Genomic DNA, 72,089 nt, shown 5'->3' on the forward strand with positions numbered 1-72,089 from the left:
AACTCAGCGTCCCAGCGTTTGTCACGAATTTTCCACCACAATTTAGAATGCACGTTATCGCCATGACGCTAAGTTTTCTCGTGGATCTCAAAAGATCCATTCACTTATGAGAATGAGTGTACCTTATTTCTACTTTTTCGCTAAACAATAGTTCACATAGGCCTTATTTTATTTGTGTTATACTGTACTTTAATACTGTCGGCAGCGCAGTCACATAGCTTGTGCTAGGTACGAGAAGTAAAGTACATAAACAGAGCACGGGAAGTATACTGTTGTCTACTCTGTGTTAAGCCTGTATTTCTTGCTTAAAGCGAGCCTTGTTAGCAGAACATTTACATTCTCAGACACATATATCTTGTGTTTTCTCCTGTTTATATTAAGTCTTACACTAATTTCTCTCGTCTCCTCAACGAGAAAAACAATGCAATTAAGCTTTGGAGCTGTATAAATATTTGTACATGAAGTCTCCCTTGCAATGTTTAAATCTTGTTCTGGGCTCTTTCCTTCGTCTCCACGTCAGTCCCATCACCCACTTTGTTCACTCATCCCTCGAGTGGGATTTAATTAGGACAAGCATCATGTTTCATTAGGCTATACATTAAGAGCAAAGGAATAGGTGAGCTCTGCGCTGTGCAACACATGAAGGCATAGTATATTGTTGTGAGAAAGAAAAACATTAGGGCCGGAGGTGGTCATAGTGAAAAGACTAGGTAAATAACCAAATAATAGGGAATCTGTCGCATAAATGCAGATCAGTGGTGGCTGATTGATTGATTGAACTGTGAAGTTTAACATTTTTCTCATGTCTTCAACTGATTATAGAGGCTTTCGTAGTGTATGAGTCTGTTTTACATTTACCGACATAATCTTTTTTTGGCGCATTCACTTGTTGTAGAAAACAAAGTGCCAGTACCAGGTTTTAACATTTCCCCTTGTGAGAATACAGTAGATCTAATTGGACACAGTGGAAGGTCACCCTTGTCATCGAACAAAAAAAAAAAAAAATGATCGTGGCCTCAGACAAAGTGCAGCTCGGGCTTTCGCCTTATATCACGATGGGAAACTACGGTAAATCATCTTTGGTCTTACCAACGTTAAGGCTCGAATTCATTATTTACCGAGTGTAAGCTTACAGCTTTGCGAACCTATGACCTGAAAAAAATAGGACATTGAAAACGAGTTGCTTTTTCTTCTTCTTCAACATCATCTTCATCTTCAACTTCAGAAGGTCGGCATTTTGTATGCATTTAGCACTGTTTTACACTAATAGGTGTCTTTATTCATGACGACCCTACTTAGAAGGAAAGGTTCACTTCTGCAAGTTTCTGTGCTTGTTTGTTGTGTGATGTGTTGTATGTATATGACGATTCTTATTAACAGGAACGCAAACTCCCAGTCCCCCAAGCCGAAAAAATTAACCTAAGCAGACGCATTTAAAATCATCGCCCTCTCGAGAACCTAACCCTGGACTTTGTAAACTGAAGGCCGCGATGCTGATCACTCAGCCATGCAGCCACAGTGAAAGGCACATCACAACTTAAATATTTTCAAAGGAATGAGAGCGAATTATAACATGGACTCCGTTTTTTTTTTTTTTGGCAGTAATAGGATAGAATGCAAACTAATTCATTATTATAAAGTGTAGTCTAAGCCGCTCTTTGTTATGTAGCAAGAGTAACAAATTCTAGGGTTTCTGATCGGCCGTACTCCTAAAGTTTATGCAAGGCTTATAACATAACCGTTGTGTATATTAGGCTATACTATTGTTACCCGCTTCAATAAGTTTGCATACTTAAAAATCCGGACTCTTATTTATAAACGTTGCTTTTAGTGTGCATAAAACTTTCAAATGACGTATGTTTTTGTTTGAATCATCAGTCCATAGACTGGTTTGATGCAGCTCTCTGTACCACCCTGTCCTGTACTTTCTATTTATACGTAGTCTAATTACATCATCCTACATCTTCTCTAATCTGCTTGTCGTATACATACCTTGCTCTACAATCGTTTCTACCACCTACGCTTCCCTCAAAACCAGCAACACAAGTCCTGGGTGTCTAAAGATGTGTCCTATCATTCTATCTCTTCCTTCTTCAAATTTAGCCAAATCGACCTCCTCTCACCAATTCGATTCAGTATCTCTTCATTCGTGATTCGATCTATCCACATTACCTTCAGCCTTCTTCTGTAACACCACATTTCAAAGGTTTCTATTTTCTTTCTTTATGAGCTAGTTATTGTTCACGTTTCACTTCCATACAACGCCACGCTCCAGACGAAAGTCTTCAGAATATTTATCCAAATAATAAACAATATTATTTGATATCAAATAGGTTCCCAGAAGGAAACCCTACCAACGTAGGATTTATACAAGTGGGGTTACATGCTTCCCGTAGTGCACCGTCACTGGTGTCTCTACGACGCACTAGCCGCCAGCGTCTTGGGAAGGTATAGAAATCTAACTAAAGATCCCACTGCTACACTGGGGCGAAACGCTGGTAATTTTACGATGGAAAATACCTTAAGAGCTTGAATGTTATACATATTATTTAAACAGTAAAATAAATTTTTTGATACGGAATATTTGTAATACTACTTTCTGCAATTTTTTAAGGGTAAATAACTGTAATCAATCCAGGCACTATTCCTGTTCAGTTTGCATGGCATTGCAAGTGTGATTTGTTCTGAAGGCGTATGTGCCTCCCACGTACCAACAATTCGACCCCAGTTGACTGGGACTGGTGTTAGGAATAAGTTTCCCACACCTGAACGAAGAAATGAATGCGCTTTAGTAAGACCCATCCCACACCAGGCGTTTGTTTACATCTGTTTATCATCGCTGGCCATGCCTGTAAATGTCAGTTAATTTGAGTAAATTGTTGGACAGGACTCAACATCAGGTAGTAGAGTAAACGCAATCCTTGTGTTAAAGCCTTTGTGTCACATTTAACGTAGTGAAAAAAGCAAGCATTATGAACACCTGGAAGGCGGATCTGTTGCCGGTACGTTAAACGTAATGAGTTTCTGCGTTTCGAATAATCAGTTAAATAACACGTGAAGGCTTTACCTAATTGAGCATATTGTGTAAATACTTGCAGGGAGGTAATCCGCGCTGTCGACCACGCACTATCGCACACCAACAACACTGAGCAGCACAGTAGCCAGTGACGTTACTCTGTCTCCCTGAACGCTTCAGTGGTATCTGTGTGCTAATGTGTCCAGTTAACCACATCGAGAGATTCAAGCGTGTCATTGCAACTACATCTTTCAAGACCAAACAATTTCCAGCAATTTTTGTTTCTTCAAACACTTCAACTTAGACACGGCATATAAACGTGAGGGTCATTTAGAGTCACCTGTACTGTCTCCAGTTAACTAAGGTTACTTTATCACACGGCTCTTGATAGAGTGTATTCATCATCATTCAGCAGATATCCACTCACTGGCGTGTATGCCTATTACATTCCGATTGTATCAATATTGCAGAAAATGGGTTCTGTTATGGATAAAGATGATGATACGTGTTGTTTAAAGGAACCTAAAACCTGAGTCGTCGGCCCCTCATAATGGTAGTAATCGCTTGTAAAGTTGAACCACGGTTTTCTTCATATAGCCTAGCGGTAATAATCACAAGTAACGTAGACTCACGGTGTTCGTGTCATAGTGGTACTAATCACAGGTGCCTGCCAGAACCGTGATGTTCCTCACATACTGGTACCAATTACAGGAAACGCCCAGCTAGACCTGTGGTGTTCCTCACATAATGGTACTAATCGCAAGTAAAGTCGATCCATGGTGTTCCTCGCGTGATGGTCCATCATCGCCCCCATTTAGTCGTCTCTTACGATAGGCACGGGGTACCGTGGGTGTATTCTTCATCTGGGTCCCCCATCCACAGGGGGTATGGATAAAGAAACGAATCACTGAACAAGTTATGGCACATAGCATCTACCAAAGTTCCATGATGTTGTATAACACATCAATCCACCACACCCTTCTATCTTAACAGCAGAAGTATTTGCTAAACTACTAGCCCTTTTCCATCTTGAATATCTTGAACATTCGAAAGTTCTCATAATTTCAGATTAAGTGGACTCGCGACGTTATGTGACTATCCATCATCTAAAAATGTCTTGACAAAAAAGTAATTGAACCACCGTTCACAATCTGTGGACCCCATCCCATAGTTAATATGTTGATCAATTAGCCAAAGAAGCTGCTAAAAATGGACTACACGTGGACCGGCCCTCTTATCCCCCTGATTGTATTTCACAGATTAAAAACCTGCAACTACACATTCGATACGAGATTAAAGCAGCGCAGAACACTGCACGCTATCATCCAGATAAACCCTCCAGTAGCACCACGGTTTTTTCAAGTGGAACGTAAACAGATGTATTTTCTCACTTAGTTGTACGCGATTCAATCAAGGAATTTTTATGAGTCATTTATGTAGGATGGGAGTTATGAACTCTCCCTACTGCCCTTATGTTTGCAGCATCATTTTCTAAGAGAGCTGCGAATAGCAGATACATAATCCTACATATTCGTATGAGACTGAACCGTAGAAATTGTAGGATACATCTTTGCAGGCCAGATGTTATGACCTCTCGTTAGACAATAGGTGACCTGAATAATCTAATAATGTACATTTTAGCGAGTGCAAGCTTCATTTGTAAATAAAATAGACTACTGCAGTTGAACTAGAAACTTCCGAATACATGGCGCCTTCTTGCCGCATCAGGGAAAGTAGTGCACGACATTACTGTGAATCATCAAACCAGGTTTTGGCTAGTTGCTTTACGTCACACCGACACAGATAGGTCTTATGGCAACGATGGGACAAGAAAGGGCTAGGAGTGGGAAGGAAGCGGCCGTGGCTTTAATTAAGGTACAGCCCCAGCATTTGCCTGGTGTGAAAATGGTAAACCACGCAAAACCATTTTCAGGGCTGCCGACATCAAACCAGTAACAATTTAAAAAAATATCCTCAACAAACTGTGAAAAATTATACGTCTTATGGCTGTGTTGGGGGTGTAGCGGGAGTCATCCCAAAATGTATGTAACGTAACGTGACAAAACGTGTAACCAAAGCAACCTGGCAGGCCCTGATGCAAAGTACTGTTACCTAACAACCGTGCAGGCTGTGTCTAATGGCTGGCAGCCATCAGAAATTAGCAGCTGTTGATGGATGGCCATGACCATGAGACATATATATTATGATAATTCGATTTTCGTAAAATCATTCATTCATATATCTGGATAAAGTGACTACATACATTCTATAAACTATAGCACATAGTATGTATGCACGCTCAACACGATCCAAAGACAAAAACATTTTAAAACCCATTTTTAGAGATTTCTTCAATATATTCTAATCTGACGCCATCTAGGCTTCCTGTGGATCAATTTCTACGTTTTGTTTTATTCTACCAGATGGCAGGATATATCAGGTCAGTATTGAGCTGAGTTTGAATCAATTTTGCTGGGTAAACACCAAATATGTCACCATAGATATAAAAAATAACGCTGTTGTAATAATATTATTGTTTTTACATCCGAATGAGTATTGTTTCGGTTTTCGGAGACGCCGAGGTGCCGGAATTTAGTCGCGCGAGAGTTCCTTTACGTGCCAGTAAATCTACCGACACGAGGCTGATGTATTCGAGTGCTTTCAAATACCACTGGACGGAGCTAGGATCGAACCTGCCAAGATGAGGTCTGAAGACCAGCGCCTCAACCGTACCAGACAACGCACAACCCAAGGTGTCAAATGGATTTTGTTGCAGCCTTCAATAATCCTTCTCCCTGCCGAGTTTCAACCAGTGATATTAGGATCCACTGGCCGACACTACCACTAATCCACAGAGGGAACTATAATAATAATAATAATAATAATAATAATAATAATAATAATAATAATAATAATAATAATAATAATAATAAATAGTTGAAGACCTTTATTGTGTCCCATTTACTACTTTGGCGCTTTTCGCAGACGCCGAAGCGCTAGATATTTGTCTCGTAGGAGTTCGATTACGACGAGCGGCACATTCAAATACGTACAAACACTGATCTGGGATTGAACTGGCCTTCTTGGACTCGAAAAGCGAGTTCTCTACGGTGTTAGCCGTTCGGGTTGGCAAGTACGGTACTGATTAGCTCTTCACGTATGAGTTTAGAGATTTCACAGTCAACAGTCCTCTTTACTCAGTACGTGTTATGTTTTGTAATTATGTTATAACCCTATTTTCTGTACTGTCTACGATGCGCTACATTAGAGTGTACCTGTAATATTTTATTTACCACGATTGAGAAGAAAGTATCTGTGGGTAAAATTCCCGCGCTCCTCTGATTCATGTGAAAAAAGAATTTAAACAGGTATACTCCAGTGACATTGGCACTTACGGATACGAGTCTTGAAATACCAATGTCTGGAAACATGTCTTTACTTAGAATGCAATTACAGGATTATCGAATAAGCGTTATTATCTTCTACCAGGCCAATACCCCGAACACTAAGATAATGATTATTTAAGATCCACTTCGATGCGAAATAATTCTGATATCTGAAGCCCTTTCATGTACAGCAAAGTTTAAAAGTTTCATTATCCCGATCGTAACTGTATGGGTCTGAAATGTGGACTATTACGAACACTTACTAAGGCATGTGCGACATCTCAGCAAGTAAAGTGATAGGACGACTCCTTGGCCCAATCAAAGGCGGAGGAGACTGGAGGCAGAGTATGATTGAGCAGATATCGGATCAGGGATATCTTAAGACGGAGACGGATCCAACGAACAGTTCACGTGGCAAGGCAACGACTGCGAAGGAGGGAATACCACGAAAAACGCACCCCCTCGGTCGATTGAGGCCGTGATTGTTAAATAAGCTGGAGAAAGATCTGAACCAACAGGAGATTGGAAGAGAGAATGACTGGATCGGCAATGATGGAGCAGCGCGTTGTGCTTCAGTCCAGGGTGACAACAACGTATGTGATTTTCTGCATAGTGATTAAGGATTACTACGAATTTTGTTTTCTGAGAACCTACAACGCACTAGTGAATTTCAGTCACCATGGCACGTGTTAACAATATTAAACTTTATTCAATATCTGTACCACTATCGCCATCCTAGCACGATAGGACCATACAGTGAGTGCGCAAACAATAGCTTTAAAAGCAGACAATGGGCTAACAACTAATTCAGGACAATGATTAATAATGTTTTTACACATTTAAAGCTGGCTTTGTTTTTTCTTTTGTTTGTTACGTGTGGAATACAAAATGGGCAGTTATTTATTAATTGTCATTGGTTGTTCAGATCGCAGCGAACACACTGCTCTAGCATCAAACAGATCGGCGATGACTTTTTATTGTTATAATTGGATTTACATTTCACGGACGCAGATAGGCCGTATGGCGACGATGGGATAGGAAAGAGCTAGGAGTGGGAATCGGCCGTGGCCTTTATCAAGGTACAGCCCCAGCATTTTCCTGGTGTGAAAATAAGTAAACACGCAAAACCATTTTCAGGGCTGTCGACAGTGGGTTTCGAATTTATTATCTCCCGGATGCAAGCTCACAGCTGCGCGCCACTAACCGCACGGGCAATTCGCTCGGTCATCGGTGTATTAAACGATGATGATGATGGTGATGGTGATGATCAGAAGCGCTAATTCTTAATAGGAAAACAGATATGGAAAGCAGTGAGAAAAAAGAACGCAAAATAATAAGAAAAAAACTAGGCCCAAAACTCAAGGGCGTACAGTACTGAGTCATAGGAAGACAGGAAATTAAACAGTACATGAATATGCACAGTGGCATTAGAGAACGCAGTTTAAGATCCTATGGATATATTAAAAGAACGGACCCTTACAGACTCGCAAAAGAAATAGTTGATTTCTATGAAAACAGGAGTAAAGCGAAAACAGGCACAATGAAATGGACCGGCGAAATCAAAATCTATGCGACACAGGCAGGAATTACGCAACCAGATGTTTAAAACTGGGTATTCTTCAGGTACAAAATTCACAGATGGCAAGTTGACCAAGAGGAAAGACCAAAAAAGGACTGGAACAGCCTGGTCTGAAGATAGAAAGGAAGCCGACAGTAAAAAGGAATGAAAGAAATAGGGCAAAAAGGAAAGAAAATGCACATCCCTAAGTGCTTTGCATAGTCCTAAAGGGCTATTATTATAATAATGTAAACTCCCGATTATTCGCTTGGAGGTTGTCAGATTTTCAGGTCGTTTGTGTATCCTGAAAGTAAGGATCGTGAATAAATAAATAAATAAATAAATAAATAAATAAATAAATAAATAAACTGTAGAGCATATTACCTTTTCCTGTAACTCAGATAAAGGAATTGCAATATATATATACCATGACAGTGGCCAACTTTCTGCAAAAAAAAAAAAAAAAAAAAAAAAAAAAAAAAAAAAAAAAAAAAACAGAACCACAGGAGTCAGAACAAGAATAATTAACGTTATAAATTCTGAAGTATTTTTTTCATAGTTTACCACTGAGGAGCGTTAGAGATTATTTCTTGTCCCTCTCTTCATGTTATGTTAGTGAGTATGCATTTTGATAAATTAAAAGTTCGCAGTTCATTTTACGCACTTTGTGATAAATTTTTCAACAATCAAAGCATTTATTTATGTATTTTGAACATTATTAGTTGTCAGGCATCTACAGATATGCTAATAATTAGAACCTGGATTTTTAGGCAGTAATAGGTTAGAATGCATACTTACTGAAGTGAGTAGCGAGAATACTCTACCGTACACAAGAGTTATGCTATGAGTTTTACATAAACATTAGGAGTTCAGCCCATCAGAACCCCCTATAATTAATGTTACTCTCACTACATTACAGAACAACAGGCTAAATGACACTTGATAATAATCAAATCAGTTTGTATTATAACCTATTACTGCCTGAAATTCTGATGTCTATTAATAACAAATTATTATTACTATTATTATATAACTTACGTACCACTAGCTATTTGTATAGCTGTTGCAGACAATGATGTACCAGAATTTTTACACGCTTCTGGTTTTTGATGTGCTCAAAAATCTACCGACTGACGTATTTCAGCATCTTCAAATATCACCGAAATTGGTGGGGATCGAATCCGCGAACTTCAGCTCTACCACCTGAGCCACTCAGATCGGCCAGAACCAAAGGCATTGATGATATGTAACCTATAGCTAACTGTATCGGTGATAGTAGCTATAAATGGATTGTACAATGCTTTCTTTGAAATATTGAAAGAAGCGGAGGAGGAAATTTTTACTGTATTTTGGCTATATTCTCATCGTTACTGCGGTAAGGGAAGTGGGACGCGCTGATTCTGGTGTCTGGTCAGTTGATAACAATCAGGGTTCAAATCCCATAGACATTAAGTGAGATTATTACTAGGACCATGGCGACAGGAATATATTCCACGCTAAAACCATCGCCTAACTTAATTAAGGCTTGGAGTTGTGCTGAACCTTGAAATCGAGGAAGAAGATATAGTTGAAAATCATAAGGGAAGAGAATACCACTCGCTAGCTTGAATTTAGTAAAATAAAAGTTTTTATAACTGAGCAGCTACACAATGTACCTGAGTAAACTGTTGAATATTTTATATAAATATTTTCTACCATTCATGAAATAATGTTCAGATTATCTAGAAAGTCCAGTATTTACCAGTAATTTTTTAAAATAAAAAATAGCATATGAATTAGTTCCACCTAAATGGGGTTTATAGTATAAATACTACACTTAAATAATATTTACAGGATTATTTTGTGGGCATTATTTAAAATTTATATACTGCGTGATCTCTACCAATGGAACCCAACAAATTTCCCTGTCTTGATTATTTTATTCAGTAACAATGCTCTCTCTCTCGTAACTGAACCCTTCCCTGTGGTTAGGCAAACTGAAAGCAGATTTTGGGAAAATGTTAGACAGAATTTACGTTTATTAAACATTATCCCGACTCACAATGAGAGCAGAAAAGGTGCACTCACACAGGTATGTTGTCATGAAAATCTGTAAATGCTGCATTTCCTTTCTAGATATTGTAGAGTACAGGGGATGTCATGGACAAAAAAGTCGGTCAGAGTCGTGGAGTTGTGATACATTCTTGGAACTTCCTGGAGATAAACGTGCCACTCCATCTCATTCTCTACCCTTATACACTTCAATTTATTTTTCTCTCTACCAAGATACTTCAGCTAGTAGATCTTCTTCAAGGGAGGGCAGTTCATGTTCAGTTTCAAAGAAGGGATTTCTGATCCACGAGCTTTCCTCGACGGGAGGCGGAAAATGTGGTCTGAGTGTGGATACCAGCAATTCCAAGTGTCTCACAATTGCATAACTTATGTTGTCTTGTAATATTTATTTTCCTTTTCCGCTGCTAACTTATACTATCCATGGGCCAAGTTAACAGTTAGAGTACTGTATGAAAATTATACAACAGTGAAGTCATAGCTCCTAAATTGAGTATAATGGTGTATGAATTGTGTGTGTGTGTGTGTGTGTGTGTAGAATAAAATTTCGCTCTTTAAGTACTTACAACTTACATAATTATTGCGGACCCCTAGGATTATCATCGTGATCACCCAGGGGTCCGCGGACCACAGTTTAGGAATGGCTGGTCTAGCCTATTCTTCCATTATGTAACAAGAGTAACATCATTTCTAGGAGTTCTGATGAATCGTACTCCTAAGGTTTATGCAACACTCATACCATAACAGTTGTGTAGGGTAGACTATACTGTACTTCTTAACTGCTTCAATAATAATAATAATAATAATAATGTTATTTGTTTTACGTCCCACTAACTACTTTTTAAGGTCTTCGGAGACGCCGAGGAGCCGGAATTTAGTCCCGCAGGAGTTCTTTTACGTGCCAGTAAATCTACCGACATGGGGCTGTCGTATTTGAGCACCTTCAAATACCACCGGACTGAGCCAGGATCGAACCTGCCAAGTTGGGGTTAGAAGGCCAGCCCCTTAACCGTCTGAGCCACTCAGCCCGGCTTTAACTGCTTCAATAAGTGTGCATTGTAACCTAATACTGCTTAAAAATCCGAAGACTACTAATTACCAGGGAAAGAATTTTTTTTTGGCACGAATAAGGCGCAAGTGTCTTTTACCCGCAGAACGTTTTCGCAGTGAGATTTGCATAAATATTAGTGATATGAACTGTCAGAACTAAAATGAAAGCAACTCATCGAGATAACTGTAGACCGTCTAAATGATACTGTACTTGCGCCTTGTTCAAGCACGTTTGCATTTTAACCAATCCGTACCTAAAAATCCTTCCCCTACTAATTTCAGTACACGAGAGACATTTCCTGTAAATAACTTTAGCGGCTGTAACGTACCTAGTACAGCCAAACACGTCTCTGTTAACGCAAAGAGATGTTGTACCTCTCCCCTGTGAACATGATATAAAATAATTACAATTTTGGGGGGAGTGGAGCAGGAAGTTAACGACGAATCTGTTTATATCGTATCCCACAATCCTCTTAGAAGTCCAGCAGCTCAATTTGTGCGGCCATTTAGGCGGAAGTGGATAGTGAGGATGAATAAGTAATGAGGCTGGTTGTCTGCGGCGGACAACCTCTGTAATATATTCACAGGGCGGCCGCCATGGTGACACCTGCTTCATCGTCCATGTTTTATTCAGCGCCTTTTCAATTAAGAAGCCTCGTTCTTTTCTCTTGCACTCTCCTTTAAACGGGACTCTGATTAATACAAATAACGTTCTTCCTGATCTCACGTTTAATTACAATTGCCTCCCCTCCAACTCCTTCCGTGATAAGAACTGTTGCCACTTAATAAGGTACGAGAAAGGAGCGTGTTTTCTTCCTCCTCCTTTCAGCTCTTGTGAGAACTTTAAGAGCGTCATAGATCGTCTACAAAGCTAGCACTAATATATTATAGCTCTAACAGAGGGCGATAAGAACGTCGTGCTCTGCAATTAAAAAATCAATTATAATTACTGATAACTTCTTTGATTTATCGACATAAATTATTTAGTGTAATTCATCATAGACTCTTGTAAGTACAGCGTTCTCAAGACGTAATTTCCGAATAAAGAGCCTCACAGGTGTGTTATCAACCTGACATACAGGGTCTCTGTTATACTTCCAGACCAAAGTGCTTGTACTCTGCGCAACGGTAGCTGCAGTATGGGAGGCGCGCGCATAGTTCTGACCTTTCAAGCAGCCTGCACGTGTTCGACCTGGCAAGCATCAGTCGCCATTCTCAATCTCAGCTGTTAACATGGCGAGACAGTTATTATTCTTTTTTTTTTGCTATTTTGCTTCACGTCGCACCGACAGAGATAGGTCTTATGGCGGCGATGGGATGGTCAAAGCCTAGGAATGGGAAGGAGGCGGCCGTGGCCTTAATTAAGGTACAGCCCCAGCATTTGCCTGGTGTGAAAATGGGAAACCACGGAAAACCATCTTCAGGGCTGCCGACAGTGGGGTTCGAACCACAGTTATTATTGCGACACCGTACTTTCCTATGGAAAAGTTTTGGTTTCATCTTAATGGTCGTGCGAACTGTTATAACTCTCGCTATTGGTGTGCAGAAAACCTAATCGTGCTTATAAAGTCCCTCATTACGACTGGAGAGACGAATAATTGGACCTATTTTTTTTTTTCGAGACCACAGAAAATGCAGGGAGGTACCAACATGATGTTTTGATACCGTTCTTCCATCAGTTAATGGAAGAAGAAAAATCAGAAGTCTTTGCAGACAGAGTGATTAGTGCTGGCCTATTTCCCCCTTGTTCTCCAGATCTAACATAGTGTGCTTTTTATTTCTGTGTGGTAAGCTAAAAGAAAATGTGTATCTAACAAATCCTCACACACTGGAGGAGCTGAAAGAAAATATTACGAATGAAATTAGTAATATTACAGCGGCAGAACTCACTGGCGTGAGCCAGAATGTGGTTACCAGATACAATGCCTTTATAACCCAGGAAGGACGATACTTTTATAAGCTAAGATTTCATATAAGATTGCATATGCTCTTAAACATGGGCGGCCGCGCGCGTCATAAATTCGCCTGAGGCAGCTGCCGTAGCGCAGAGTACAAACACCGTGGGTTCGGTCTGGGTTTGTAAGACAGACCCTGTACAGGGTATTTCCAGAAATAATCGGGGTGTGGACAGTAGCTTACGCACCAAAACAACACATAATATCCTTATGAACCTGCATCCTATGGTCGATCGTTTAAGAATTACTGGCATTCCTAACTTGTACTGGAATTAAATGTAACAGCCCTACCACTTAGGGACATTCCGATATACTAACAAATTGATATTTTATTCGATATCGATACTTAAACTATCGATTAAAAATATTATCAAAACATTATATCGATATTTCTCGATATCAAACGATCTTTATTTCTAAAATACGAGGGTTAGAAATTATACCGAATTACGTTCAATTTCGGATCATGGCATCTCCAAGTGAACAGTTATTTGGGGAACAGCCACGGGAAGTGTTATTTTATGTTACGAGTGAGATGTTTTGAATTTCGAAACGAGTTTCGTAAACTTGACTCTTTAGAGACTGTTGTGTACAATATTTTATTTCGCTCTATGGTGAATTTACTTATTTGAAATCAAATTAATTTCATTACAAATAATGTTTTATTCGCCCACACTTGATCCATGCATTGACGTTTCCTTGTTGTGTTGATCGTATCTTGCTATGAAATATATAAGCCTATCAGGGGTGTACATGGGGTTAAGCTACAATAATTGTGAATATGGTCCTCTGGTCTTGGATTAATACGCACTTCATGATATACAGCCAACGGACGTAGCCATGTTGACACACCGGATCCCGTGAGATCTGCTAAGTTAAGCAACATTGGGCGTGGTCAAGGAGTGGATGGGTTGCCACGTTCTGTTGGTGGGGGGTAAGGGAATGGAGGAGCGGAAAGGAACTGGCCACCCTACCGTACGAAAACTCCGGCTCAGGGACACCTCTGCGGAGTTTTGGACCTGCCTTCGGGCAGAATACACCCTTACCTTCATGATATACTGTGATATGTGGGATATTTATCTGTTCGAAATAGATTAACCTATACATCACTCAATGCTGTGATGGTGGCACATTACTAGAGTTGGGAATGCAGAGACGCCATTTATGTGTAGATCACGGAAACACAGTGCTGCAATCAAGCGGGGAAACAATTCAACAAGACTGGCGTTCCTTGATTCATGATCTCTCCGATTATCCGTATTTGCGTTAATGTAAAGCGGAGTTCGATCAATCATAGACGATTTCTGATAAAACAGTGCGGGAAGTCATTACAGTACGGTAAAGTGCCATTTTCCGTATTCATTTGAGTACGGGAAGAAGTTTCTTTCAAGTTTTTTTACGTCGAGCCGGCACAGATAGGTCTTACGGCGACATAGGATAAGAAAGGGGTAGCAGTGGGAAGGAAGCGACCGTGGCCTTAATTTCCTTGTGTGGAAAGAGAAAACACAGAAAACCGTCTTCAGAGCTGCCGACATTGGGGTGAACATGAAGAAAACTGAACAGCTGGCAATACTGCATGTCTGAACATTCTCATTATGACAGACAGCTTTGTCTTCTCTTAAACGGTTCAGACGTTGGAGCACCCGTAACTTATCAGGAAGCAGAACATGCGAGTAACTGTTATTAGAACCAAAAAGCAGCACCTGGTCCCGATGGTATATCTGAATAAATGTTAACAATATTTATAATATTTATAATATTTATAAATAGCCGTTTGTTGGATACCCTGGTGGCGATTTGCAACGTGGAGTACACCAGCGGCAAAATGCCGTTAGAATGGCGGGCATCTCATACCGAAGAAATCAACCGCTAAATCTCGTCGAGATTATAGTGCTATAATTTTTAACATATGGTGCTACATATGCTTATCAAAAATATTACGGTTGGACGACTTGCGCAACATCGAGCTATTTAATGGCTACAGGAAGGACTGGAGATCATCACAGCAGCAAAAGGAGAAAAAATATTAGTACTTTTGTCATATGATGATGGATGAAATGCTTCAACTACTCCAATGTACAACTGATGGTGAGAAGTGGCCGCGGACGAAGACAAATATTATGCTTAAAGAACCTACGTTACAGGTACGGAGCGAGTACTTCCACATTGATCCGAGCAGCAGGAAATTCACTCCAATACGCCCAGATGACAGCCAATGACGATATGAAGAAATAATAAGAAGCATTGAAAGAATCTAGTAGTACTATTTTGCTTTCTTTGCTAGACAGCACTACAATTCGGAATGTCGAAATTGAGACAGGCTGCCAAGAAATACTTCGGAATGTACAATATACAGTAAACGAGACCATATTATTATTATTATTATTATTATTATTATTATTATTATTATTTGTCAGACTCCTTGACGGAATGTTCAGGGTTGAGACCTTCGGTTCAAATGGTCCCGGCTGGATCGGCGATTCCAATCGTGTGTGATGAATTCTTCTGGGTCGGGGAATGATTGTGATTGTCGCAACACTCTTCTCTTAATATTCAGACAACATACTACTCTACCAATCACCAGAGAAACGCTTGGGTAGTGATAACATTCCCCCACATAAGGTTGGTGCCAGGAAGGGCATCGGCCGTAAAACAGGGCCAAACCCACACGTGCAACTCACTTGACACCCGCGACCTCACAAAGTGTGAGGAAAAGCGATAGAAGGAGAATATTTATTTATTTATTTATTTATTTACTTGTGTACTGAACACCCAGTAGACAACCTCTTCTCTGACGCAAACTATTAAAGTTTCCGCTTGAATGATTCCACGCTCTTGACTCTCGTGCCTTACACCGACCGAGTACGATCGCCTGTGAAGATAGCTTTCCTCCTTTCCCCTTACCTCTTCTGCAGAGGCTATTAATACCATCCCTATTAGAATTTAATGACGAACCCATTAGCTTTACGATTACAACTCCACTAGGTCTTCATTCATTTTAGATTCCGAGCGCGAGCCCGGTCATTATGAAAGAAAGTTGTTTGACCTTGACACCGCTCGCTAACAGGTGATATTAATAAATTTCTTCCTGTATCTTACTTCACTCAAGGCACGTTCTACAAGTGAATGCTTAAATGAGTGATTTCTCTTCTGCTTGAAGTATCGTTAGAAATTCTTAACGAATTACGACGAGGGGATAATATCACTTTAGGAAATTTTAGAGACAAGATTGGTCAGGAAATGCTTCGTTTTGAAATATTTAATAGAATAAAATGTATGGCATTTATCGTTACACATACTTTAACGGAATCCTACAATTACAACATCCATTTGAATGAATTGAATGCAATAGTGAATGCCTACATTAATTGGTGGATGCATGACTTCACGATTGTGTTCGTGCATGAATGAATAAACACTCCTCTGAACAAGTCACGGATAGCCACCACCCGAGGTGGGAGTATTCGTGAAGGAATCGAATGAGTGGAATGGCGTTTTGCAATATTGACTAAACTGTCGTGGTTTCTTATTGTTCTTCTTCTTCTTGATGTTTTCCCAGTTACTTAGGGTCAGCGGTATACGTGTACGGAAGCCAACATTTACGGCCGGATGCCCTTGCTGACACCAGGTATATGTGGAGAGATGTATTCACTATTACATCTCTCTGAGGAGGTTGATATTGTCCTGAGCTGAGTGTACTAGAACGGACACACGCGGATGAAATCCCCAGCCCGACCCCAATCGAACTCGAGACTGTCTGAACTGAAGGTAACTATGCTGAAAATTCAGCCAAGGAATCGAACATCATGGCCTCCTAAGAACACAGTGAGTTTCAAAATTATAGGTACAACCTGCAGGGGTAAATAGAGGACACTTGAACAAGGGGAAAAGGCTTAATAAATATCGGTGCAGAAATCAACTGTCTCCCAGGTAAGGTGATAAACATTTGACCTCAATTTCCTAGTTACAGAGTTCCCTTTCCTCGTCCCTATCCGTTGCACCATATTCAAGGACTCCACATTCCCCACACTCGACACACAACCACGCCTTAATTAATAATAATAATGTTATTTGCTTTACGTCCCACTAACTACTTTTTAAGGTCTTCGGAGACGCCGAGGTGCCGGAATTTAGTCCCGCAGGAGTTCTTTAACGTGCCAGTAAATCTACTGACACGGGGCTGTCGTATTTGAGCACCTTCAAATACCACCGGACTGAGCCAGGATCGAACCTGCCAAGTTGGTGTTAGAAGGCCAGCGCCTTAACCGTCTGAGCCACTCAGCCCGGCACGCCTTAATTAAGGCACAGCCCCGCATTTGTCTGGTTTGAAAATGGTAAATCACGGAAAAATCATCTTCGGAGATGCCGACCCTTGCTCGGTAAATGAACTCTTCAGAAATAAGTCAGTGCAAAGTGGTTTTCACTTACCCGACCCACAAGGAATGGTGAGGTATGGGCATAGACATTTCCATGGTTTTAAATTTTGACTCGTTACTTTTATAATACCTCACTTAGTTACTTATTTATTATGCTTGTTAGATTGTATTACCGAAGTTGCGCATGTTTCATTATCACTTGGCTGTCCACGTGCTTGTGCTTGGTAAATAAATACAGGCCTATATATAAACAAATAAATGAAAAGTTATTAAATAATTCAACCTAATTCCTGGTGATGAAGTGGGTCACGGTGGACGGGAGATGGCTTCTTGTTGAAGGTGAGCGAGATTCACGGAGATACGGAGAGCAATAATTAAACCACTTACTTTTTTTTTCAATTTGGACACGATAAAAGTCAGAGGAGGTAAGCATGATGGATATCATTAATTTCCCCTCTTCCAGACAAGGTTAATTTTTGTTTCGCTTCATCAAGAAGATGCTTCTCCCGCCATCTCCAAGCACATGCGTAGCGATCGTGGGACCACAAGTGAATCAAGATTTCCTTCCAATGTTTTAATTTCCATCGGAAATCCCTTTTCTTCTGCGAAACTCCCATTCTCAACCTAATATTTCACATTCCAAAAGATTTTCCGACATTACCGTTACTTCCATGGCACCTACATTTTCTGGAGAGTTGAGACTTCTCTTTGTCCTCGATTAAATATTAGATTACCGGACGAGTTAGGCGTGCGGTTAGGGGTGCGCGGTTATGAGCTTGCATCCGGGAGATAGTGAGTTCGAACCCCACTGTCGGCAGGCCTGAAGATGGTTTTCCGTGGTTTTCCACTTTCATACCAGGCAAATGCTGTTGCTATACCTTAATTAAGGCCACGGCCGCTTCCTTCCTATTCCTAGGCCTTTCCTGTCCCATCGTCGCCATAAAACCTATCTGTATCGGTGCGACGTAAAGCAATTAGAAAAAAACATGTACGTAGTACATAGACCGAAGGCTGGTTTGATCCTCTGCAGCTCCACCAACAGCTGTGTTAAATAGCCTAGGCATCACTGAAGAGGCGTACTAGGGAAATGAGGAGTGAGGTAGTTTCCCGTTGCTTTCCTCGCCGAGCCAGCCGTTTCCATTACATATCAGTCTGCCAAACCCACTGAAATGCATGCACCAACCGACCCTATGAGCGATACTTTCACACCATTCATAACAGAGACTGGCTGCATAAGCAATGGTATTACTACCATCACCCATACCTCAGTCACGTTCATATTGTCAAAGCCAAGGATGAGACTGAGACAGGTCAATGAAAGTAACAAATTTGATATAGCCCATACCAGAAGACATAGTGCACTGTAAACACTACATCTCGCCAGTAAAGGCATGAAAGAAAACATATTAGATAGATATTCTTGATTTTAATATCCTCTCAAGTGAGTCAAGAGAATGCCGCAACGGAGACAGTAAAGGACTGTTCCGCTCACCCGGAAAGAAACTGGTTCCGATTTCCCGTCAGGAAGTCAAATATTTAGAAACAGAATTTTCTGCTTCTGCAGAAGTATGTGGCCTTGAGAACGTGTGCCAGATTAATTCCGCCGTGAGGAAAGGTGGTAAGCACACTTACATTACGGAGCCAACACCTTCATTAGTATGCTACGAGAACAACGCGTGTTCGAAACTCGAAGCGCTATAATCTTGGATATCAAAACCCTTTTCAGACAATTTCGACGTAGGTGCTGATTTTATAACTTTGCGAAAGCTTAAGAAGATGTGTTTGTCACAGTATAGAACTTCCGTCCTCTTCCCACTTCATTTGCCTCGAAGTCAAAATTGTGGAACCTCCGACTTTCAAACTGAACGAAGTTAGCTTTGGTTTTGTTATTTACAACTCGAGTGTTTTCTTTTTCGAATAATAGACCCTAGGCAGTAAGAAAGAAGAAATACCGAGCAAGTTGGCCGTGCGGTTAGGGCCGCGCAGCTGTGAACTTACATTCGAGAGATAGAGGGTTCGAACCCCACTGTCGGCAGCCCTGAAGATGGTTTTCCCTGGTTTCCCATTTTCACTCCAGGCAAATGTTGGAGTTGTACCGTAATTAACGCCACGGCCACTTCCTTCACACTCCTAGCCCTTTCCTGTCTCATCATGGCCGTAAGACCTATCTGTGTCTGTGCGACGTAAAGCAACTACCAAAAAAAAATTACGTTTATCGAAGTATATTTAGAAAAAAGTTTAAGTTATCTCTTCCACTAAAATATTGTTTATTTTGCTACCGGTTTCAGAGCATACGCTACATTCAGAGAAGTCTGTATAAACAAGTTTTTACCATAGGGACAGATTTCTATTGTATGAACAGAAGAAACTATGACGTCATTTTAAAAATACGGTCAAGTAAGGATTAAATTAAGCACAAAAATAAGCTCAATTCAGTTTTAAATAAGTAAACCCACTAGTGCACAACTTCGTGGAATCTTTCCCTTTAAACAATTTCCCTTTACTAATAACGACAATTTCAAAATATTTTGAAGTATTAAGCTTATTAGCCTGGTTAAATAAGTGAAGGAATTCAACCTACTGCATGTTTGACGGATCAGAACTATAGCCATGGGCATTTGTAATCAGATGACTTGAAAATGATGACCTACCCTTTCTATCTCGCCAGTGATTCTAATTATCTTTAATTCTTATGTAGATTTCTCTTCCTGTTATCCAATATTTTCTGATCCGCAATTACATTCCTATTTATAACAATCATTTTTTCCTTTTTTGCTAGTGGCTTTACGTCGCACCGACACAGATAGGTCTTATGGCGACGACGGGATAGGAAAGGCCTAGGAGTTGGTAGGAAGCGACCGTGGCCTTAATTAAGGTACAACCTGGTGTGAAAGGGGGAATCCACGGAAAACCACCTTCAGAGCTGCCGACAGTGGGAACCTACTATCTCCCGGATGCAAGCTCACAGCCGCGCGCCTCTAACCGCACGGCCAACTCGCCGTGTCCATTTTCCTTCCGGCATACTTTCATCTTTAACAGATTCAAAATTTGACAGACCTATACCGTTTTGAAATCCGTTTTGGTAAAAATTCTCCCTTTCTCTGGTAACTTTCTGTAGAAGTTGAATTTCTTCTGTTCATACCATAGAAACCTGTACAAATCGCAACGACGTATCTTTATCGATTGCTGTGAAGATAGAATAATTGCTGAAATCGACAAGTAAGCTTATTTTAGAACAAAATATAATTTCAACGTCTCTATATAAAATTCGACATTGTTTTCCACAAGATCAACAGCAAGAAATGATATCGCTTGTAGAATCATGTTACAGTTCATACTGTGTTCGTAGTCAAGCTGACTGCAGTTTTACTTGGAAATCCTAAACACATGGCCTTAGAAATTCATTTCAAGAATCCCTTATGCTGCATAGGCAACGATTCAAACACGATAAACACACAACGGCAGATAATACTAAAACGTGGTTCACTAAATTGGATTTGTTCCTTATTTTTTGCTATTTTGCTTTACGTCGCACCAACACAGATATGTCTTATGGCGACGATGGTGTAGGAAAGGCCTAGGAATGGTAAGGAAGCGGCCGTGGCCTTAATTAAGGTACATCCCCAGCATTTGCCTGGTGTGAAAATGGGAAACCACGGAAAACCATCTTCAGGGCTGCCGACAGTGGGATTCGAACCCACTATCTCCCGTATGCAAGTTCACAGCTGCACGCTCCTAACCGCACGGCCAACTCGCCCGGTGATTTGTTCTTTAATGGGATGTTAGTTCATAAGTGACTGACTGGCGAGAAACCAGCGACATCAACCCGCTCAATCTCTGACCTTTATCTCTTGGACAATATTTCAGCTAATTATAAATTAAAGGTTCTTTTAATATCACAGATCGTGCGAAATTGCTTCTCTGTTTAATAAAGGGGCCAGCGCAGTAAGAACATGCTCTATATCGATGCATTTTTCCAATATTTGTCTGGGAACGGAGGCGGTACACCGCAGTATTCCATATAAATCAGTTTGGGTAAAAATGTTCATAGCATCAGACCCAGAGTCTGGCTTCTGATCATCCTGTATCTCGATACCGGCTATTGATAAGGCCAGCGAAAGGTATAGTGACGTGAAGTGATAACTCCCAGCCGTAAGCTCTTATCTTGAGAAGAGACAGACAGCAACACAGCCACTACTCCTGCGAACGGCTACTGGACAGGTGATAACGCTACATTGGTTGGCAGGCAAGTTAACGAACACTCTCGCTTTGAGGGTTGCAGTACATAGTACGTCAAGTTTAAGTAATTTTGACGTTCACAGATCATTCAACCAACAGCACACCGAAGGAAACTTATATATGGACAAACATAGTTCCTTAGAAACCGAAAGGAAATCATAAAGCAAACTTCAGATATAAGATCTCCGGTTAAAAAAGAAATATTATTACTGGAGTCCGGGTGTTTAGGCATAAGCAGGTCAGAATGCAAACTAATTTAGCTAGTAGGGAGAGTCTGCTTTGCGCGCTCTTCCGCAATGTCGGAAGAGTAACGTAACTACTACGGATTCAAATATGCCGCACCCATAATGTTCATGCAAATAAAGCAGAGCTCTTGTCGTGGTAGAGTATACTTATTATTCGCTTCAGTATGTTTGCATTCTAACGTATAAAAGCCTAATCGTGTGGGCTCTGATTATTACGTATCGTACGCCAAGGTAAAGTAAAGTAAACTCGTGTCCTCATCCCGAGGTGGTGCAGCTCTTTTCAGGCACAGGAGGTGAGCTGCACGTACCATTTCAACCACACACCAGCCCTCTTGCCATTCCTAAATCTCTGGCAGTACCGGGCATAGAACACGGGTCCCCGATGAAGGCAGCTAATTACTATAGCCTTTACGCTACGGAGGCGGATGCACGCCAATGTGATCAGTAGGTAAGAAGAAATATTTTCAAAGTTACAGCTTTCTGCATATACAGTACAGAGTTACCCAAACGCCCGTTAACATTTAACGAGGCAATACTTCAAGGAATATTGAAAGTAGACAGGTAATAATTGAAACACATGATTTGCATGACATGGAGTTTTATTGCCACCAACAACGACTGCACAAAGAGGCCAACAGATGGCACTGGACAGCAACACGTCAGTGATGCCGCATGTGACCCGTGTATGGTATCAATGGAGCTGTTGTGAGAGAGGGAGGGCGTCAGATGCGCCTGCAATCGCGGTATGCTGACGTTACCAGAAAAAAGCCCTGTTAGCGATATTTACTGTACATTATTTTGGGTGTCAATAAAACCGCATGTCATGCCAATCATGTGCGTCAATGGCTACTTCTCTACCTCTAATATTCCGTGAAGTATTGCCTCGTCAAATGTTAACGAAATTTTGGGCCACCCTGTGTTTCCCAAGCTCTAGAAATGCTGTTCAATCATCACTATGAGTGATGATGTGGATCAGGACAATTAGGATGAGACCAGGAATCAACACCTTAACTCGATATTTTCATCCAGGGTCAGCTGTGGAAGTTAAATAATGTATTTTGCCAACCATGTTGTATTTGGTACGGAATCTCCACGGTTGTTCTGCTTGATCTCGTTTCATCTTCACTTTGTAACGTTGACTGGACTGAATGAATTATTGTGGATTTTTCAAAATGTCGATCTCCATTTTATGGCGGACCTAGACGTTGCATTGTCCCTAAGACATCAGAAAAGTGTGCTTCGGAAGTTAACCGAGATTAATAATGTCTCAGGGGCTCATTTTGAAGTGTTTGGGCATCATATCACTTGCCTAATTTTACGATGATTCCTATCCTCTTTTAGCTTGGATATATTTATCGGTTGGGTTCTATCAGGAATGAGCCGCATCAATTTTGCGACACCATTGTAACCCTGGCAACCGGTGTTCGTCTACGTACACTGGGTCAGTAGCGACACCTGCTCACTGTGCGCTTTCTTTCTGTAACTAAGAGTTTGAGGAAATCTCGTATCGACGGAACCCCGTTCTACTTCTCAGTCGAGAATTAACAATCTTGGATTGACCGAAGAACTAACCCAGGGTCTTGGAATAAGAGACAGGCACGTTACTACTATGCCACGGGGCTAAAAATAACAAATAAATAAATAATGATGATAATAATAATAGCTAGAGAATGAAGGAGTCTTCTTCTTCTTTTCCTACCGCTTTTCCCACACCTGTGGGGTTGTGAACTGCGTCGCACATGTGGATTTGGCCCTGTTTTACGGCCGGATGCCCTTCCTGACGCCAACCCTATATGGAGGGATGTAATCACTATTACGTGTTTCTGTGGTGAATATGAAGAGGAGAGTGTTGAGACGGACACAAACGCCCAGTCCCCGAGCCAGAAGAATTAATCAGAAGTGATTTAAATCCCCGACCCAGCCGGGAATCGAACCCGGCACCCTCTGAACCGAAGGCCACTACGCTGACCATTCAGCCAACGAGTCGGACTAGAGAATGAAGGAGTATTGGCGTAAAAAGAAAAGGACATTAGGAGTCAAGGAAGTTGTGTAATCGTAAGGCAAAGTAGGTTGAAACGGTCCTAAATAAATAATAATTGGAAAAAACCTATGATTCAGTTGATCACACATCACTCTTCCAAATATTGAAAGAACAAGTTTTAGCCATGAAATGAAAACACTTGCAATCATAAAACAAATACTGACAGACACGAAAAAGTCCAAGGTTAAATTCATGGGGGATCTTTGAAATCAAAACGGGAGTAAGACAAGGAGATGGACTGTCACCTTTACGCTTCAATTGCGTCGTTGAATAAGTGATACAAGAACGGCGCAAACGGAAATTACATCATCCGCGTATGCCAGGGTGTTGATTCTTCTACCCAGTTGACAAATAATACGCGGATAAAAAATTTTATTCTACAGAACGGGGTACACTTTGAATGTGGTTTAATAACTCTGCAGTTTGAGTCTATGATTTGAGAAATAAGAAACCTAATTTAAGTATTCGTGAGTAATATTATGAGTAAAAGTACGACAAATAAATGAATTGCCCAACACTCAAATGAAAGTGGTGTTTCAGAAAATCAAATGCATTTTAATTTCTTTGACTGTCTATATTAAAATCGGCCATCATGATGATTGGCACCAAACTCGTCGTCAGTCATTAAACTTGATTCAGAGAAATGCTCGAGTGCACTAAATAGAAACATTTTCACATCGCCAGAAGTCAAAGACAAAGACAAAGTCACCTCCGTACAGGCTATGAAGGCCCTTGGAGCAGTGGAAGGTAAAGGCTTCCACTATTGTTAACCGCGGTACGTGATGGCGTAGAGTGGTTAGCTTTACGCCCGGCCGCCTTTGCCCCCAGGAATTAACCTGGTACTCATTTTTGGTGTAGGCTGAGTGAACCTCAGGCCCATATGCACCTCCGGAAGTGGAAATCTTCTTTCTTAAATTTTACGACTTCCTGTGGTGGAAATACAAATCCAGGCGAAAAATGATTGTGTGAGTTAAATCTTTATTTTCCATTATTAAATTAGTTATTCTCTACAACTAACGACGATGTATTTACAACGACAGCTAACTTCCAACTGAACGAGCGAGTGAACACAGCGCCATCTTATAACAGAGTATGCGTGTGACGTCACATATTTAGCAAATATATTGCCTTACTTTCAAGCGCCATTTCATGAAACTACATTTCAGAATTTCATTTCTATGCCTCCTCTTTTACCTGTCAATTGAGATATTAAACGTAATCGCAGGTTAAACACTCTCAGCGAAATACGCGTTCAACCCAAACAATAAAAACATCTTAAAATGTACCTTTCCATATATCCGCTGTCGAGGAATCAAAGTATACGTTAAAAACACTTTGAAAGATAGTATAATTTCCTCTTCACAGCGGAAGTGTTTGAATTTTGTTTATTAATTTTTTTGTGGCGGGGGAGGTCTTCATGTAATTGTTTGAAGGAGAAGTTATTTGTTCAGTTTCCGAAGTTCGCGTCTTAACTCTATGCAGTGAGGAAAGCAACGGGAAACTACCTCACTCCTCATTTCCCTAGTACGCCTCTTCAGTGATGCCTAGGCCTTCTCTGACAGCTGATGGAAGAGTTGTTGAGGATCCCACCAGCGGCATCGCTGACGGACTGAACATACACTGACTGACAGAGCAAATGCAACACCAAGAAGGAGTGCTTCGAAAGGGATGAAAGTTGCGGAAAAAACAGAGACGGCACGGACGAATAATTGATGTTTATTTCAAACCGATATGCAGGTTACACAATGCGCACGGCATCGACTCAGTAGGATGTAGGACCACCGCGAGCGGCGATGCACGCAGAAACACGTCGAGGTACAGAGTCAATAAGAGTGCGGATGGTGTCCTGAGGGATGGTTCTCCATTCTCTGTCAACCATTTGCCACAGTTGGTCGTCCGTACGAGGCTGGGGCAGAGTTTGCAAACGCCGTCCAATGAGATCCCACACGTGTTCGATTGGTGAGAGATCCGGAGAGTACGCTGGCCACGGAAGCATCTGTACACCTCGTAGAGCCTGTTGGGAGATGCGAGCAGTGTGTGGGCGGGCATTATCCTGCTGAAACAGAGCATTGGGCAGCCCCTGAAGGTACGGGAGTGCCACCGGCCGCAGCACATGCTGCACGTAGCGGTGGGCATTTAACGTGCCTCGAATACGCACTAGAGGTGACGTGGAATCATACGCAATAGCGCCCCAAACCATGATGCCGCGTTGTCTAGCGGTAGGGCGCTCCACAGTTACTGCCGGATTTGACCTTTATCCACGCCGACGCCACTTTCGTCTGCGGTGACTATCACTGACAGAACAGAAGCGTGACTCATCGGAGAACACGACGTTCCGCCATTCCCTCATCCAAGTCGCTCTAGCCCGGCACCATGCCAGGCGTGCACGTCTATGCTGTGGAGTCAATGGTAGTCTTCTGAGCGGACGCCGGGAGTGCAGGCCTCCTTCAACCAATCGACGGGAAATTGTTCTGGTCGATATTGGAACAGCCAGGGTGTCTTGCACATGCTGAAGAATGGCGGTTGACGTGGCGTGCGGGGCTGCCACCGCTTGGCGGCGGATGCGCCGATCCTCGCGTGCTGACGTCATTCGGGCTGCGCCTGGACCCCTCGCACGTGCCACATGTCCCTGCGCCAACCATCTTCGCCACAGGCGCTGCACCGTGGACACATCCCTATGGGTATCGGCTGCGATTTCACGAAGCGACCAACCTGCCCTTCTCAGCCCGATCACCATACCCCTCGTAAAGTCGTCTGTCTGCTGGAAATGCCTCCGTTGACGGCGGCCTGGCATTCTTAGCTATACACGTGTCCTGTGGCACACGACAACACGTTCTACAATGACTGTCGGCTGAGAAATCACGGTACGAAGTGGGCCATTCGCCAACGCCGTGTCCCATTTATCGTTCGCTACGTGCGCAGCACAGCGGCGCATTTCACATCATGATCATACCTCAGTGACGTCAGTCTACCCTGCAATTGGCATAAAGTTCTGACCACTCCTTCTTGGTGTTGCATTTGCTCTGTCAGTCAGTGTACATACATACATAACTCTATGCAACACTTCACTAGCTACAGACGACAGGAACTTATGCAATCTCTGCGCACTTCAGTTGAACACGCGTTGCGTTGCTACACGCTTCTTGAGTAGGTGCGTGCCCATTGTGCGACCTCAGTCCCGCGATAGTCACCACTGTCATACATAAAACACTGCAGCTTCAGAGAGAATCAACAATTTGCTTTACGTCGCACCGACACAGACAGGTCCTACGGCGACAATGGGACCCGAAAGTCCTAAGACTGGAAAGGAAACGACCATGACCTTGATAAAGTACAGCCCGAGCCAGCATTTTCCTGGTGTAAAATGGGTAACCACAGAAAACCACCTCCAAGCCTGACAAACAGTGGAGTTCGAACCCAGTATCTTACGAATGCAAGCTGACAGCTACGTCAGAGACAATCGAAGGACTTTGAGCTGCCATCAGAACTGCAGTTAGCGCGATTTCTCTAAACAACAATTATGTAATATATTATTAACATATAATTCACGGCCCAATAAATTTCATTTGATTAAGCCACGGCTACTTCCTTCCAATTACTTGGCCTTCCTACCCCATCGTCGCGATAAGACCCATCTGTGTCGGTGCGACATAAAGCAAAAAAAAAAAAACACCGAAAAGACTCGGTTTGCGACCAATGTTTATAGGACCATTTTCCTTTGTTGCGTGCTTCATCCTTTGTAAATATTGGAACCTTTTTGAAGAACACACTGTATATTATCATAATATCAACAACAGAGCCTCCGTAGCTCAGGCGGCAGCGCGCCGCCATCTCACCGCTGGACTCCGTGGTTCAAATCCCGGTCACTCCATGTGAAATTTGTGCTGGGCAAAGTGGAGGCGGGACAGTTTTCTTCCGGATACTCTGCTTTTCCCTGTTATCTTTCGTTCCAGCAAAACTCTTCAATACCACTTCATTTCATCTGTCAGTCATTAATCACTGCCCCAGAGGAGTGCGGCAGGCATTGGCAGTCAGCACAGTTCCTGCCCTCGCCGCTAGATGGGGTCTTCATTCATTCCTTTCCTGACCCAATCTAGTGACATGAAATAGACTGTAGATTTTCTACTCAACAACCCTTTCTGTCAGGGCTATTAGACAAAGGTAAAGTTTCGTTTTGATCTTCATGATGTTTTTCAATTTTACAATTTTCGAAATTTTAAAAGGAAAAGTTCATCTTATGAATTTTTCTTTGATTTGATGTGGAATGACCTGGCTTGGCAGATTGAACGTAATATATCAGTAAGGAAAGCAACGGGAATTCAAAAACATCACCCTAGCACACCTTATATTTACTACGTCTGATGATTGAAAATCACTGTTTGAATTAGTATTACTGAGAATTAAATAATATCAGTCGGATGAGAGACATGAATAAGTTTTCCTACTGCATGCATACGTTGGATCACAGACACACATGGGCCCTGGGCACTCTGAATGTCATGGCTCAGAGAGATAGAGAAGCAATCTCCAGAGCTCCGGAATCTATCTCAGGATAATAAAGTAGCTCGTGTCTCCAGAGAGCGAGGTGAATGTGTGTGTGGAGGCAAAGGCAGGATATCCGGCAGGCTAGAGGCTACATTCAGATGTGCCTTTCGCACTTTGTAATAAGGCCCTTGCACTCGTTTCTCCTCGGCCTAGCTAGTGGAACTCTTGATTATTCAAGAAGTAATTACCTTATCAGATATCAGATTCAGAAAATAATTATGAAGATTACGAAAACGGTTGGTATTGCAGGGTATAAAATACTGGTTATCAGTCTCTGGGGTAAAAGTTAATATCAATAATCATCAAGACAGAAAAGGAGAGATTTCGTTCAATTTCCAACCGACATAATTACAACTTGTCATATTTACGAACAAATAACCTCTACATTTGTATCTTTTGATCGGTGTTAAGGAAAAAATGGTAACTTATTCACTTTGAAGGAGAATAAGAAAAGAAAGCTGCCCCTATACGTGTAACGAATCTTCAATTATTATTATTATTATTTATTTATTATTCTCCTTTCTTTTGGGCGACTATGGACGACCTTAATTCGATTTCAGCTCCATCTGTTTCTGGACTTTAATCCTCGTCCAGTTCTCTTTCATCCTTTCACTCTGCAATCTCTTTCTCTCTTCTGTTCATGGCGCTTGGGTACGGGATCTAACGTTTCCTTGAAACCTCTTGGTGGCCTTGACTTTCGTCTTGTAAGCATCGCTGTTGATGATTTGCGTTCCTTGCATTCCCATTTATTCCAGGTCCTTTTTAATCTCCTGATACAAGCACACCGTAGTTTTTCTGATCTCAAAAAAACCTTATTATCTGATTGGTCAGTCTTCCCGGGATCATTCTGTATATATGTTCGAAGAACATGGCTCCCCTCTTCCGGATGGTATCTGAGACCTTTACCGTTTTCAGATATAATTCGTGGTTTCCTTTATTTCTGTATGTTTCATCCTCTGTTCTTTGGGGTCCCAGTATCTTCCTTAGAGTTTTCCTCTCCACTAGTTCCAACTTGTTGACCAATCCTGTTTTTATCACGCTCAAACATTCAGCTGCATATAAAGCCTCTGGACGGATCACTGTGTTAGTGCCGGAGTTTTGCATTGATCAACATATTAATCTTCTAGGTGTTTATAGTTAATTTACGCACCAAATTCATCTTGTTAATCCTCCGTAACAGTACCTCTCTTTCTGACAGGTTATTGTCTATCTACTCTCCCAGATATTTGAACTTCTCCATTTTTCTGAATCCTTTCTCTCTCAAACGTCATCCATATGGGCGCTGTTTTAATGTTAGTCATGTACTGTGTCTTCTTATTTATTTTATTTTTATTTACTTATTTTTCACTGATAGGCCAACTGGGGACAACGATAAGTTTCATTACACATTCCAGCATTTTCAATTTTCGTTTGATCCAGTGGGTTTTCATTAGCTGGCTGTGTCGAGCACGGCGTTCCTCCGACTACTTTGCAGCAGTTGTCCACTTCACATCCCGGAAAGTCTCAAAAGTCACAATACTTGTGTTCTGAAAAGTCTCGTTTGTGTGCGTCTTGTGGTCGTAGGCCCATTTCTTCAAGGTCTTTATTGATTTTAACGTACCAGGGAATTGTTGTTTTTGTTTTTCAGTCAAAATTGCTAAAAATTTGTTTTTGTCCACTGTGAGTCGTCCATCTGTTGTATTATTATATTATTATCGCTCAGTAGAAAAGGGAACCTAAAGAGCATTCCGAAAGAATAACTAACGATCATGAGGAAAATCCTTGGTCCAGAAAAAACTGAAGACTGCACAGACTGAAATCCCATAAAACAACTGATAAACTGTCGAACCTGATACCAGATATTGCAAAACGAAGATTGAAAGTTTATGGACACGTTCCAAGACTCCTAGCAACAAGGCTTACACATAGGATCATGACACAGCAAAAAATTGAAGGGTCAAAAAGACCTGAAATAAGCCCAGATATATCAGAAACTAAACAGATTGGTTGTACAGCCCAAGGAGACCAGGAACCATGTAAACTGAAGAAACGAAGAGAGTCCACGGACAAAAAGTTATCATAATTTTTTTTGCTATTTGCTTTACGACGATGGGATAGGAAATGCCTAGGAAGTGGAAGGAAGCGGCCGTGGTATTAAGTAAGGTGCAGCCCCAGCATTTTTCTCGTGTGAAAATGGGAAACCACGGAAAACCATCCTCAGGGCTGTCGACAGTAGGGCTCAAACCCACTATCTCCCGATTACTGGATACTGGCCGCACTTAAGCGACTGCAGCTATCGAGCTAGGTGACAAAAAATGAAAGCCATGTCGAAGACCAGAAAGGCCCATTAAAAAGGACTGCGTGATCCAACAGGGTCCATAAGCAAATAATATGCTAATAATGATAAATAATAATAAAACTAAGCGTTTGTATGTCTAAGCAGTGCCCGGCTAAATCTGCGGTACGAAAGATCTGAAATTTTCAACATAGGCGTATTGTTCGATGATACAGGTTAAGAAGACCTGTTGCCATTAATTATCTATATAACCTTTAATCGCTTTAATAATTTATTTAGATATTTATTTACTTATTTCTTATTCACCAGACATTCGTTTAATACACCAAAATGCGTGCATTTCACTACACAACAATAGACCCTGAACCGTACTTTCTTTCAACTAATCATTCTTATATTTTATTATTTTGTTCAGAGGTAACATATAATACATAAGATAGATAATCAAGACATAGAAAACCGGGTGAGTTGGCCGCGCGGTTATAGCCACTCAGCTGTGAGCTTGCATTCTGGAGATAGTGGGTTCGAACCACACCTTCGCCAGCCCTGAAGATGGTTTTCCGTGGATTATCATTTTCACACGAGGGAAATTCTGGGCCTGTACCTTAATTAAGACCACGGCCGCTTCCTTCGAACTCATAGCCCTTTCCTATGCCATCGTCACCGTAAGACGTGTTGGTGCGACGTAAAGCCAATTTCTTTAAAAAAAATGAATATTAATATATATAAGGCCCCCATCTAGCGGCTAGGATAGGAATTTTGCCGGCTCCTGAAGACTGTCGCACTCCTCCAGGGCAATGATTAATGAGTGACAGATGAAATAATATTGGAGAGTGTTGCTGGAATGAAGTATGACAGGGAAAACCGGAGTACCCGGAGGAAAACCTGTCCCTCCTCCGCTTTGTCCAGCACAAATCTCACATGGCGTCACCGGAATTTGAACCACGGAACCCGGCGGTGAGAGACCGGCGCACTGCCACCTGAGCCACGGAGACTTCATTCATTCAATTCCTGAACCAGTCAAATGACTGGAAACAGGCTGTGGATTATCATTTTATATATATGTACCAGCCAAGATCCCATTTGAATTCCATGGCATAGGGAGCTATTTTCGCTCAGTCCATGTCTGTGTGTATGTGTGCGATGCCCATCCATATTTACAGGAAGCAGAGATCTGAAATTTTTAATATACGTGAGTACAGCATTTCACCGATCACTCATGGCTGTCAATGAGCAATTTTTGCTCCAAGATATCAAGCCGTCAGAGTTATCAGCAATCAACTTTTACAAGAATTACTTGGTGTTATACAAATTTACAAATCTATCGACACGACATGTAATAGAGATGAGGGTGTCAACTATCCGACAGAGCTTTTTAACAACTTAAGAGTCAAGTCACCTGGAGTACCCTGGAACATCTTCGAGCGGACGATTATGCCACCGATTATGCTTCTGAGGTACATGAATCCTCCTTCCCTCTGCAACGGGACACGACTCTCAGTCAAGAAACTGATAGCGAATATTGTTGAAGCCACCATCTTGATTGGACATACCGTAGGCGTAGAGTATTCATTCCTTGTATTCAAATCATCCCTTCTACACCGTTTTCATTTATACGTCTGCAATTCTTTGAGTTTCACTATGAGCATCAAAAAGACACCAGGGAAATCGCTTAGAGTTGTAGAATTTGATCATCGCAAACGGTGCTTCTCCCACGGTACACTGTATGTGAGTTGTTCAAGAGTCGAAAGACAAACACACTATAGATCTTACCTCCAAATGGTAAATGTAAGGGTGTATTCTGTCCGCAGGCAGGTCCCAACCTCCACAGATGTGTGCCTGAGCCGGAGTTCACGTACGGTAGGGTGGCCAGTACCTTTCCGCTCCTCCATTCCCTTCCCCCTCCCCCCGCCAACCGCGTGTGAGAACCCATCCAAATATTGACCACGCTCAATGTTGATTAACTTCGGAGATCTCTCGGGATCCGGTCTTTCAACTCGGCTACGGCTGTTGGCCTAGAAATGGAAGGACACTTAATATAGTTTACAAGGAAACTCTACAAGGAAAATCTAGTTTCCTTGAAGATAATATTATCTTTTTTTAGTGCTTTAATACCATGTATACATCCACCAACCCAGTATCTTAAGCATTAAAAGTAACAATAAAATTTAAAATAAAAACATCTATTTCATCCAATTCAAGTAGAAACGATGTGTGTTAAATATTTTATTTTGCTTTTAAATAACTGTTTTAGGAATATCTTACGCGGTTGAATTAATAAACACAGGCGAAGCCGCGGACACATGCTAGTAATAATAATAATATTGAAAGACACCGGTGGGTTGGATTTAAGTTCTAAAAACGAACTTTTTAATAGTTAAAAATAATATCATATTTTAATGTCATTGGTATGTGATCATTTCCGATTTTCCAAATATGATCAAAGAAAATTAGGTCCTAACGAACAACGCTCAAACGATCTCGGGTCGATTTAATGCAATCAGAGAAGGGTTGTTGTCCGGATCATAGCAAGTGAAGAATTTGTTGATTGGTACTGGGATTATTTACCTGAGTAAAAGTCTTGTATACTAGCTGCTGTTGGAGTTCTACTACTGTGACGTCTGATGTGAACTCACCTGGACCCTGGAAAGAGATACATATCTATTAGGGTGAAAGAATTTCATAAACAAACAAAATAAGACAACATGCATAACAGATTAGCCTTTCGTGGACATGTCACGATGAAGGAAAACATTTTTAGAGGTTGTTGGCTGTGATTTAAGAAGGATTTACAACTTGCCAACGTTTCATCAGATACTGCACCCGCCCGTTTAAAACGTCCATTCTCTCCGAAAGTCACTAACAGTCTGTGTCTCTGCTCTCCTAGCGGAGGTACATTACCAGTGCTGTGCTCGTTTACAACTCAAGGTACCGACCTCGATAGCTGCAGTCGCTTAAGTGCGGCCAGCATCCAGTATTCGGGAGATAGTAGGTTCGAACCCCACTGTCGGCAGCCCTGAAAATGGTTTTCCGTTGTTTCCCATTTTCACACCAGGCAAATGCTGGGGCTGTACCTTAATTAAAGCCACGGCCGCTTCCTTCCTACTCCTGACCCTTTCCTGTCCCATCGTCGCCGTAAGACCTATCTGTGTCGGTGCGACGTAAAACAACTAGCAAAAAAAACTCAAGGCAGAGAAAATTTTTAAACATACACACAACCTCTACAGAAAGAAAGAAACCGATCGTAAATAGAACTTTAATACCATAGTAAAAACGGGAAAATAGAACAAATGCCAGGTGAGCGCAGAGCAAAGTGAGAGGACAACCCATCAACGGCCCCAAGTCATCACAGCAAACCAGCCGGCTACAACCAAACGTAAATAAAATAACTCCCACAGTAGGGCACTGTATTCTTTGCTTTTCTGCAAAGGGTGAACAGATGTCCTGCAGCTGGAGTATTATTGTAAAGTAGGTAATATTAGTTTAGCACATTACACTAGATTACGAAGTATGTGAAAGCATATTTTCCTTCAGTAGTTCTAGTTTACATAGGCTGTACTGGCAAGGGATAACTAGACCTTCGTCAGGACGCGGTGGTACTCCTGGGACGCACAAGTACTAGTCAACACTTCTTTAGAATATAATAGGTACATTTTGATAAGTGTGCCATTTGACAATTTTAAAACATTGTCTACACATTTCGATGTCTTGCATTCATAAATACAAACAAAGAGATCCTTAATATTTTATTTAGTATTACAGCGCTTACGGTAAAGGTCAATGAAATTATGCATTTAATTTATTTAAGTTTCTTTATACTTCTTGCTGTCGTTTCCGCCATCTACGGACCACGTTATTTCAGCTGTCCTTTTCCTTTCCATTGTGCTTGGGCTTTAACTTTCGCCCGGTATTCCCGCTTTCGAATCCTATGCTGCTGCTTCCTCGCTTCAGTCCTTCTTTGGCCTGTTTTTAGTTTCGGCTTTTATTGGCAACCACAATGATCTTGGAGTTTCTTCTTGAGCGAAATACGTTTCTGGATATCCATCCTCCTGTGTTATCCCCACTGCTTGCAAGTCTTTCTCTACCTCGGTGAACGACGCCTCCTTGACTTTTTGATGAGAAAGTAATGAAAGATTCTATTAGTCGCCCTTGTAGGATACATACGGGCAATGTGACTATAAAATAATTCTCTTCCTGCGAATAGTGTCTGTGATCTTTTCTACATATGTGTACAGTTCATGATTATGTCATCTTGTAAATTCGCCATTGTCTTTGATTGGCCCTAGGATTTTCCTTAAGATCTGCCTTTCTTTTATTTCTAATTTCTCGAGGAGACCTTTCCTCAGAGTAAGCCATTCTGCAGCATATAAAGCCTCCGGTCCTATTATTGTGCATTAATGTCGTATCTTGGCGTTAATGGATATAGATTTGTTCCTGTAGACATTTCCGGAATCTGCCAAGCCCGACATGCATTCAATAAAATGAGGAGAGTGTTCTGTATCAGAGACCGTAGTTTGCATCTCAATATTAGACTTCTGAGATGTTACGTCTTTTGTTCTATGGAGTTGAGACTGGACCATGGACAAAAAAGAGGCATTTGATTTATGGATATGGATGTACTGAATATTACTGCGGTTGAGTTGGACAGATAAGGTAACAAGCAATGAGGTAATGAGAGTACTGAGAAAGAGAAAGGAAATATTAAATACTGACAAAATCAGAAAGTTCCAATAACTCTGTCATGTGATGAGAGTGGAGAAATATCTACTGCAGCTGGTCGTTCGAGGGAAGATATCACGCAAAAGAAGACCAGGATGAAGACGCATTTTGTGGATTGATAATCTGAAAACTTTGTTCAACTGTTCCACTATTGAGCTATTTCAATCTGCATCATCTAAAGCAAAGTCCGACTCGTTGGCTGAACGGTCAGCGTACTGGCCTTCGGTTCAGAGGGTCCCGGGTTCGATTCCCGGCCGGGTCGGGGATTTTAACCTTAATTGGTTAATTCCAATGGCACGGGGGCTGGGTGTATGTGTTGTCTTCATCATCATTTTCATCCTCATCACGACGCGCAGGTCACCTACGGGTGTCAAATAGATGGACCTGCACTTGGCGAGCCGAACCCGTCCTGGGATATCCCGGCACTAAAAGCCATACGACATTTTTATCTAAAGCAAAGATCTCTACGATGGTAGCCGACCTTCTGAGAGGAGACTGCACGTGAAGAAGAGTAAGAATAATGTGACAATGGGGAAAACCAGAGTATTTACCAGCCTGACTCTGGTATTGTTAGTGATGACTGTCTTTCCAGTTCTTCGTCATCTTCGCCGTCACATTGCGTATCATTGCAAGGCGTTTACTGATCTCATCCGAGCAGCCCCCCTTGTTCGTTATCAAGGCACTGAGATAAAGGAATCTGCTCATCACCTCAATCGCTCCTGTTTGTCTCAAGTCTGGCAAATTCTTGTTTGCCCGGTCCACGATCATGACTTTTGCCTTACCAATGTTGATCTCCATTCCACATTCCCCGCTGGATCTTGTGAGCCGGTCCGTGATAATTTCCATCCCCCTGGCGATCGATGCTATGATGAGGGTATCGTGTGGATGTCTCAAGTTCTTCAACGCCTTTCCTCCAGCTCGAATGCATTCTTCCCAGTTTTGCAGCACCTTCCTTATAATGCGATCTGAGTAGATGTTATAGAGCAGAGGCGACAGGATGCATCCTTGTCTAACCCTAGCTTCGGTTTTGAATGGCCATGAGAAAGTATCGTTGACGCAAACATGTGTACCTGTTGTCACCGTAAAGTGCCTTGACTAGATTGATGAGCTGTTCCGGAATTCCCATGTCCCATTGTATTATATCCCATATACTCAATTTCACTTTGTCCAAGGCTATCTCGAAGTCGACGAAGCATAGAAACATCGCGATGTTGAATTCCCAGGCTTTCTCGATTATCTGACGTAGGCCTATATTAAAGATCGGTTCTTCTGTGCGCTTCCCTGGGACAAGGCCTCGCTGTTTCTTTGCGTCTATGGTAGCAGGAAATTGTTGAGCTGGACATTGATGATATGGAGGATGAACTTGCACTAGCAGAGGCATATATTTACAGAAATTTGTGGCAAAAAAAGGAATTGTTCCCCTCGCTCCACTCATCAGACCCATCACGTCCTCTAGCTGGTATTTCTACTTTGCAACTTCCGAGGCCCATATTTTGATTATCTTTCCAGGAAGAAAATAGAATGAGGTTTTATTTTACTCACATTATATAGGCTTCCTAATGAAACAGAAATCATATGGGTTGTTTACATTATTTTTGAGATAATCATTAAAATGTTATTTTATTTTTCTTACAAATTTGTGGATTGTCAGAATACATCAACACTTTCAGGTTGAGAGAATTCGGGGTAACTGTAGTTCTGATGGCAGTTCAAAGTCTTTCAATTCTCTCTGAAGAAGGACTAAATTATTAAATATGGAGCCAGTTTTGATGATGACTGAACGACCCACATTTAATGGTCGGTTCACCTTTGTATCGATACTACTCGCTACCCTCCTGTTTCTCTTCCTGTTGTGTATATATTGTAAACGTTTTCCAGATATTATAGGATACATGTAACATGTGCCATTGAGCAGGAAGCTCTTCCGAATGATTTCGTAAAACACAGCTCTGCTAAATTTCCAGGTCATATGACGAGACAGATAACACACAGTCGGTCTGTGGCTTTCCGCGACAGATTCACACCACTACCGCCTGACAAATCTATTCTCACGCTCAAACTGTGCAAGCTGTTTCCAGGACAAACTCGTGCGGTTGGGGTGATATGATCTTTTGGAACAGGGCCATGTCCAAACTGGTATCAACAATATTATCAGGGATTAGTTGTGTAAACGCAGAAATGTTGACACTTTAGTAGCGCACAGATGAAGGATGTTACCTTCACTTCCGGTGTAAATATTAGGTGTGAGGACAGCTATTACAGATGATAATGTGCATTGTTTTGGGAAAGAAAGTATATTGAACGCTGTTTCATTTACTATAACTTAGGCTTGGAAAGCAGAGTTTCTAACAATTCAGTAACAAAGAGACCTGCAAGGATAAAGCCTACAGAATAGCAACGTACTAAAATATTCTATTGGTTTGAACGTCTTCTTTAGGCGTGATTACCATCTATACTTGCGTACGTATAGTCTGAGTTTCCAGTTATTGTAATTTGTGTATTAGGGCATGTAAGTGTACGTATTAGGCAATTTAAAGTAAAAGGGAACATATTTCAGCGGATGTTTAACATCAGTAACCTTAGAATATAACTTGACGACTCAATGTCTATTTTATTCTATGCATGAAGTTCAGTTGCATTTGAATCGAAAGGGACATTGTGCCATGGTGTATCCGTAGTTCATTTAGACAAAAAGAAAGAAATTGACCGTCCTGAATCAGGGGATACCGTACGATAAAATTAATTGTAACGGTAATATGTCCGACTCGTTGGCTGAACGGTCAGCGGACTGGCCTTCGGTTCAGAGGGTCCCGGGTTCGATTCCCGGCCAGGTCGGGGATTTTAACCTTAATTGGTTAATTCCACTGGCACGGGGGCTGGGTGTGTGTGCTGTCTTCATCTTCATCACGACGCGCAGGTCACCTACGGGTGTCGAATAGAAAGACCTGCACCTGGCGAGCCGAACTTGTCTTCGGACACTCCCGGCACTAAAAGCCATGCGCCATTTCAACGGTAATATGTTATTGTTTATTAACTTTTTCCATAGCTTAAGGGGCGGACCTTTGAACAAACAAAATAGGGTGTATAAATAATCTATTTTCCACAGCAATGAAATGAATAATGAAAGGAAACTTCGTATAAAAACGAATCATTCCCTAATAACATGCCTACATATTTAGAAATCAGATAAACCTAAGTCATTATATATAATTAATTATTCAAAATGCGGTGGCTACTATTTTGCCGTTTCCCTGGTAAGTTCCCAGCTCATGATTATCTATGATTCTCTTTTATTATTATGATTAGTAATGTTATAGCTACAACCTCTAGTAGAATCAGGGAAGTCCATCAGGTATTTTTTTCGTGAAGTTATTTTCAAGTAGTACATTTTTCATTAATTTTTATCTGTTCGTATAGTATTTTTAAATTAACTAATTAATTTAGCTCAGTAATTCTAGTATATCTTCTCTATGAAACATATATGCATGCAAAGTTTCATCTTAATATCTTAAAACTTGCTCAACAGGGAAACAGCTCTGAAAAACAAAAGTTACGGGAAACAGTCTTACCGATAAAGGGCTCATTGGGTGACAGGGCTTCACGTTTTGGTCATGACTCCGAAAGGATTGGAGATATTAACAAAACAATTGCACTGTTATAAACAGAAAAGTTCAATTTTAAGTGAAAACAGAAATTGAAAAATCGAATTTTTGGTCCCCTTAAGGAAAATCAATACTAGTATCTGAAACAATGCGGTAGCAGTCATATAAGGAAATAATATTTTTGGAATCCATGTAGATAGAGTCTCAAAAATCAGCCGAGATCTGCCGAATGCAAGCTCACAGCTGCACGCCCCTAACCGTACAGCCAACTCGCTCTGTTACATTGCAATTAAACCTAAGAGTACTTATTATTTATTTACATTCTACAAATCATCACTCTTTTTATTTTTGTCCAAGGTGTATAAGTAATAATGACGAAACAAACATTGAAAAATCATTCCTGACAAATTGAAAGTTAAAAAAGAAAAAATAGAATTTGATAATGATGATGATGATGATGATGATGATGCATGTTGTTTAAAAGGGCCTAACATCTAGGTCATCGGCAGTTGATGGTACGAGGTGAAACGAAATAACATATTAATTAAAATTTTAAAATGTATCCAATGACTAGTATTTAAAATAAACGATGAAGAAAAATTATTATGAGTTTAAGATAATCAGTGTGTTTAATTCGCAATGCTCTATTTTCTGATAAAATGTTAGAAAATATATATTACACTAGAATAAAGCAGTGCCTTGGAATGCAGATATATTTTCAACAAATTAATATTAAAAACACATTAACAAATACAAACACAGACTAAAACACAGTCAATAGAATAAAACATAGTTAACGATATTATAAAGACTAATAGGAAATACACTAGCTGAAATGAAAAATGTTACACCATGAACACCTTGACCGAAAGCCACCAAACTTATACCCCACTATTTTCATGCCTGTGTGATATGATTATTAAAATTTCATCCTCGCACGGCCTAATTGTCAACACAGAAAAACGCCATTCCAAAATATGGCGGCTGGCGTGTGTATGTGATGGCTGTTGGGTGTGTCTAACATTTCTGCCTCTTTTCAAGTAGAGATCGTAACACAGCATGCCTAGAGGACGTGCAAGGGCAGCTTATGGCCATCTTTCGAACTTCGTGAAAGGCCGAATCATTGGCATGAGGGATATGGTAACATCATACCGAAAGATTGCGCAGACGGTTGGCTGTAGTGCAATGACTGCAGAACTAGTAGTGACGAAATGGACTCAGGACAAGAGTGTGGCACGACGAGCAGGCACGGGTTTGTCCTGAAGGACTACGCCACTAGTAGGTCGTACGATTTGTCGGCTGGCTCTGACGAACAGACGGATGACAACAGCTGAAGTCCGAGCAGAGGTTACGGCCAGAGTGACACCATGAACTACAGTCAACGGAAACTTGCATGGTGTAGAGCCAGACTCAACTGGGACATCGAGTGGCATGCTATGGTGTTCAGCGATGAGTATCGCTTCTGTTTCTGGAGGTCAGACCGACGTGAACATGTCCCTAGACGACCTGGTGAAAGGTCAAAGGAAGAAGCGATTATCGAGGCGCATACCTCTCTATCTCTTGGAATCATAGTGTGGATATGACAACAGGACGGATTTGGTACGTGTTGAAGGGGCACTTTAGTACATGCTCCCCCGGATGTTACAAGAATCGTAAACCCTGTTGTCATACCCTTCCTGACGAGGGTACCAAAATGCATATTCCAGCAGGATAACGCAAGAGCCCACACTGCAGATGACACCAGAAACGCCTTTCGGAATGTATGGATCCTTGACTAACCTGTCCGGTTCCCTGACTTGTCACCCATAGAGCATGTCTGGGAGGTGATGGGAAGACGCATACGGTGATACCAGCTTCCAGCCAGCAATCTCCATGAAATGACAAAGCATGTGTTTCAGGCATGACAAGATATCACTCAAGATGTCATTCGGGGGCTGTTCGCTTCCATGCCATACCTCATACTGATGATGATGGTGATGGGACGGTTCCGAATGGGCTGAAAGTTTTATCATTTAATACCTGTTATGTGGTGAACACAGAGCCTCCGTGGCTCAGGCGGCAGCACGTCGGCCTCTCACCGCTGGGTTCCCTGGTTCAAATCTCGGTCACTCCATGCGAGATTTGTGCTGGACAAAGTGGAGACGGGCAGGTTTCTCTCCGGGTACTCTCCACTATAATTTCATTCCATCTGTCAGACATTAATTATTACCCCAGAGGAGTGCGACAGGCCTCGGCGGCCGGCACAATTCCTATCCTTGCCGCAAGATGGGGCTTGATTGATTCATTCATTCCATCCCTGACCCGGTCACTGACTTGAAAACAGGTTGTAGGTTTTCATTCATATGTGGTGAACATCTCCACAAAGCTTGATAAATATCGGAATAGTTCTTTATAGTGTAACACTCTCCATTTCCGCTAGTGTACTATATTTATACACGATAAAAAAGCCTACTATCCCTCATAAAAAGGATGACGAGGTTTGCTGACTGTCGTCTCGTAACATGAGGGAGATGGTACTCGGGAGTTTTAGATTACGGCACAGATCGGCCACGTCCACGCAAATACAAACCGTGATGCGTGGACGGAGTTTTGGGTAAGGAGCAGAAGATGAAAATAAATAAGTCCAAAACGAAAGGAATTGAGTGCAGTCGAACGAAGTCAGATGATGCAGGAAATATATTAGAATGTGAAGTCTTGAAGGAAGCAGATGGATATTGTTACTTAGTAAAATAACTAACGATAGCAAAAATAAGGACGATATAAATTGCAGGTTAGCACAATCACGGAAGGCCTTTCTTAAGAAAGGAAATTTGATCACTTCGAAAATTGATATAGGAATTAGAAAGATGTTTTCGAAGAATTTCGTCTCGAGCGTGGCATTATATGGAAGTGAAATATGGACGATAACTAGTTCAGAAAGAAAGAGAATAGAAGCTTTAGAAAGGTGGAGTTACAGAAGAATGTTGAAGGTGAGATGGATAGATCGAATAACGAATGAAGAGATACTGAATCGAATTGGGGAGAGGAGATCGATTTAGCTAAGTTTGACCAGAATGAGAGGAAGAATGATAGGACACATCTTGAGACACCCAGGACTTGCTGAGTTGGTATTTGAGGGAAGTTTACGGGGGTAAGAACAGTAGCGGTAGACCAGGGTATGAATATAACAAGCAGTTTAGAGAAAATGTAGGATGCAGCAGTTGCGTAGAAATGACAAGGTTATCACAGGAAAGGGTGGCATGGATGGCTGCATCAAACCAGTCTATGGAATAATGAATGAAACAACAACACATGCATACAATATTTAAACCATTCTACACCATTCCAACAGCTATAAAGATGTCATACAGCGCTGACAGACAGCAGGAGAACTTCAAGTTAAAAATACGCTACCATAAACCAGTTCATGGCAAGGATAAATTTTACGACCCGGATTCACAACAGAAGGAGACGAACACTTTACAGTGACTTTATTTATACCAGAGGGAAGCTAGACGCATGGAATACAGTGCTGTAACAGGAGTCGACTGTTTGTAAACAGTACGATAAATAGGGTTACACATTTTCTGTATTTATGTGGGGAGCATCTCCTCCTGTACTTGTGGGAGGGTGCTGCAACCTGATGTGCGCAAGGCTAGTAGTCTAATCCACGATATTCCAGACCTAAAATTAGCTGCCGTTTATATTACGCGACAGATTCAAGAGATGAACCACCTTTCTTCTGACTTCAGTCCAAACCTATAGACATGGGTGAAGACATGGCTAGTGACAGGATCACATTCCATTTGTCGTCTATATTTTCTTCCTCAACACTTAAGAAAAGTACACTGATGAGCAACTGAATTATAGATACCTGCACCTAGCAAGTGTCTGTGCGCTTTGGCTCATGTAGCTACCAGACTGCGTTCAGGACATAGTGGGTTCGAACCCCACTTTCGGCAGCCTTGATGATGATATTTGTTGTTTAAAGAGGCCTAACAGCTATGTCATCGACCCGTAATGGTACGAGGTGCAACGATATGAAACGACAATCAAAACTTCAAAATTTATCCAGTGAGGGCCGATGACCTAGCTGTTAGGCCCCTTAAAACAACAAGCACCATGTATTCAGTGACTAGAATCTAAAAAGAATGATGATGAATAGAGCCCGGATTTTTATGCATTAACAGGTTAGAATGCAAACTTACTGATGCGAGTAGCAAGTAGAGTCTACCTTCACAACGACTATGCTATGGGGTTTGCATAAACATCAGGACCCCTGTAATTTATGTTACTCTTGCTACATTATGGAAGAGCGGGTGGCCGACACTTCCTACCAACCTAATTAGTTTGCATTCTAACCTGTTACTGCATAAAAATGAACATGTAAGAATGAATCCAAAACTATCTTCGAATCAAATTTACAATGCCCTATATTTAGAGATGATACTTGTTGCCCAAAAGGGTCCAAAAACCAGGCCACCGGCCCATCATAATAGTACTAATCACCGGTAACGTAGACCCACTGTATGTCGCACATAATGGCACCACTCACGAGCAACGCACACCCGTAGTGTTCCTCACTTAGCGGGATTAACCACGGTCACCGGCTAGATTCGTGTTTTTTCTCATATAGTGGTACAATTCACACGCCACGTATACTCATGCTTTTTGCTAACATAGTAGTAATAATCATAGCCAAGGTGGACCCACGGTGCACCACACATTATGGTACCACCCATAGGCAACACAGACCCATGGTGTTCCCCACGAAGTGGTACTAATCACAGGCAACGCTTAAATCCATGTTGTTCCTCATATAGTAGTACTAATCACAGGCAACCAAGAATCATAGTGTTCCCCGTGTAGTGGTACTGCTCATAAGTAACGCAGACTCATTCTACACACAGAGGAACCACCACAATTTAGCGCAGTGCTCGGCACCTTGTCGCCCTAGACAGTAGTCTGTGCAGCCGAGCGCCCGCTCCTTCGCCTCGGTGGACAACGCCCAGACCCGTGGTGTTCCTCACGTAATGGTGCTAATCACAAGTAGTCTCATGGTTGTAAGTCCATCATCCCTTGGTCGTCCCTTTCAGTCGCGTTTTGTGACAAGCAGGGAATATCATGGGTGTATTCTTCGCCTGCGTCCCCCACCCACAGGGGGTCGGAAGCCTTCAAGATGGTTTCCAATTTCCATACGCTGGGGCTTTAGCTTAATTAAGGACGCGGCCGCTTCCTCCCCACTCCTAGCCCTTTTCTCTCCTGTCGTTGCTATAAGACCTATCTGTGTCGGTGGAACGTAAATCAAGTTGTATTTTTTTTAAGGTACCTGGCTAATAGCGTGTAGCATCTCCGATGTAATGGGACATGGATTCCACTAGATACCAAAAACATTGAAGAGCCATAGTAATCTACGACAGTTACACAGTTTCCAATAATATAGAGAGATTGTTCGGAACAGTGTCAACGGTGCGCAATATTCTCTAGACAGCATCCTACATGTTCTGCATAGGATTGATGTCAAGTGACCTTGAGGGCCAGAAAGGAATCCTCATGCTCTTGGAGCGTTCATCGAACCAATCTTCCACAATTCAGGAGCGATGAGCCGGCACATTATCTTGTTGTAGATCCAATAAGTGGGTGGCCATACTACGGGTTCCATTTCATCTCGTGTGAACGGTTCCGTACTATTGCATTCACCTAGCCTACCGTACAGCCATTTCGCTTAAACACAGTTATCTCTAATTGCTCCTCAGTGTATTATTGTTCTTTTCCCAACAAATCAGGACTAGCCCTTGTTGAGCTATTCTCTCCCTCAGTCTTCTACCACTCAATTTAAATTATACCATTACAATTCATCTCTGGAGAGGAATAATACTTACAACGTACTGTCTACTTGAACGGGATAGAACAAACTTTGTTGCTTTAATTGATCTGTCTCAGGCTCATCCTTAGCATTGGCAACATGACTAAGTCTTGAACGATACTGGTAATGTCATTCCCTAGTAGCCGGTCCCTGTGTGGAAGTGTCGCTCATTTAGTTGGTTGCTGATTTGTAATAGCACATTCTGGCTCAGTGTGGAAAGCAACGGTGAGCTATCTCACTCCTAATTTGTCAAGTACGTCTCTTCATTGGCACATAGACCTTTCTATTATAGTAGATCTTTTGGATATCCAAGCAGCTATAGGGCTGACGACTCAAGATACATACATATAATATTAAGAGTTCGCATCCCCACTACTTGGTAAACGCACTGTAATCAAGCGAGTAGCTGGGTGGTTGGGATCATGTAGCTGTCATCTTGCATTCGGGAGATAGTGGATTCGAACCCCAATGTCGGCATCCCTGAAGAAGGTTTTCCGTGGTTTTCCATCTTGACACCAGTCATATGCTGGGGCTGTACCTTAATCAAGGTAACGGCCTATTCCTTCCCACTCTTAGCCTTATCCCACCGCCATAAAACCTATCTGTGTAAAAAATAGTAGAGAACTGGTGACGAGGTGGTAATTTCAATCCTTGAGAAAGGTATGGGGAACTGTCGATGGTACCACATCTGTACCCACTCAAACACGTCTACGGTTGTCGCTTTTCATCTCGAGCATGGGGTGACAATCAATGCACAGTGCAATGAAGACAAGTTGCAGAAACTGAGCCTTTTCATCAAACCAAACCGGCTATCGATCGCATTATCCTTCTTCATGATAATGTCCGCCCAGAAACTTCAAACACTCTCAGGAATACGCTTCAGAAATTTGAGTGGGGAATTTCAACAAATTCCCATATCTCTCCGCAAGCGATTTTTACATTTTTGGAAAGCTGAAAAATGGCATTCGTGGTTTATATCACTTTACAACGGATGACGAGTCTGCATGGGTACAGGTATGGTTCCGTCAGCTTTTTCCGGAATGGTACTGACAGTCTCATCACCCAGGTTCGAACTGTTCTACTATATTTTTTGACAGGTGACCAGTTTTCATTTGTCTGTCCCGGATAGAATTTGATTCTGAAGTTTACGTAATGTGTACCTACGATATTTGTATTGTAAATGCTAATTTCTTGGAATTCGATGCGTTTCATTCCTGTTCCATCTCCTTAAGTCGCACTCGAGGCGTACGTTTAAATCATTCATGGTTCATGCTGAGCTCCTTGTACATGACAGATCACTCACTCGCTAATGAAATGCTGATGAGACTGCAGCACCATCACACGTATCGGAAGCCGATACAACACCGCTTTAGGGGACAGCTCGGCTCCGCTTTCTACGACACACCACTTCACTCCTCTGTGAGCCGTAAACCCTGTTTAATATCATCATCACCACAGCAACGCTGCAGAGCTTTCGAAACTTCGCCAGTCCCGTGTTGGATCAATCACTGAAACCCAACAGGGTGTGATATAAAATACGCGAAATTTAAAGTTGATTTTAGTACTCGTTTGTCCCAGCTATGGGCAACGTTTACGTCAATTCCATCACTTTTATTCTCTCTTCTTTTTAATAGCACTTCATTGTCTGATTCACCCTACCTCGTTCCTCTTCTGCGAAATCTGATGTGTCTCTCCCTTATTTCTGTTTGGACGGATCCTCTGCTTCTAAGTCGTGATTAACTACTTTCACCCATGTGAACTCTCCTACCGTTAAAATTGCAGGACTGTTAATCGGCCCCTAATAAAAAGGGCAAAATTTTGTGTAAAACATCTGCGAAATCTGGGAGTTCTTAATAGTATCCTCCTAGATATATCAATATTATCGATCAAGGAGTCGCTTCAAATTATTCGTAATCCCCTTTTCAACGCATTTTAACAACCAAACCAAACCAAACCCCATGGCACTACAGCCCTTGAAGGGCCTTGGCCTACCAAGCGACCGCTGCTAAGCCCGAAGGCCTGCAGATTACGAGGTGTCGTGTGGTCAGCACGACGAATCCTCTCGGCCGTTATTCTTGGCTTTCAAGACCGGGGCCGCTATCTCACCGTCAGATAGCTCCTCAATTCTAATCACGTAGGCTGAGTGGACCTCGAACCAGCCCTCAGATACAGGTAAAAATCCCTGACCTGGCCGGGAATCGAACCCGGGGCCTCCAGGTGAGAGGCAGGCACGTTACCCCTACACCACGGGGCCGGCATTTTAACAACCACAGTTCATTATTATTTTCAACACAGTTGATATGGTATACTTTGTCATGGTCTGCAACTCATAAATTGAGAAGTAATAAATACAAATTATTATTATTATTATTATTGTTACCGTGTTTTGGTGGTAGTTATGCATGAAAGAAGGTGCTGGGTGGTGAATAGGTCTCAAGCTACTAAAGTGAAATTAATTTTAAAAATTTAACAAGGTTATATTTTCTTTTCAAAATTAGGTAACAACAAATAGAACAGGTACTTAGTAGCCGAAACACCATTGAACAATACATTTAGATAAGTACCCCATTTGGGGCTTCAAAAGTCAGAAACATAATTCTTGGGCAATCAGCTCAGTTTTACCCCAAACACAATTTTAACAGAGGGGCAGAAAACCCCATTCATACCTAGGAGCCCTTGCTCCAAATTACACTGAAAAGCCTCCTCGAGGCATACAATATACCATTTTCAAAAGAGCCACTCGCTCTCAATTTTAAGCCTCTCCCAGGCCACACCAAACTCCACTTTTAAGCTGTCCTCAAAGGACATATACACAGGGGTAAAATACCCAACCTACTGAGGTCTATTAAATGACAAGAAGGTTAATACATGACCTCTAAAATACAATTTGAGGGGAGGCGAACTTGCACTCCTACTTACACTTTGTTTAAGACCTACTTGGCCTTAGGCCGTTAGTGCAAGGGCTAATCCCATACTACAGAGGTGACTTAAGAAAATAACAATTTACATTACATTACGGAAGAATTGGTTGAGAAAATAAGTTCACCTCCAGACAATGTGAGTGGGAGCTCGAGAGGGTTAGCACTCTCTATCCCAGTATGTAGCTTTACAAGAGAATAGATGAGAAGAGAAGTTACATTTAGGGAAAGGTTACATAGTGGAACGCTTAGAACCCGCCCCGAAAGTTAAACTGCTGAGCTAGCAAAGAAAGAATTTATTAATCGGCCATTACCTTGTTGCTGACCGCTGCCGAGGAAGGAGGCGCTTCCCGCCTCCTGCTATGTACTTAATACACTGAAAGATGGAACAGAAGTGGCCGAGAGACCCAAAAATCAGCAGTTTAAATACTCTCGCGGAAGTTTCTAGGCGTTAGGGGAATGAAAACACCCTCCCACAAACACTTTATTGGGTAGGACACAGCAACGTATTCAAGTTGGGGGAAGATACATCTGATTGGATAGAAATTAATTTAAGAAATTCGGGATTGGTTAGGATCAACACAAGGGGAAAGAAGGGGTGAATATTGCCAACTTAAACAATGACTGAAAGAAATTTAACAAAGAACAAACTCTTGAAATTAAATTTTCTCCAACAAAATAGTTCTTTGACTCCGCACTAGGTTGCACTATTGTTGATCTTCAGTAGTGTCCTCTAGGAGAGAAAGTTTACACTTCTTACTTCAAGCGAAACAAAAACCCATCAAAAATGACACAGTTCAAAAACTCAAAATTTTCCACGTGGTGACATCTTCTGAGAAGGTAAAGAATTAACAGCGTAGATAAAGTTCAGACTTCCTCCAGCAGAGGAGTTTCACCTGGCGCAATTTTTAAATTAGCGGCGTGGAGGTGTACCGCCCGGTACAATTATTATTATTATTATTATTATTATTATTATTATTATTATTATTATTATTATTAATAATAATAATAATAATAATAATAATAATAATAATAATAATAATAATTTATTTATTTGTTATGCCCAAATAATGAGCGCGATTGGACTTATTTAAATGATGTCGTTGCTTTCTTTTTTGTCCCACAATCTCTTCGTGTTCTCGCTGTGGCTTTCTTGCGGTCTTCTGACCAGGTTTTGTTGGTGGTAGTTCTTGGATGGTGTGTGTAAAGCGGTGACTGTCTACTAATTATATGTAGTTAGATCTATCTAATACAATGTCATCTCTTATGCCTATTTCTTGAAGAACTTTACAATTTCCAACAACAAGCAGCCGATTATTTTTTACTTTCGTTGATAGGACAAGGTTCAGAATTCTCGTAGACCATCTCTGATTACTCATTTTATTGTTGTTATTATTGTTGTTGTTATTATTATTAATGTTATTTGCTCTACGCCCCTATTATTATTAAGGAACATTGTCTAGCCACGGCGGTGAAGAAATACTCGTTTCACCCGGAAGGACAGTGCATCAATTCCCCTTCTAGAAGTCGAAAAGAAATTACAAATGAGTTTTCCAATTCTACAAAGTGATGTGACTCCAGTTTCACTCAGCATTTGGTGAGCCAATATTCAAGAATATATAGTCACTTAAAAAATAAGTGTATGATCTAGTGCATGTTCCTCACAGGTACACTCTTCTCAGCAACAAATGAACCTATTACGTTTGTTGTGGATATCCACTGGTTTGTATCAACATCATCACAACTATAACGTCTCAGCTTAATCTCGGAGATGAGAGACCAAAGTTCCCTGTATTTAAAAATAAGGCATGGTAAGTTGATATTAGGGATAAGGAATTAGTCAAGTCGGATAATAAAATATTTGTTTAAATATAAAGTTTCATTTAAACTTTGTTTCGTTTCAGTCTTATGAAGGAAAAGTATTCTGCGCGTGGTATTTTTACGAAAACTGGTTACAATTTTAATTTTGAGACTAATTTTCTGCAGCGTTTGCTGCATAGGTCACTAATAGATTAATGAAGTCATTTTTTTTTTGCTATTTGCTTTACGTCGCACCGACGAAGATAGGTCTTCTGGCGACGATGGGATAGGAAAGGGCTAGGAGCGGGAAGGAAGCGACCGTGGCCTTAATTAAAGTACAGCCCCAGCATTTGCCTGGTGTGAAAAAGGGAAACCACAGAAAACCATCTTCAGGGAAATATAAAACTTATTCTGAGATGTTCGCGTGCGACGTTAACAATTAGTAATAACAGAATTGACAGTGTGAGACTTGCACAATTCTACCAATCTCTCTAATAACAGAAACTTTGTGATGAAATGGTTGATATTTTCTTTTCCAGAATTGAGTCCCCAGCTTGACCTCGTCACGTTGTCTTGGTTGTTTACAGTGACGTGGCCGGTGGAACTTTGTTGAGAGCTTTGTTCCGAGTTGTATAAAGTAATTACGGAGAGGGTGCGACTACTCTCCACACCAGTGTCAACACGGGTTAGAGTTTTTACTCCCGTTATTGGGTTTGCTGAGTAAGCCGGGACGGCGGAAGTCGCTCCGCAACAAATACAAGCACTAGGCGGAGATGAGAGATCACCAAAGTTCTCTGCAATTGAAAATGAAATAAAAACACACATTGCAAATTAAAAGTATTACGAATTTTCACATATATATAACTGGCCATTCCATTTTAAGTCAAGTGACAAAAACTAATTTTCAGAACTTACAGCCTCTGACATTTATTAACCTTGTAATAAAGGCCCTTGGAGAAGTGGAATACAAATGCTTTCACAAAAGTGGGAAAGATTGGTTATCTACTGAATATTCAAAAATTCAGTGCCCGAAGTGAGAGATATGATGGAGACAACAATAAATATATTTCGTTGAACAACCATGCGTCGAAACCCATATTGTGTCAGTACTAAAGCCCGAATTTTTACACATTAGTAGGTTAGAATGCGAACTAACTGAAGCGAGCAACAAGTACAGGATGACCCAAAAGTCTGTTAACATTTGACGAGGCAATACTTCACGGAATATTGAAGGTAGTGAGGTAACGATTGACACACATTATTGGCATGACAGGTGTTTTATTGACACCAAAGTAAAGTAAATAAAGCTTCACTGACAGGGCCGTTGCTGGTAACGTCAACGTGCCACGACTGCAGGCGCATCTGACCCTCTCTTTCACGAGAGCTATATTTATACCGTACAGGGGTCTCATGCGGAACCACTGACGTATTGCTGTCCAATGCCATCTGTTGGCCTGTGTGAGCATTCGTTGTTAGTGTCAATAAAACCCCGTGTCATTTCAAGCATGTATGATCATTTGTACCTGATGTGTTGCTGTCCAGCGCCATCTGTTTCTCATTTGTGTACTGTATGAACCTGCTATACTTAAGCAGCTTCCATATTGTCTCAGACTGACACTTTCGTGAAACCTACATTTTGCTTTCGGATAGTACTATCCAAAGTAAAGCCGAACCAGTCCATCTTCCAGTCCATGGAAAGTAACGAATTTCCTTACTTGTAATCCAGGCACTAAATCTGATTAGAGTGGTCAACTTTATTTCCGGCCGACTTTGTCCCCAGGAATTATCCTGGTACTTGGTGTTGTTGTAGGCTGAGTGAATCTCAGGTTCTTGTATCTCTCGAGGAATGCAAACCTTCTCTATAAACTTTTCCGACCACCTGACGGGGATTCGAAGGAGTGTATAGTATTGTATGTCCCACCAATTTAATATTTTATCATAATTTTTAATATTAACATAATAAAATTCACCTCTCATTCGGATAAAAGCCCTGTGAATACTCACAACAAACATATCTATAGGTTCAGTTGTTTCTGATAAATATCTACCAACGAGGAACTTATACAATGTGCTATTTCTTCTAAGTGACTACACGTCCTTCCCAGTGAACCAATCATGCCATTACCGCCTCGGTTAGAAACCCCTCTCGTTATTACTATGTAGGGAAAACCGAACTTTTTTAAGTCATTTAAGATTTGTTTTTCGAGGTATGATTATCAAAACTGACACACTAAGCCGAAGCAACGATAGATAAATTTTCTAAAAACAATCACCATCTTAACCACCATCACCACTGGTAGCGCAAAGACTAAGCAAAACCTTCGTCTTCTAAGCAAGACGATGGTATCTTTTTTTGTATGTGTGGACACAAACATGTCTTAAGGCTGGGGTTCATCGAAAAATTTGTGAAACGTGACGCGACAAATTGTGTGACGGAAGTGTAACCATAGCAACCGTCTAGGCAGTGATGTAAAGTATTGTTACCTAGCAACCGTGCAGGCTATGTCTTATTAGCAACCGTTGATGAATGGCCATGACAGGGAGACATATTTACGATCATTTACATTTCGCAAAGAAAAAACTGTGGTTTAGTTTTTTATATATAAACTGTAATAAAACTTATCTACTGTCGCATCTCTAAGTTCACTATTCATATACACCATGCAGATCCTACGACCATGTCCCAGAACATTCCTTTGGGAGCATAATATGTATATAACTTTTTCCAGTGCTGCGTCTTTCGGTGAAAATATGCGTGTATCAAAAATGTGTACATCAGATTTCTTTCAACAAGTTAAAAGGTATAAATGATAGGGAAAATGTAACTGGTTTGGAAGGACTGTCTGAAGGGGCTACTCATATAGGTTCTCAAGTCAGATCGAATTTGAAGTGAATTCGAAGCTCGGAGCGTGCAGTAAATTAGCATAACTTTGGACTGTAGCATGATAGCACGTGCTAGTCTACGCGAGACATACCATCGTTGAGCCTGAAAAAACCGGTATGTGATAATGTTGTGCAAGAAATACTGACCCGCAGCACATTTTTCTTAGAACATACTCGAAAGTATTGAACCTTGTATGATAGAGTCTTACCGGCCATGGTCCTAAGGTGAAATATTTCACATAGCGTTATTTTCAGGTGCAATGAGGATATGTAATAGTATTTGTGAGAAAACTTCTTGATAACCTAGTGAAAAGTTTTGAAATAATTGTAAATTACGTGAACATTTCCCAAATGTCTCAATATCTTAAATTAAAGGATGTCCACGTCAAACGGCTACAAGAAGGCAGAATGAGTTAAACTGTATCTAACAGACCCAGCATATCTGAGGATGAGTGTGAGAGAGCCTACATAAAAGGTGAAAAAGTGGATCTGGCCGAATATCACAAGTCTCTATTGCTCCCATCTAGACTGTGAGATACGACTGTACAAAATCAAGAAGATGTAATGATGATAATGATTATGCTTGTTGTTTTAAGGGGCCTAACATCGAAGGTCATCGGCCCCACAAGATGTAATGAAATCGATGAAAATTGGCAATAGTATGATCTGACAACATTCGCAACAACCTCAAGTAATGGAGAAGGCACTACAAGAAAAGATAGTCTTTCGAACAATACCTCGTCCATTGGGAGAATTGTTGCCATAATACGTAACATTACGCTAGAAGGTCCTTTAGCCATCTAAGAAATAAATTAATTATTTTTAATCTCTCTGGAACGCCAATTCTGCTTATTCATTTAATTCTAACTCCCACCCACAACCAGGGACACGTACTCTGCGTCCTAAGTGGGCCTTCTCTACGATACACCCCTGCCCATTTTTAAGCGTTGTAAATATACTTTTGGTCGCTTATTTTAAATAAGTATAATGCTTATGCCTGTGATATCTTACGTTCAATATAAGTGAACCAAAACCATTATATAATGAAATATCTTCACAAAGAGCAATTTCTCGCCTAGGGGAGTGGAACGTGAAGGAGAGAAGATTTGGGCTGCTCACTTCAGCATTCCTTCACCCCACCTCCCTCTGGTACAGTCTGCTGTCCTACTCACTTTTCAATTTCATTTTTTTTCAAGCGGGTCGCAGCTGTCCTCGTGTGATGGATGGTATCACAAGTGTTGGATAAGAATGGACGTGTCCACTCTCCTTTGTGAAGGGCTGCGCGACAGTGTGTGCGACAAATTCTTACCTCCTCTCTGAACTAGGCCAGTGCGGTGCAGCTTGGTTCTTGTGTGCGGAACCTTTCGGGTAACCATGGCATAATGGAAGTTACAAAACTCTCACCGTCCCGGTGCCAAGGGTTCAACTTCCAGTGCTGCCAGAGATTTAACAATGGCTCGTATGTGGTTAAAATGGCACATCCAGCTCACCTCCATTCGGGTTGTGCAAGAAGAGAGCTGCACCGCCGCCTCGGGATGAGGATTTGAATGTTGGAAACATTTCTTAGCAGACAAAGTAGGGGTCACCGTACTAAGAACATCGTAAAATTAAGCAATTTCTTCAATTGTGCCGAATGTTAAAGGGCTAAAGGGCCCGAATAGTTTTAAATTGTGAATCCTGGATAGCTCTATCAAACTTAAAAATATCGAAAATCACTTGTGGCCTAAATGCAGTTTCGGAAATACGGGCTAAAATCGCTTCTTTCTTTACTACTTTTCTTTTTGATTGAAATCTTAGCCAAATTAACTTATTTACATAATTCTTTATGTATTATGTTCCATGGTTCAATACCCACAGAAGTTCTTTTATATTTTTGAACAATGTCTACACGGAATGTAGTTATAAGGGCTTAAGTGAAAATCTGCATTATCTCACATTAGCGCTCGTAGTGGTGCTTAAGTGAAACTCTGTATTGACTCACATTAGCGCTCGTAGTGGTGCTTAAGTGAAACAATGCATTGTCTCACATTAGCGCTCGTAGTGGTGAAAACAATGCACTGACTCACATTAGCACTCGCAGTGGTGCTTAAGTGAAACTCTGTATTGAGTCACATTAGCACTCGTAGTGGTGCTTAAGTGAAACAATGCATTGACTCACATTAGCGCTCGTAGTGGTGCTTAAGTGAAACAATGCATTGTCTCACATTAGCGCTCGTAGTGGTGCTTAAGTGAAACAATGCATTGTCTCACATTAGCGCTCGTAGTGGTGAAAACAATGCACTGACTCACATTAGCACTCGCAGTGGTGCTTAAGTGAAACTCTGTATTGAGTCACATTAGCACTCGTAGTGGTGCTTAAGTGAAACTCTGTATTGAGTCACATTAGCACTCGTAGTGGTGCTTAAGTGAAACAATGCATTGACTCACATTAGCACTCACAGTGGTGCTTAAGTGAAACAGTGCATTGACTCACATTAGCACTCGCAGTGGTGCTTAAGGGAAACAATGCACTGATTCACATTAGCACTCCCAGTGGTGCTTAAGTGAAACAATGCATTGACTCACATTAGCGCTCGTAGTGGTACAAAGTGGCAAACTGGTAATCCAATCGATTGGATAACAATAATTAAGAAAAGGATTGTAAATTTTAGGAATAATTAAGGGATATATTCTCATACTTTATTATTTTGTATTTACATAAAATTTGTAGCTCGTATCCCTAGGAAGTTTTCAAAATTAAGTTGATTACCTGAAGGGATAAAAATGTGGATTTTTGTACCTAGTTTTGAGTTTCACAGCTTCCTAGCCACGTCTTCACACAATTAACTATGATCAATTGATGCTAGCCATTAGCTTCTCCTTGATATCGTAACTTCAGCTCTCTCCGGCTTTGTTGTTGGTTCCTTGCGCTATTACGAGAAGGTATCAGAGTTGTACTGTGTTTTGAGTGGTTCCGTTCTGCAGCTGATAGATGTCGCTCAGTTGATGCCCATCATCTCTGTTTTTGTTTAACGGATTGCGGAGAATTACTATTGTTTCTGACATGAGCCTTGATAGATAGCTGTTTTCGATCTGAACTACCTCCGCGCCATAGAAGTTTGTGTGTCCTGTAGCGACGGCGTACTTCTATTTATTTATGTACTTATTTAATTTATTTAGTTACCATTTGCTTTACGTTGCAACGACACAGATAGGTCTTACAGCGACGATGGGATAGGGAAGGCCTAGGAGCGGGAAGGAAGCGATCGCGGCCTTAATTAAGATGCAGCTCCAGCTTTTGCCTGGCGTGAAATGGGAAAACCACGCAAATCCATCTTCAGCGCTGGCAACAGTGGGGTTCGAATCTACTATCTACCAAGTACAAGCTGACAGCTAGGTGAGCTCCGCTAATCTTGACAGAGGTTTCTCGTCACGGATGTGTTGACATGTTCTTACTTCAAGGCGTTTCAAAAACTGCCATATTCTCTCTAGCGAGTATAGAAGATCACTGTGCAGTTGAGCATAAGGAAAATATACTATTTCTTTTATTCTGCATCGTGTAAATATGACTCCGGCAAGATCAACCCAACACAGACGAGATTTCGTTTTGTAACTTAAGACTCTCGTCCACCTCTGTGGTGTAGTGGTTAGTGCGATTAGCTGCCTTCCCCGGAGACCCGTGTTCAATTCCAGCCACTGCCACGAAACTTTAAAATTGGTACGAGGGCTGGAATTGTGTCTACTCAGCCTCGGGAGGTCAACTGAGTAGAGGGGGTTCTATTCCGACCTCAGCCATTCACGGAGTGATTTTTCGTGGTTTTCCACTTCTTATGCCGGGATGGTAGCTAACTTAAAGCCATCTTCCTTGTCTATTGTTTCCAATTTCCCCCCCCCCCCCAACAATTCTGTTCAGCATGGCAGGTGAAGTCGAAGCAGAAGAAGAAGAAGAAGAAGAAGAAGAATAAATTAGACTCTCGCCCTGCTACACTCAAACAGTAGAACAGGGAAGTTGGGATTGCTGAACTACTGGATATATTTCCCATTGGTCTAGGTGTATACTTCACAATAACTGTTCAGCTTCCTGGCTGCGCGGCCAATGTAGAGGCGTTCGATTCAGAAGATCGTAGTTCGATTAGCGACCGGGCCGTGTCTGGTTCATTTGTCTAGCTCGAGGACTGGGTCTTTCTGTTCGTCTTGATACCCATGCATTCATCTACACACAACACATCTCACTGACATCCACCAAATAAACACGTAATCCTGACTAGACCTACTCTTCTAACATATGGTTGCCATCAGGAAGAACGACCGACCGTGAAAATTATTCACATCCATACAAAGTGTCCACTTCCAGAAATTAGGGAAAGGCAAGAAGAATAAAAAGAAGTATACTCTGCAGTATTTCTTGTTGAATAATTACATGAAAAGATATTGACTGTTGTATTTATTTCTTATTAACAAATTCGTGTCACCAGATGACAAGAAAGCATATTCCTATGAAATGGTTAAAACATTCATTGTATGCGGAATAATAATAATATGACCTCAGCTATCGTGTGAAGATGTTTTTTGACGTCATTCATCTGCCTGCTCTTCAACTTCGACGTTTCGTTTCTGTTTTACTCTAGGCTCACTAGATGACAGAGTAGACCGAATCTCTCTTGGGCGTCTGGGGCTGAGTTTTAATACGTTTTGTCCGGTAGAAATCATATCTGTCACCAGATATCTTTTACATGCACTCATGGAGTGTCGCATTGACTTTTATCCGCCTTTCAAAAATCCGACTACCTCTGCCGGGTTTGAACTCGCTATCTTGGGATCCGGAGACCGACACTCTACCACTAATCCACTGTGGGAGCTATTTTATATTCAAGATTAGATCTCACGTTTTTACTGCTTGAAGAATGAACATGTGATTGCAATTACTGCCTAGTTGTCCGACTTGTTGGCTGAATGGTCAGCGTACTGGCCTTCGGTTCAGTGGGTCCCGAGATCGATTTCCGGCCGGGTAGGGGATTCTAATCGCTTCTGATTAATTGTTCTGGCTCGGGGACTGGGTATTTGTGTTCGTCCCAACAATCCCCTCTTCGTGTTCAGACAAAATACCACACCACCAACCACCACAGAAACACGCAATAGTGCTTACAGGAAGTGCGTCAGGAAGAGCATCCGACCATAAAACAGGGCCAAATCCACACGTGCGACTCACAAGTTTGGGGAAAGCGGTAGGAAAAGGAGAAGAAGAAAATACGTTAGCCTATTGTAAGACTTAATGGCACATTAAAAACTCCTTTGGGACATTCAGTACTTCTGCGTCTCCGAAAACAGTAAAAATAGTTACTTTATAGACATGATGTAGGAGTTTTGGCTTATGCCATATCAAGAAAATCAGGTGAAATTCTTTACATTTCGCAGAGAACTTTGCTCTGCGTCTTCAGAAGAAAATCTCGACTGTTCGCGAGGAAGAATTCTCCAATAATGAGGTTTGAATTTAGACGTTAGTAATAGAAGTGGAAGTGGTACGTTCATTCGTCACCGGATGGTTCACCGTACGCGGTGCAACGCTAGCATTAGAAGCGAAAACTGACAGAACCATCAGAATCAGTCTGAGAGAGCGTCACATAACAGGAGTTAAATTCTATGAAGTCTGCATTACGGGCCGTGAAAGCATCAATGGTAACCGTTATTTTTTATTGTTATTATTACCACCGAAATAAACATTTCGCTCCAATGAATTCCGAACATAGATGATTCTTGATCATCAAATGATGATTATCATCACTGTCCAGTCCGCCTCTGTAGCGTAACGGTTAGTGTTATTAGCCCCTGTCCTCCGGGGCCCGGGTTCGATTTCCGACACTGCCAGAAATTTAAGAATGGCAGGAGGGCTGCTATGTGGTTGAAATGGCGCATGCAGCTCACCTCCATTGGGGATGTGCCTGAGAAAGGCTGCACTACATCGGGAAGAGCACACCAAATTTATTTTATCACTGCCCAAATAAATGTTCCACTCATCCGATGATCTGTTCAAAACTAGAAAATAAGTATAATTTTTTTGATTAGCACATGACTTATCTCTAAATAATTTTTTTTCGCTCATATGAATTTCTATTAAAATTGTAACATCTGGAGAAAACTAAAAGTATGGCCTTACTCCTAGAGAATGGTGTGATGCAGGTGGTGATGGTGATTTTTCTTTTAAGAGGAACTAGAGCAACACACCCTAACGGATTGGAATACACTGACTGCAGAGAACGCCATGCGTGTTCCACTGATTCCAAACACACTATCTCACCACTGTATTAATTACCAACAACTACTTTGCATACCGTACTCCATTTGCGTGTTAAATGACAAACGAAGTTTATGCGATCTAAAATTAGAGGCGAGGTTAATGAATGCGAAGTGTAAGAACGAAGAAGTTACACGCATGGAAGGAACAAATCAACGTGTCTGTACAAGCAGTTAATGAACCAGCGAGTCCTGTCTAGAGTCAGCTGGGCGGAACAGTCAGAATGAGAGCAACAGCCTGTTAAACCGCAGTCCTGGGTTCAGCTCCCACAGTCGTGCTCATGTACCTGTGTCAGTATTGTGAACTGCATACCCACCAGTAAGACATGTCACAATAGGTTCACTTGGCCTCAAGTATTGGATGTTTTTTTGCTAGTGGCTTTACGTCTCACCGACACAGATAGGTCTTATGACGACGATGGGATAAGAAAGTCCTAGGAGTTATTTAAGGCCTTATTTAAGGTACATCCCCAGCTTTTGCCTGGTGTGAAAATGGGAAACCACGGAAAACCATCTTCAGGGCTGCCAACATTGGGATTCGAACCCACTATCTCCAGGATACAAGCTCACAGCCGCGCGCCCTAACCGCACGACCAACTCGCCCGGTAAGTATTGGATTAGGATGCTGTAGGTTTCTGTACTGCTCTAAATTATTAATAGATGTAGGCCTACCTAGGATAAATTTGTAAGTACGTGGTGTTTTTAATGTTTTTTTTTGCTACTTGTATAACGTAATCCTAACTAATCGAATCGAATGTTTTCTGCCACGGAAAGATGGGAAGTGGCTAGGATTGGGAAGGTACTGGCCATGGCCGTATTTAAGGTATAGCCCCAGGAATTTTCCTTGTGTGAAAACGGGAAAACACGGAAAACCATCTTCAGGTTTGCCGACAGTGGGGTTCGAACCCACTATATCCCGAATACAATCTCACAGTTGCGCAACCCTAACCGCACGGCCAACTCACTTGATAAATGGTTAATTTTCCCGATCCACGGAATGAGTGTTTGTACTGACCCGAACATTCTCGCATCTCACACACAACATTACCCTCCAAGAGAGTAACAGGCAGTTTCTCACACACTCTATGCCACCCAACCTTGTCAGAGGATGTGTCTTGTTACATATTTGCTTGAAGAAAAACAATCATCGAGCAAGGAACAGCAAGGCAAGAGCATACTTGCAGATGGTTTCGATCTTGAATAGTACGACATGCGCACAAGGTATCGGTATCACCTGGTAGGAGACCCCATTTTCTCATCTTCACCTTATATCTTCATACTCTCAAAATTCTTCATATTGCATAAGAGATCTCTCAATCCGCGGTCATATTCTTCCTTGGCTTTCAGGAAAGGGTCATCCATCTTACGGGGCGGTTTTCTTCCTGCATCCCCTTCAGGATTTTGGTTCTTGAGAAGAAACTATTCATTGGTCTGAGTCGTCATCTGGTTGGCTCGATCGCCCTTCTACTTTATCCTTTCAGCACTTGTGGTTAAAATACACTGACTTTAGGAGCTCCTTAACAATTGCTACTGCTTTTTTGGTTCTCTACGTGTGGACTTGGAAACTGCCCAATATCCATCATCAAATTCTACATCTATCTCCTGTAGTTGAATTTACAAGTGAATGTTTTAAATCGTGCGAACGGCATGTCATTCACTGCTTGTCACAATATTGTCTGTGATATATGGCGGTCTATGTCGATATTTTGTGATTTAAGGGCAACATAGTGGAAATCTCCCAGTCCCGTTATACCGTATCTGGTGTTAGTGTCGACTGAACAGATGAAATTTCCCCGCCACTCTTCACGTGTTTACATGTTAAGTTACAAACGTGGTTAGTGTGGGGAATGACGACAGACTGAATTACACAACAGATGTTCTTTGATTTGTATAAAGTGAAACCTCAACTGTCAACTGCCAACGTCGCAGACAAAACTTGACCTGTTATAGCATATTTGTCCTGTAACTGTACTGTACGGATATAGATCGTAAGGTAGGCGTCTGTGAATGATAAATTCAGATTTAATGGGGGATCCTGATCAGATAACCTTTAATATTCGAAGCAGTATTCGAAATACCAATATGTACACAACAAGAGAGAAACAAGATTTGTAGAGGTTGGGGAATGAGAAAAGGAGGGGGGATGATAAGAAAGGTAAGAGGAGAATACGTATAACGGGAAAGAAAACATAGAAAATTAATATAAGGAGACAGAGGGGAATAAGTGTGAACATAAGGAGAAATGAGGAAGGAGGATAAGAAAATGTAGAGGAATACATACCGTAAAGAAATAGACAATGATTAGGAAGTTAGGAACAGAGAGAGAGAGAGAGAGAGAGAGAGAGAGAGAGACGAGGATAACTAATAACAGAGGAATAAGAATACAGGTTAGGAAAAACACAGGAATGAATAACACGAGAAGGGAAATAGAAACAATACGAAGAACAGGAGAAATACAGGAATAAGGATGAAAATTAGGAGAAAAGGATGAATTATGTTAGAATCATTCAAAAAATTAAGAGGATGAAAAGATAAGAGAAAGGCAAGAGGATAAAAGGAATTAAGAAGGAATACAAGGAGAAAGAGGAATTAAACAGCAAAAGAAGAAAGAAAATAAATAGGAAATGGAACATACTGTAATAGAGGAGAGAGAATGGGCTTGAAGGGGAGAGAAAAACTACTGGAGAAGAACGAAGAGAAGAAAACGAGGTGTCAGTAAGTAGAGAACCAACACTGTGAGAAAGGAGGAGCAGTTAGAGCTATATTTTATTCGTTTTACATCGCGCCGATACAGACGGGTCTATAATAATTTTATTTGTTTTACGTCCCACTAACTACTTGTTTACGGTTTTGGAGGTGCCGAGGTGCTGGAATTTAGTCCCCTAAGAGTTATTTTACGTGCCAGTATATCTACCCACACGAAGCTGGTTTATTTGAGCACCCTCGAATACCACCGGACTGAGTCAGGATCGAACTTGCCACTCAGATCTACAGACACGTCTTCTGGCAACGTCGAGGTAGGAAAGGGTCAGAACTGAGAAGAAAGTGACCGTGGCTTTAAGTAAGGTACAGCCACAGCATTTGCCTGGTGTGACAATCGGTAAACACACGAACCATCTTCAGGGTTGCTGACAGAGGCGTTCGAGCCTACTATCTTCTGACTGCAAGTTGCTGGTACGTGGCCCAAGCCGCGTAGCGAACTCGCGCGCTGTATCAGAGGCATGAAACGTGAGGGAGAGAGAGAACTGAAGGAATGTGTTTAAGCAACAGGAGGAGAAATTTAAGAATAAGGTAAAGATAAGCATAATGAATCAATTGGGAGGAATCTGAGCTCGTTTCATTAGATATCGAAATATTTGCAAAGCACATTACGCAGAGCACCCAATCACGTTCATGTTTTTCTGTATGTAGTTATTTTTTACCATGCTCGGTTCTTACTCAATTTGTTCGTCTTGTAATACGACGTCGAGAACCAACGGTCCAAAGTCTATTTACTAACTTCCTTTCCTCATTCTCTTGTTTCGACAGTCGTTCTTTAAAAGTATTTTGACTTGGGCATGACCATACATCTTGCTGACATCTTCGAAATCCATCTACGTTGTGCAATTTTTCCCCCTATAAAAATATGTTGCCTCACTTGCTTGCTGGTTGCTACCCTCACTAGCAGATGTTCAGCCCCTAATTAAAGCATAGAACTAACTACATATAACGTCCTCCACATTTTAGGTTTTACCCACTGTGTGTTTATCCAGTCGATTATAATAACTGCCCTTATCTACGTTCCAGCTGCCCGACAGAATTAAAGAAAGACACGCAACTATGAGGGGAAAGATAGCACTGGAGGGAGGATGTTACTCACCACAACCTCGTCCTTGTTCTAGCGATATTATACAAATTTTAAAGAAACGGCAAACAGACGACCTGGCTCCCCTTCTGTGTCTAATATTAATGGACGTTGAACTATTTCAGTTTTCAAACTTCGGACTGAAGAAAGGTGCTGTCTAACCCGGGCATTATAGAATGTGAGTTCGATTCACCGAAGGAAGTCGAAATGATTTGTTCGCCCATTAGTGCTTTATCACGTCGAGCTGGTCCGAAGCGGATCCTGCGTCGTGACATTTGACCTCATTAAAAAAAACGAAAGCGTATTGACTTAAGCCCTTATACACGATTTATTTTTTTACTGTCCCCTAACAGGTACATTGAAATCGGATTGTGTCAGGCCTCTCCTTGTAAGACATATTTATGTCAAAATGGATTGTGGCTCTATAATGAGAGGTACAAGACAAGATAAGGACTAAAGTTATTTGCCATTTCTTATCTCAATGAGCCAGAAAGCTGTATCGCAGGAATTTATGACCCCATGAGTAAAACAGGTCATAGCTTCAATCATGCTTGTCGTGTCTATAAGATTATTATTATATATATATTGCGAATGAGCCCATTAGGACTACACAAAGTACTTAGAGACAGGCATTTGCCTTTCTTTGTGCCCACACTTCCTTCATTCGTTTGCTGTGTGCTTCTTTTCTCTCTTGAGACCATGTTGTTCCGGTCTTCTTTTTTGGTTTTTCCTCTTGGTCAACTTGCCACTTATGAACTTTGGTTCTGAAGATAACCCGGCTTTGGATGTCTTCAGGTGTAATTCCTGCCAGTTTGAGATCTGTTTTAATTTCGCCAATCCATTTTATTGTGTCCGTTTTAGCTTTACTTCGGTTTTCATAAAATTCAACTATTTGCTTGGAAAGTCTATCTGGGTTCATCCTTTTTATATGTCCAAAGAATCTTAATCTGCGTTTTCTGATGTCGCTGTGAATGTTAGAAAATTGTTTGATTTCCTGTTTCCCTCTAAGGCGGTACTGTTCATCTACGAGTTTTGGGCCTAAAATTTTTCTAATGATCTTGCGTTCCTTTTTCTGAATATTTTCTAGATCAGTTTTCCTGTTCAAAATTAGTGTCTCTGATCCATAGAGGCATTCTGGTTTAATAACTGTATTATAGTGTCTTAGTTTAGCATGCTTGGAGAGACACTTTTTGTTATAGATATTTTGGGTGAGTCTATACGCAGTTTCCATTTTTTGGCATCTAACTTCATTGGCTTTTGTTTCCATTCCATTCTCCTGAATTATTTCACCGAGATATTATTATTATTATTATTATTATTATTATTATTATTATTATTATTATTATTATTATTATTATTATTATTATTGTACTCGAACAATAAAATTAAGAACACCAAGAGTATTTGAAAAAAGAATTAGAAGAGGAAGAAAAATATAAAGAGCTAACAGCAACAACTGTGCAACATTTACAGTAACGAGAACCCCAGGAATAACTATAACAAATAATCCTCATCGGGAGAGTGGTGGACGAATTACTTGTCTTATCTCACTCCTACTGTGAAAGTTACCTTCAATAAAATAAGACTGTACAGAAATATTACCACTGTTCAGCAAATAATTACATCCATGAAGACGTTGCTTGCGTTCTGGTGGACAAGCTGTTGAGTGGGTGGGAGGGAGGAGATCTCGCCTTCTTCACGTTCAAGCTATTCATATCTATAGAAGCCTCTTTCTCAGGCCATCACGAGTCGTGGTCTTCAACGCCCACGAAGGTAAATAACGGTGGAGAATTATCTGAAATGACTCCGCTAATTGTGAGAATGGGGGAACGGCTTTTCATTTCAGATTAGAATATCGTGTGATTGGAAGTTCATTACCGTCCAGACAGCCATGAAGAAGCTGAGATCACGAAGCCAAACATAGCGCCAACAAATTAGGCAATAAGTTAGCTTCGGCTGGTTGTATGTGTCACGGCCCGCCAGGGATTCCAATGTACTCCTTGCTGTCTATGTTCAGCCCTTCCAATAGAAACCTGCCACTGTACGCTACGAGTGCCAAGGCCTAGGGCCTACAGTGTTGTACTCGTAGAAATGAAATAAGATTGTTCACTGTCGTAATAAGCTCACCGGACAAAATATTAGTCAACCCTGGAGAAATTTATTTATTTATTTATTTATTTATTTATTTATTTATTTATTTATTTATTTATTTATTTATTTATTTATTTATTTATGTAACTCCGCTTCCGGACTTGATAACCGCCTGGATTCGGTTAGGAACTGAGTCCACGAGGTTTTGCAGGTACATTGGATCCAGGTTAAGCCACTGTCTGAGGATTTGATCGGCAATTCCACCAAATTGCGGAGATGCTGAAGTCTATATATTACCCGCTGTTCCAACATGTCCCACAGATTCAGTATCAGGTGACTTTGCAGGCCAATCGTGATTTAATAAGATGACCAATCAAAATGTTCATCCCTAGATTGCGTGCCAAAAGCCTGGATTGAATTCCAAATCTCTCCATAGTGCTCATATGGAGTGAGGGTATATGTCGCTGTTGATGTTGATTCGTCCGTCCGATGGGGACGTTAAGCCTTGAGCAGACCCCTTGGTGTTATTCGACAGGCGTAGGCTACGTGCCGACACCGGGTTTCACCTTTTCTCTTCCTAGTATCATATATCACGTCATTCATGAGGTTGACGTCAGGAAGGGCAACCGGTCATAAAAAATCCACCACGACAGATTCATCTCACCTCACCTCATACCCGACCCTGTAGAGAAACGGGAGAAGGGTTTGACAAACAAAACAACAATTGATCGTACTAAAGTATGGACGAATCCGCTTCAAACGTTTCTTGATCTCAGAGTGGTTTGTTTACTGAAACCTCAATTTAAGAGTTAATATTATTTTACTAAAATGTGTTTGTCATTCGCTGGGCATACCATTTCCTGCCAGGGCGGCGTTCACTCAGCCCACGTGATCACAACTGAGGAGCTAGGCCTATCTGAGAAGAAGAGATACCGGCAGCGGTCCTAAAAGCCAAGAATAAAGGTCGAGGGGATTCGTCGTGCCGACCTGAAGACATCAAGTAATCTGCAGGCATTCGGGCTGAGCAGCGGTCGCTTGGTAGACCAAGACCCTTCCGGGTGTTGCACCATGGAGTGTGGTTTGGGTTTTTCTTTCCTCACAATGCATTCATCATGCACTAACTATACTGTAATGTGCTTGCGAGGCCCGAGGCGTTTGTGACACTTTCTTTCCTTTTGCTGACGACCCCAACTTCGAAAAGTCAAACCTCTTTCATTTTAACATTGAAAATGTTTCTTACATCACACAGTATTGGGCCCCACTTAAGCAAATAAAGAAAAAAGTAAGCTATTTCACTCAACTGTGACTAAAGTATTCAAGATTTGAATTTGTCAAGAGACGTGTTTTGGAGAGAACTACCAAATGGGAAAAGACCAATTTGAAAATCGCATCCGGTCCAAATGTTATTCACGAAAACCCCGTAAAAGGGCAATTTTTTAAGTTGAAATTCTTCCACAATTATTATCCAATGTTTATTTTTAATACTTCAATAAATAGCTTGATTATTTGTAAAAAAAATGTGTTTGCCATATCGTTTAATTTCGCAAAACTAAGGTCTCCAGTTCGATTTGAAGGGGGTCATGTATGATACGACAATAGCGTTACTAGTGGCAGAGTGTGTCAACCAATGAGTTTCCGGTTTGAGGTTATGTTATCTAACAATGAATCACGTGAGTATGTCGTGCACTATTATGCCACCAACACTTAAACGTCGTTTGGTTGCGAATAACAAGTTAGAAAATTGGAAAAACTTGAAGTGGTGAAATACAGTGGTGAACCAGGGCCGAATGATGTCGTGATAACAGAGCGGTCAACAAAGACAATTGATGAAGATAGTCGGCCTTCAAATACTTCAAACGATATCAAAGTTCAGAAGCAACGCAAACCTCTCGATGTACTTCTCAGCAAGAAGATACCTGTCGTAATGATGTATTATACGTTATAATTTAGCACTTGTGTCGGTACTCAGAAGAAACCACATGTTGAGGATGTGTCAATCCCGAGTCCGGCAGCTGATGAAACCACCGACCTTTATAGGCATCATTAGTGAGGAGTTCGAGAAGCAAGGTAAATGGTTTGAAAAGAAAAAGTCAAATAGCTCTGACAAAGATGTACTTATTTGTATATAGTTAAAGTAATAAATATTGTGTACATTGTAAGAGTCTCATGGCTTACTTCTCCATGTCCTAAGTGTTCCCTTTACCACATCTCGTGAAGGAGCATTTTCAATGTTGAGCCACTCGCCCAAAGGACTAGAACAGTGGATTTTTTTCTCTGATTAGCGTTAAGAGGGATGGTTACCGAGTTGTACATCATATTAAAACAACGACCACACTACCACTTGGCAGTACATTCTATCTCCAGTGTTATCTATGCTGGTGACCTCTTGACTATATGCAGCCCTCCATTTAATAGAAAGGATTGTTCATCCCTGTACGCTCGTGAGTGATAAAGAAGATCTGGCATGTCCATTGACCTCTGAACCGTTCCCACATATTCTTTACAAACGTTCTAGGGACCATAATTCAGTTGAATTAACCTGCTCTACACAGTATGAATTCGTTTCAATGGTCTCAAATATTTCACACGTATTATTACTTGTATTATCATCGCAGTGATTTCCTTTGGATATTTTACAGTTCTCGAATGAAGTAAATCAAGTGAAGGTCCCGTACACTAGAATCAGACTCTAGCTAGGGACTTTACAGTGACTTATACGTCCTCGCCTTTACATACTTACAATAGCATCTATATAACCTCATAAGTATACTAAGAGATTGTAACCTTAATTTACAATCTATTTCCCGTGAGGTACTTTCACTCCAGTACGTAATAATGGAGTGATTTGAAACAAATATATCACGAATCATGAGCAAGCGCCATAACAAGTGAAACACCAATATAAATAGAACATTCCTGAATTATTCTTTTGGATGGAGAATTTAAAAATGTGAATTCTTGTGATTTTTGGCTCTCCAACTCCACTAGGTTTGATTAAACAGGCTCAATTCCTCATTACAAAAAAATCTATGTAATATTTCATATCGTCAAATATTACTTGAGATATTAAGTATGATGTGGACTACGTGATTTTTTATAAGGATCAATGAGTATGACTCCCCGTCAGGTGGTCTAAACTCTAGAGACCAATGTTTTATTTACATGGAGGCACGTCGTTTTGAGGATTACTCTGTCTCCGAAGCCAAGTCCTGGGGGGAATCTTTTATCTTTCCCTTCTCCAATGACCTACTTGGTCTCCATAGAGACGACGTGTTTTTATTTTCATTTTAAATTTATTATTATTTATCTTGAACTCGAGTTTCTTAGGTCGAGATAACTAAGTGCTCATATAAAGCCTGAGTGGATGGAATATATTCCTCCTGTGCGTCATTACGGGGATAGAAAAGGAACTAAACAGTAAAAGAATGCAATGTGTTCTTTGTAACTGTCCTGGGTCTGAACAGATACCTGCCTGTTGCCCTAAAAGGCGGTCCTTTAAGGAGAACCTTTTTATTTCATTTTTGCCAAAGTTGGCTTACTTATTACAATATTTTCTTACAATCGTTATGTTGAATATTGTTCACCTACAGTGAGCAGCACGTGCTTTAAATCAAGAAATTTACAGCGAATTTCGAAAATTTCAGTAACGGTTGCATTTCTACATATAAATTTGAGAAGTTATTTCACAAAACAGCATCATATTTCAAAGTTTATACCGTCACATGTACATAATTTCACTCTACCACTTTTCATTCATTCATTCATCGATTACGGCCATGTGTTGGCCACGTTTACACAATCTAGCTGCCCTTCTGTCACGCCCTTCTTTTCGCACGCTCGCCAAAGAGCCTAAAATCTTCGGCTTCTTCTTTCTTTCTCCTTCTTCCGCCGAGGTGTTCCGTGGCTTGGCCAGAGGCTTTTCGGGTGCATCCTGACTTCCGCAAACTTTTTCTTAAATGTTGTTCCGCTGTTCCACCACTTTTATTGATTTAGAACCACAAATAACGGAAGATTTCACTTAAACAGTTTCATATCCCAAAATGTTTTCACATTTTTGGGAAATATTACCCAAGTAAATTCATTTTGGTACCCGACATTAAAATTTTCAAAATCTACGTTCAAAGAAAATATATTACTTTTGCAGAAACATTATGGTGATAAATTTACCGTAGACTGAAAAATATCAATTTTACAGGAGGAAAATGAACAGTTGTTGTGCCGTAGTTTTAACGCTTCAATAGATGACCTAAAATACATGTATTTAAACGGAGTTCCTGTTTGGGTCATGTCAGTGGACTGGTTTGACACAGCTATCCCATGCTACCCTATCCTGTGCTAATCTTTTCAATTCTACATAACTAGTACATCCTCCATCTACTCCTATTTGTCAAATTCATATCTTGGTCTACCCCTACCGTTCTTGTCGCCTACACTTCGCTCAACAACTTACCTCAATAAGTACTGTGTGATTTAAGATGTGTTCTATCATTCTGTTACTTCTTGTGGTAAATTTGACCCAAATAGTTCTCCTCTAACCAAATTAATTCAGTATCTCTTCATTCGTGATTCGATCTCCCTCTCGTAATTTCACCATTCTTCTGTAACGCCACATTTCAAAAGCTTCTCTTCCTCTCTGAGGTAGTTACTGTCCATGTTTCACTTCCATTCAAGGTAATACACACTAACAATATATATTATTTTCCAGGATGGTTACATCTACACAAAGGTGATGCAATTCCAAAATTGTAACTCTGACTATTTTCTGACATCCAAGTCCCCTTAATCTGCTAATAAGTATACATGGTGATTCATAAGAATGATCACCCCTGATAAGTTCAACGTAACGGGTGCTTCAGATTCTATTCCGCAGTAGAATTGTTAGTCTTCTTCGTTCACTGTAGGAGCTTTGATTGAGATGCGCGAAAAGGCTACATGCAACAATGTTAAGCGGACGAAGTTGCCGAATGTTGCAGGGGCTGAAGGCTAACGGGAAACTATTATTTAAAATACTGAGTGAGGGCTCTGTAAATTGCTGAGATTAGAACAGCTTTAGCGTGAAATCATTCAGGCTAGTGGATTGTATAACAGTGGAACGACCACGTACAAATGACGTATTTTTGACTGTATCATGAAAATGAGCTACAAGCAGCTGCGTGTTATGCACAACAATATCCAGATAGCAATATCCTTCGCACAGAGAAAAAAAAAATACGCCCGCATAGTACGCTTCATGTGGCAAATCGTTCAGTGAGGACATGCCAAAGGGATCCGGAGAAGTGAATATGGTGAGAGAAGCTTTTGGCACAGAGCCTCTTAAAATGACCATGCGCAATAATTGGGAATGTATCATGTTGAAGTCTACATAATTATTAGACATCTGCACTGGAACCCGTTCAAATGGCGCACAATTGTGTGACTATGCCTACCGCGATGTTTTCTGCGAATCGATCGCTGAACAAGTCATTAATGCACACCTGAGCGTAAATTACTTTGAAACTTAAATGTTGCAAATATTCTAGGGAGGATTATTTTAATAGTTTTAAAATGTGATAAGAGGAAATTATCTCATATAGTTTAGTGAACGAACTCTTATCCAAACGTTCTTTCAAACACTTCTATGAAACCACCACACTTGGGAATACATGACTTCCCTGAGGAAACGTAATCTGACTGGTGGTCAATACGGGCGGGGTAGGTCGCATACTCACACACAGAGAGACTATAGAAGATGCAAAGAGCATGAAATGACAGACGCGAGAAAGCAATTACATGGCCTTGTCACGAGTAAACTCGCCACTGAGACCGTTCTCGAGGGGCTTGAGTGTCCTGCTCAAGAGCCTCATTGAGATAAGAGCGCACCTGAGGCATACGATGGTGCATCTCTTATGAAATTAGAAGTGAGGGGGGTTATTATAGGTTTCTAGTACTATTTAGTACTAAAACTAAATCTAACTGCTATCCATTGCATCAGACATAGGCTACTGATTACGTAGCACATTTCACTGACAATGAAAATAACATGTAGAGAAGACAAATAAATTGTCAAATATTCAGGAAAATTTTCGAATAAGGATAAAATCTATAAAGACTAAAGTTTTGAATAGTTTAAACTTTCACGACCGTATTGTTCTTTAAATACACTTTCATATTTTTAGGTCGTGCTGAATATTATATGGTACACACCGAAGAGAACAAAAATGACGTACCAAAGACCAGCAAGAACCAAATCCACACCATTCGGAATTCGCATTCGATGCCCTAACAAGTGAGCTGCAATACTTCGGCTGTAATAATAATAATAATAATAATAATAATAATCATATGACGACTGCAATGGGTATAAAAAGTGGAAATGTATCCGACCAAATTGCAGTGCAGTAGGGTGAAGGCTACTGCAATTCATGGTCTATGTACATAACTCGGCAGCCTTATTTGCAATAATAGAGGCGTAGTTGCAGACATCAGCAACGGAATTAGGACAGCTTCTACAATCTGCCTACCAATGCGATGGCTATTTACGCATGTAAGACTCGGAAAACGTCAGTAAAATCAGCACAAAAGCTCAATGTTGTTGTTGGTTTTTTTTTTGCTAATGGCTTTACGTCGGACCGACACAGATAGGTCGTATGGCGACGATGGGATAGGAAAGGCCTAGGAATTGGAAGGGGGTGGCCTTGGCCATAATTAAGGTACAGCCCCAGCATTTGCCTGGTGTGAAAATGGGAAACCGCGGAAAACCATCTTCAGGCCAGCCGACAGTGGGATTCGAACCCACTATCTCCCGGATGCAAGCGCACAGCCGCGCCCACCTAACCGCACGGCCAACTCGCCCGGTATGTTTTTCTTCAATAGTAGCATACCCCCATGACATTACAGTCCTGGCCGGCCATTGCTTACCAAGGAATCTCTTCCCAGCCCGAATGCCTGCAGATTACGAGGTCAATGCGACGAATCCTGTCGGTCGTCATTCTTGGTTTTGCAGACCGGGGCTGCTATCTAACCACTATATAGCTCCTTAATCGAACCTTGGGCCTTCGGGAGAGAGACTGGCACACAGTCCCTACACCCTAGGACCGTCTTTCCTCAATAGTGCTTGAGACGGATTATAAACGTAAGTTATCGTGACCACATTACGAATTATGAAGTTCTGAAAAGGAGTTGACTGCATAGCCTGCACAAGGATGATTAAACCATGTATCGGCTTTGTTGAAGGTAGGTATCGACGGATGGACATAAAAGTAGAGGAAGACCATGTAATATTGCATATTACCATTTTAAAAGTTCTTAAACCTATGAACGTGAAAGGGGATGAAACCGAAAACCTGGCGGCTGATTAGATTCACTGGAGGGAACTTGTTACCAGAGATGCTACTTAGCATTGG

This window comes from Anabrus simplex, chromosome 11, assembly GCF_040414725.1.
Source record: "Anabrus simplex isolate iqAnaSimp1 chromosome 11, ASM4041472v1, whole genome shotgun sequence".
NCBI lineage: Eukaryota > Metazoa > Arthropoda > Insecta > Orthoptera > Tettigoniidae > Anabrus > Anabrus simplex.